This window comes from Mus pahari, chromosome 5 (assembly GCF_900095145.1).
Source record: "Mus pahari chromosome 5, PAHARI_EIJ_v1.1, whole genome shotgun sequence".
Taxonomy (NCBI): domain Eukaryota; kingdom Metazoa; phylum Chordata; class Mammalia; order Rodentia; family Muridae; genus Mus; species Mus pahari.
This window is the reverse complement of record NC_034594.1, coordinates 151,806,195-151,868,798: the sequence shown is the minus strand read 5'-3', so window position 1 is coordinate 151,868,798 and position 62,604 is coordinate 151,806,195. Positions and strand designations below refer to the sequence as shown.

The window sequence follows — 62,604 nt, the reverse complement described above, 5'->3', positions numbered from 1 at the left end:
TGCATTTAAAATTCTGGAAACTTTTCAGAGGTTTTGTAAGAGGGCCCCCACTAGGTGGTGTGTATGTATGTGTGTGTGTGTGTGTGGGGGGGGGGGTTATGACTGGCGTTGGTTGCTGTTGGTAGCTATTTGTTAAGCAGTAGTGTGCAAAGAAGAAACAAGAAGAAATTAGATATCCTGACAGTAAAGATCAAACTTGCCCCAGGAGCCCAAAGTCCCTAATCAGCAGGAAGGAGCCTAACAGTAACGTTGCCCCCTTTCCAATCCCTGACCTTATTCGGGGATCTCTCTCCTTTCCTTTCTGTTTCTCTCTCATATCTAGTGTTAGGGGGTTGAAAGGAGAGAAGAAAAGGGGTGGAGAAGGGTCTAAGAGAGAAGAACGCATGCAGTAGCAAACAGTGGCTACAGCAGTCCTTGCACCAAAGGTCCTCAAAAATCCGAATAGAGAATGATCCTGTGATCAAGCAGTCCCATTACTGTGTGTATGCTCAAAGAATTGAAGTCAGTATGCTGGAGGCTAGCCACACTCCATGGTCTTTTACAGCACTGTTCGTAAGCTAAGAAAAGGCTTAAGTGTTTGCCAATCTCCGAGTTAAGAAAAACAGGAGCTACTGGGCAGTGGTGGTGCATGTCTTTAATCCCAGCACTTGGGAGGTAGAGGCAGGTGGATCTCTGAGTTTGAGGATAGCCTGGTCTACAGAGTAAGTTCCAGGACAGCCAGGGTTATACAGAGAAACCCTGTCTGGAAAAACCAAAAAGAAAAAAAGAAAAAGAAAAACAGGAGTTTACCTAAATTGACATGGCACCAAACTACCTTCTAAATATCCCCACTTCCACCTTTATGCAAATGACACTCTCAGTCATAATCAGGGCCCCTTCTGTTTGCAATGGGCTGTGAGTGCAGAGAATCATGGCTGGTCAAGGTTCCCGAAAGATACATGACGACTGTGTGCTCATCCCTAAATAGAACATCTATGGCGACTCCCCCTAAAGCTCGGGAACACGTGGGAGAGGGAGCTGAGAGGGAGATGACAGTAGAATGCTTTCTTCTCAGCAACATGCAGCAGCCACTGCAACCATGATCATGATAGCTGTGGCTGGGCCTGTCCGCTGTCCATCACAGGCTGGGGAGGGGCTCACTGGGCCCTGCCTCTCCCTGCTGAACTATTGACTAATGAAGGAATTGGGGGCCACGGATGAGCCCACTGACTCTAATGGATAGCTCCACACCCATGGGTGCCCAGAGGCCATGGTTAAACTCAGTGGGTCACAGAATGAAACAAAGTCATGAGTGTGGGAAGTGACTGGTAGGACTGGCGGGGATAAAGGGTGATGAAAGAGGAATGAGTGGGAGCAATTGGGGTGCACTGTACACATGCAGAAGACTGTCAAAGAACAACGTAAAAAGCCATCTGTAAGGCAGCAAATTCTAACTTGTGATAGCAGAGAAACTTAGAGCCCATTGTGTTGAGTGACTAATCAAGCTACAGAAACAGATAGCATATAATCTCCTATCTACAAAAATAACCGGAAGAACTGGCAAGACGTGTGCACCAGGAGATTGAGGGAAGTGGTCAAATGTGAGGACTCCTTTGTCAGTGACACAAGTCACAAGGAGTATGGCTGTGTGTTCTGTCCTAGGCTAACTGCGGTCAGCAGTGATGGAAATGAGAGGATAGTACATGGTCTCACCACAAAGAAACTATAGTTTCAGGTGGTAGATGTTATTACTTTGTTTATTCTATATGTGCCTGTATTTAAACGTCTCATGTTGTTGCTGTTGATCCCAGACAGGGTCTAACTATACAGCTCTGACTGTCCTGGAACGATGCAGACCAAGTGTTTCGATTAAAGGTGTGGACCACTATGCTTGGCTAAATACCACTTTTAAAAATTGATTTTTATGTGTGCATGTACCTGAATGTATGTATGGGCACCACCTGTGTGCAGGGTTGCTGACTAGAAGAGGGCGTCAGATTCCTTGGAGTTACCACCTGTGAGTCACCTGTGGGTGCTGGCAATCAATCCTGAGTCCTCTGCAAGAGCAGCATAGCTAGTGCTCCACAGCATAGCTAGCCACCTCCACAGCCCCTGTGATACTCATTTTGAATCTCATAAATATATACTCTTGCTGGCCAATTAAAAAATTAAATAGAAATAATTTTAAAAATTAAAAGATCCTCTCTTTTCAAGTTGAACACTCTATTCTTTCACACAGAGAACAGAGAAGGGTCAGGAAGCACGAGTGTTCCAATATATTATGTCCACAACCCTGGGGCTGTCTTCTTTACATAAGGAACGGCACGAGTACTGTATGTGTATGTCTGGGTTGTTGTTGTTTTTCTTGTTGAGATAGTATCTGTAGCCCTGACCGGACTACATAGCTGAGGATGACTTTGAACTTCTGGTCTCCCTGCCTCTGCCTCCTGGGTGCTAGAATTGCTACCACACCCAGTTTATGAAGTGCAGGAGCCCTGACCCAGGACTTCATGCATGCTAAGAACACACTACCAACTGAGCCACATGCCCAGCCTTTGAGTATATGAATGCCATGTGATTATTACAGGAGGAAATATTCTTCTCCTTGTTCCGCTTCTATGCCAAACATGTCTGAATTTGACAAATTCTGCTGAGGCTGTCAAAAATCAATACAAAGTTAAAAGCCATTTGCTTAAGACTAGTCACAGCTATAAAGTCAGGGACAGGAATCTACACTAACTCAATTACTGGAAATAAAAATGTCAGGCCATTTTAAGTAGTGTCAATATGCAAAAGTATTCATGCAAGTCCAAACCAAAAAGAGGGGTAAAAGTCACTCAATTAATAACCATTTATTATTCAACTGAGGTAAACAATCCAAGATCAGTCCACGGAGTAGATGGGTGAGAAAGCAGACTGAATTAGGATAAGTACAATTTCACTTAGCAAATGCAGAGGAACTTAGAGGAGGGTGAGATTCCACAACACCAGGGCAGGGAAGGCAGAATCTACTGCCACAGCCTAACAGCAGCCACGCTCCGTCACTAAGGAATGCTGTCAGCAACACACACAGGGCCTCTTCACCATCTGATCTTCCAGTTCACTTGTCAATAAAAACCTAAGGAGAATGTTAGTTTTCTCTCACAAGCAACAAAATCATAAAAACAGCTGAGATATTTAGTTTAGGATAAGGTAGTATAATTTCCTGCTTTTAATGTACAGATATTTTATACTTGACAGTCCACATACACTCAGATAGGCTTATAGAAGAATTTCACATATCAAATACAGACGCTGTTTGTGCATTTTATGATTTGGTTAGTCTTCAAATGTTTAGACTTCGGAGCTGCTAACGACACTAAATTCAATGCCATGTTGGTTGAGTCTGTCAATCAACTTTGTTCTGGAGAAAGCTGCTCCAGGTGTAAAGACACCGCCCCTGTAAAACAGTAAACGGAGAATACAGTGCACATGGCTCTTCTCCAGCCCTCTCCTCTGTTGGACTAGCAATCACAGCACAACTCCTGAGAACCAATTCTTCACTCTGTCACAGCTACTTCTGGCTCCATTCCTAAAACCAGGCAAATGAGCACATAGCTCATATACCTGAATCTTCACACTCAAGAGGCCTAAATAAAAACATGAACTGGATTCACTCAGCCACTTAAACTTGAGGAGAATAAGTTTCTGTAACTATAATAGCCAATATTTAAAAAAATGCTAAATGATAAGTACTTGAAATTTTAAATTATTTACTACACACAACTTTTATAATTTGCTTTTTATCCAAAGGCTTCTGCATATTGGTGAGCATGGTTTAGTTCTAAGAGGACCAGGTAAACGCTCAGTAAGAGCACATACTCCATACCCACTGAGCAGCACCGAGACTCAGTTCCCAGCTAAGCCAGGGCTCTGCCCACAGGCAAATGTATACTCAGCACTGATGCGATAACACTGCTAACGGTCAACAAGGGCCGCCTCCTGGGGGCCGGTTCTGGACTTGAGCTTTTTTTTCCTTTATAAAGAACTGAAGCCAGCTTACAGGGTTCTCATTCACCTTCACAGTGACTCCAAAGGCAGATAGGAATTGTCCTTCAGATTGCTTTAACCTACACTTCTGGTTAGGAACAAAAGCAACTCGTTACAGACCCAAGACTTAAAATGAACTCAGAGTTAGCTAAAATGTGACACAGTTAAAAGACAACTTTTCATTAGAAGAAAGCCAAGCCTACCTTTTTGGAAGGTCAGAGGTGTCATTCAGAAAAGTCATGGCAGCCTGAACCATGGCTATGGGAGTAGCCACGTAGCCAGCCTCTGCAGAAAGGGTTGGGCAGAGAAAAGTGTTCATGAAGTGGACATAACCCCAAAACCAATGGTGCATTTCATGTCTAGCACTGAGTATACAGAAATTTTTTCAATAAATACTCTGGTCACTTAAAACAAAGATAATAATTGACATTTATATAGTCCAGGTATAACTGATTGGAACATCTGAGCTTTAGGCTTTGTTTTCTTCATATATCAGAATACATGAGCACGCATGTATGCACACACACTGCACGTGTGTGCACACACACACTGACATTATTATCCTGGAGGTAATTTTTTATTTGGCTCATTTTTTTTTTGTTTTTATGAGACAGGATCTCATTATATAGCCTTGCTAGGTCTAGCCTGGAACTCACAGATATCTGCCTGCCTCTGCCTCCCAAATGCTGAGGTTGGAGAGAGTCTCATAAACTATTTAGAGCACACCTGCAATTTGACATTACCCAGGACATGAGGTCAGGAGCAGAATCTGCCACTTATGTAACTGTTAGTATTCAAATGGTCTGATTTTCAGATTACAGACACTCCAGCTGTGCTATGGTCAGGAACTCTCTGTACTGAGTGCTCCAAGTCCTAAGGTCACGCAGTGAGCGACACCATCCCATCTGCACATTACAGGTGAGGCCGCTTCACCTTGTCTGAGCTCCTGGCTGAGCCAGTCACCCCCACTGGTTTTTAACTACGCTGACAACTCTCATCTTGGCTTTAGTCAGGCTAAACTGATCCCTCTTCATGTACTTAACAAAAAAAATAATCTTAGTCTGAAGTCTGTAATACAGTGAGGCACTGGCAGGTCCATTACTGCCACACAGTAATTGAAGCACAGTCAAACTATCTTTAAAAGCCAAGGTGTAATTTGAAAAGGAAGTGTGATGCAAAAAAAAAAAAAAGCCTGTCATCTGGCTTGATTAGTCCTGATCAGAGACTGCGGTACCTACCCTTCACCTTTGGCTCATGTGAGGGCTTGTCTCTGCATAGTGCTCTGAAAGTTTTTCAGTCTTTTGGGCAATGGATCCTTTTACCAACCTATCAAAAGTTACTATGCTCCTTTATAAAATATATGTGAATCTATATATTTTACAAAATTGGAAATTTTGGACCACAGATTTGACTCAATTATTTAAGTAAATATTTAAGTAAGAGACTGAAGCAGGTAAAAAAAAATCAGCTAACCTTCTTATTAATAATAATTAAAATTTGCCATTCTCAAACTTGAATAACTTAGCATGAAAAAGAAAGCTAGATGCATTAACAAAATTAGCTAATGTAAAAGCCTAAAACATCCTTAAGCCATTTACAAAATACCTGGTCCCTTCACTTGAGTGCAGATTCTGATATTTGGTTTGTTCTTTTCAACACAAGTGCCATGACTGTATCCTTGACCAAAGAATGTCATTGTAAATGATGTCTCATCCATCTGGGGAAGAAAAAGCAATGGGGGGTGCTTAATAATGTCATTTCTGTTTCCAACACAACAGACGCTGTTGTCCTATTTCACGAGACACCTCCCCCTCCTAAATCTGTTTTAATGGGTCTCAGAATTCTGTGACAGATTTTTCACTCAAGTTGCTTCTACTAAAAAGCTTGGTGGTGGTGGTGCATTTCTTTGATCCCAGTACTTGGGAGGCAGAGGCAGGCAGATCTCTGAGTTCGAGTCCAGCCTGGTCTCCAGAATGAGTTCATGACAGCCGGGGTACAAAAGAAACCTTGTTTCAAAAAACAAAACAAGCAAGCAAAAGCACTGATCTTGAACACTAAGAACCTTAAACTGCTACAGACAAATTGTCCACAAAACGGCTCCTTTTCTTCTGGAGGACTTAGGCTGCACTGTATCATAACCAGTCTTTAATATTGAACTTAAGGGGCCAACTGAGACAACAGTCCTGACTCTGCTCGTCCACTGTGGATTGAGTCTTGGTGGCAGTGTTTGGGATGATATTCTTTTAGCCTTCTGAGTTTTCTGGGTAGACGTGGTGACGTTACCAGATCAGCAAATGCCTTCCCCACTGCTTTGATGACACTGAGCACAACTCACAAAAGCAAAATGACAATGAAGGATAGAGAAGCCCTCAATACACATGGTTAGCCTGGGACACAAGGTATTTTTAATTTAAAAAAAATCAATATATTATCTGCTGTATCTCTTATCTTGTAACATGGGGCAGAAATTACTCCTCTGAACTACAAATTCTAATGACTGGTGTGTCAGGAAAGGAAAGGTGATAGGAACAGGGATAAGATAAAGAGGGGCTAGAGAGATGGCTCAGTGGGTAAGAGTGCCTGCTGTTCCTCCTAACACGTGTGTTGGGTGGTTCACAACTACTTGGAATTCCAGCTCCATGGGCTCCAATGCCCTTGCCCAGCCTCTGCAGGCCCCTGAACTCATGTGCGTACACCCACACACATAATTAAAACAAAAACACTGGCTTCGGGCTGGTGAGATGGCTCAGTGGGTAAGAGCACCCGACTGCTCTTCCAAAGGTGCAGAGTTCAAATCCCAGCAACCACATGGTGGCTCACATCCTTAACAAGATCTGACTCCCTCTTCTGGAGTGTCTGAAGACAGCTACAGTGTACTTACATATAATAAATAAATAAATCTTAAAAAAAAACCACACTGGCTTCAAAGTGATCCTCCACTGTGACTTAGAGGATGGCAGGACCACTTTACAGGCAAGAAATGCTGGTGCTGATGTGTTTGGAAGGAGCACAGAACACAGTTCTGTGGTTTAGAGATCTACCTGACAGGACAAAAGGAACAAATAGTGACTACAACCGCACTGGTGAAAAGATGTCCAAGTCAGCTCAAGTGTCACACTCCAAAGGCCTGCACTATGCTACCATAGCTTAACGTACCAAGGGAGGAATGATGAGGCAAAGAATTTAACCACGATTAACAATTTTTTTACTAAGCATAACTAAGGTCAAGAGAATATGTGAGGCCCTGAGATGTGCATATGATAGGTTCTGCCTTTCTTATAATGTACTGACAAGAGAAAATTATAAACAGGTTTAACAGCAAAAGAAGACACGGACTACGGGAGACAGGGAGAGTTCAGAAGGCAGCATATCAAATCTCTGGGGCAAAGGGCAGGAATCTTAAATGTATACATTTTTTTTTTTAAAGACTTATTTAGCTGGGTGATGGTGGCTCATGCCTTTAATCCCAGCACTCAAGCAGAGCCAGGTAAATCCCTGATTTTGAGGCCAGCATGGTCTATAGAGTGAGATCTAGGACAGCCAGGGTCACACAGAGAAACTCTGGTTGGAAAAAAAAGAAAGACATTTTTATTTTATGAGCATTTGCCTACATGTATATGTACACACACACACACACACACACACACACACACACACACACACACACACACGTCAGCATACATGCCTGATTCCTACAGAGGTCAAAAGGTGGCATCCGATCCCATGGAACTAGATTTACTTACTTTGAGACACTATGTAGATGATGGGACTGAACCCAGGTCTCCTGTAAAAGTAGCAGTGTTAACAGCTAAGCCATCTCTCCAGTCTCCTAGCTTATTTTTGTTTATTTGAGACAGGGTCTCACTATGTTGCCCAAGGTAGACTTGAACTCAAGCCCACGCTACCTCAGCCCTCCATTGATTGAAGAGCTTTGTGTGGACCCATTAGGGAAAGTCATTTCTCTGGCCTGGATGGAGATCTAATATTCCAAGCTACCCAAAGCGGAGTTAATCCAGTTGGGCCTGGCCTTGGGATCACATGTCAGGAAGGTGAGTTCACCTTAAACTATGCAAAAGAGATAGGAGACATCAAGACATAGATATTCAAGTCTATGATATTAGAGGTCCTGGCGTAAACAAAAACAAACAAACAGAAACAAACATTACCTGTTTTTGTGTTGGACCTTGTTTTGAAAAATAGCCAAAGGAAAAGAGCCATGGGAACTACAGGAAAAACAACAGCAAAAACAAACTTCAATAATATTGTCAAAACTTCACAAGCAGTATTTGTAAAGATTTAACTTAATAAAACGCTTACTTACTTTTATGAGAAGTTGTCTTCCAATGCTAAACTTCACAAAGAATAAGAAGAAGAGCCCTGCAAACATCAGCTTGATCACAGAGGTGATGCCTCCCACCGTTACGTAAGCAGCGTACTGGACCTAGTGCACAGGCAGGGGCGGAGTGTTACTCTCCTGCAGACAGACAGTGGCTATGCTGCTGCTCAGTCACAGCACTCAACAGAGAGCTCCGTAAGACTGCATTGTGCTCTGAACCTATTCAGAACTCAACACTGGGAGCCTAGGTTTTATTTTTTTATTTTTATTTTATTATTTTCTTTATTTACATTTCAAATGCTATCCTGAAAGTTCCCTATACCCCCCCCCCCCCCTGCTCCCCTAACCACCCACTCCCACTACTTGGCCCAGGCCTTCCCTTGTGCTGGGTCATATAAAGTTTGCAAGACCAAGGGGCCTCTATTCCCAGTGATGGCCGATTAGGCCATCTTCTGCTACATATGCAGCTAGATACACAAGCTCAGGGGGTACTGGTTAGTTCATATTGTTGTTCCACCTACAGGGTTGCAGCCCCCATCAGGTCCTTGGGTACTTTCTCTAGCTCCTCCATTGGGGACCCTGTGTTCCATCCAATAGCTGGCTGTGAGCATCCACTTTGGTGTTTGCCAGGCACTGGCATAGCCTTACAAGAGGCCGCAATATCAGGGTCCCTTCAGCAGAATCTTGCTGGCATGAGCATTAGTATCTAGGTTTGGTGGCTGATGATGGGATGGATTCCCGAATGGGGTAGTCTCTGGATAGTCCATCCTTTCGTCTTAGCTCTAAATTTTGTCTCTGTACTTATATCCTTTCATGAGTATTTTGTTCCTTATTCTAAGGAGGAGCCTAGGTTTTAAAGGAATTATTGCAAATGGCAACTAGCTTGTTCACTTAAACACCAAAGCTCACAAAATGTTTCTGAGTCTAGTAATAAGACATCAATTCTCTCTCTACGCTAAGAGAAAATACATTTCACCATTTCTTTCTTTCCTTTGAGGCAGGGTCTCATTCTATAACCTAGGCTACCAGTCTTAAGCTTACTACACAATCCAGACAGGCCCTGGACTTACAGGGTGGTCTTGAACTTATATAATTTTCCTACCTTAGCCTCCTGAATACTGAGCTTACAGGCATGAGCCACTACATCTAGTTCATTCTCCACCTTTTTAATCTGAGATCATTTCCCCTCATAGTCTCAGTGTGAGCAACTATTCACCAAAAGGAGTGATCTGGTATTCCAGTGTTAGAAAGGAGACCCAGGGGCAGGAGACAAGACATCTCCAAAAACCATTACAGAAACAGTTCTAGCAGAGATGGCTGGGTGCTGCTTGCTGAGCCTGCTACAGGCCAGGTTTGAATCACACACAAGGCTAGTACCACACCCATGACCTAATATTATACACTTTATTTACAAACTTGAACATCACAACTTTAAGACAATAAACATACTGGGGTACTAAAACAAACAGATTTACACGTTATTAAGATATGGCATGTTTACTTACTGGTGAGTCCTCTAAATTTTCATGTAAGTAACGCTGAGTCCTTTTCACAACAGATATATCAGATCCCAAAAAAGGAATGGAATATGAGCTCAGCTCTCTACAATAGCTAACTGGCCACCTGCAAGACAGAGCCATGAAAATGTTGCATTTCCTCCAATTATTACAATGATCACAACATGGACTAGTAAACTTCCAAATTAAAACACACAGAAGCCTTTCTTGGAGTGATTAGTTATGAGGCAGAATGTGCCTTTATTTCTATGTGTCTCCACTAGGTCTCCCTGTATTTCCCATACCTACACCCAAAGGAAGCTTTATTATTCTTCACACTCCTGACACATACATACAGGGTTTGATCCCATCAACTTCTCTATACACTGACTGAATTAAATACCACTAACAGCCAACTCTTATGTCCTGCCTGTCTAAGTTCTTACACATAAGGGCCACTCATGTTGACTATATTAAATGACCTTTTTTTCCCCCTTTGGTTTAGGTTTTCAGAGCCAGGGTTTCTCTGTGTAGCCCTGGCTGCCCTGGAACTTGCTCTGTAGACCAGGCTGGCCTCAAACTCAGAGATCCACCTGCCACTGCCTCCAGAGGAATTTAAGGCATGAGCCACCACTGCCTAGTCAAAGATGTAGTTTTATCATAAAAAACTGAACTGGAATTTAATTTTGATAGTGACAGATCTCATAAAATTCATTTTTAGAAGTATTATGTATATGAATATTAAAGTGATTAAACAGTATAATATGCTAATTACATTTTAACTTTGGAAATAATTCTAAACTTATCAAAAGCCTTCAAGCTTTTCTTAGTAGCACATTAATAACCAACCAAAAGCAATGCAACACATAGACTAGAAATAGTAAATAGGTTTAAAATTGATATACCTTCTTTTCAACTTTGTACCAATAATTGGGACAGGTTTCAGACATGATACACTCCGTAGTTTTCTTAAACTACCCTTATCGCCAAAACCATAAATTGCTGACTTCCAGGTTCCATCATGAATACACAACCCCTAAGAAAATATTTCACAAGTTAAACACATCTTACGGGCAATCACTGAAAGATAAGACCAAGTAACCTAGAGCAATTACATTTCACCTCCATTTGTGTAATTAATAATCTTGAGAGGAATTTTCATGGCCAACTAGGCAGCAATAACACTCATTGGCTTGGTTATACTCACCATTTACCCCAATGCAAGCTCGCTCTTCTTTCTCCATATTTATTCATGATGACTGGCACTAATGTGACAGTTTTCTGAACTGACATTTATTATACATAAATGTCTTAGAAGTGGACCATAGTAATTCACTCATATAACAAAGCAACTCACTATCTTTACTTCTAAACTTAAACATAGCAACTCTCAACACTAAAAGCATATAAAATTTAATCTAAACCTTTTTGTTTGTTTGTTTTTTGTTTGGTTTGGTTTGGTTTTTTTTTCAAGATAGGGTTTCTCTGTATAGCCCTGGCTGTCCTGGAACTCACTCTGTAGACCAGGCTGTCCTGGAACTCAGAAATCTGCCTGCCTCTTCCTCCCAAGTGCTGGGATTAAACGTGTGAGCCACCACTGCCCAGCAATCTAAATCTTTTTCAAGAGCCATGCATCACTTCCAAAATATTTGTAACATTAGTTTGAAAACAACAACTAAACAGGAAACTGACCTCAGGTCCTGTATTTACTGTCAGGAAGCTTTCTACAGCAGTCAAAGTACCTAAAGAAATAAGAGAATGTTAAAGGTAAGATCAAATGAAACTAAATTATCCAACCAGGACAAGTAATTAAACTATGTCAATTCAGGTGAGGGCATTTTTTTTTTTTTTNTTTTTTNTTTTTTTTGGTTTTCCAAGACAGGGTTTCTCTGTATAGCTCTGGCTGTCCTGGTACTCACTTGGTAGACCAGGCTGGCCTCGAACTCAGAAATCCGCCTGCCTCTGCCTCCCGAGTGCTGGGATTAAAGGCCTGCGCCACCAGGCCCGGCTGAGGGCATTTTTATTACGCTTACAATTGAAAAACTTTCAGAAAATCTTCACAGACAACAGTTTTATTACGTTTTTATCCACAGAGCAAGACAGAGTGAAGGCCAGGTGAACTCTCAGAAAGAGTTTAGCATAAATAACTGGTAGTGTTGACAAACTCTCCTGTAATATTTAAATTAAGAATGCTAAGAATCTTCTCCAGTAAGACAACAGCTTAATCTACTCATCCGGGACAGCTCGTCACAGCACTCAAAAGGAATCACTCTGTCTTATCATAATCGCTTTCAAGGACTTTTCAGTAATAATTGAAATTGACTACAAATGTTCAGAAAAAAAACACTCAACACTCCTTGTGGTAGCTTAAACATGGGCTGGGAATGTGGCTCAGTGGTAGAGCTCTTGTCTAGCATGTGCAATGCCCTAAGTTCAAATCCCAGCACCAAAAACAAACAAACAAAAAACCAAATCAAATAAACAAAACAGCCGGGTGTGGTGGCGCACACCTTTAATCCCAGCAATTGGGAGGCAGAAGCAGGCGGATTTCTGAGTTCGAGGCCAGCCTGGTCTACAAAGTAAGCTGCCAGGGTTATACAGAGAAACCCTGTCTCAAAAAACAAAAACAAACAAACAAAAAACAAAACAAAAAAAGCACACAACAATACTTAAAGCTATTTAAACAAACAAGCAAATATAACATGGCTAGGGATGCAGCTCAAGATATCAAGAGTGCTGACCTAGACATGATGGCGAAACCCACAAAGCCCCCTTACAGACCAGTCATTACCGTTCATCTGGTTCCTGGTGTATAGCACTCCTAGATCTGCCGGGATGGAGTCAAAGCCACTGCTTCCAATGATATAAACTCCCTTCTCTGCAGCTTTCTCATGATACTTCGCATGCATTAGTTCCAGAAACTAAAAAACCCAGGACAGAAATGTCAATCAGTTTATAGAAACACCTAGTCCGATATTAAATGATTTATCTTAACAACAAAGCCATTAAACTGGAAATGCCAACCAATGTGGCTCTACAACCCAGTATTAACTGTCAGGTAGTTTTCAGTTGTTTGACAAATACCAACCCCAAGCAACAATGTGACAAAGCACAGCATGAATGTAAGTCTGTGTGAGGGTGTGAGTTACATACAGTTGTGAGCCACCATAAGGTTGCTGGAAATTGAACTTAGAATCTCTGCAAGAGCTGCCAGTGCTCTTAACCACTGAGTCATCTCTCCAGCCCCCAGATATGTTTTTAAAGAGTATTATAAAGTTTTTAGCATAGTGTTTGGCAAATGGCAAATAAATATAACCATTTAAAAATATTACTATATAATGTATGCTGGGGATTGACCTCCGGGTGTCACACATATGAAGTACATGGTCTACCACCTAACCCATCTCATTTAATGCTTTTAATTGTTTTTTCTTTTTTTCTGAAATAAAGCTTTACTGTGTAGCCCTGGATGGCCTCAACCTCAATTATGTAGACTAGGCTGGTCTTGAACTCACAGAGATCCTGCTTCCTTTGGTTTTGGTTGTTTTGAGTCAGGGTCTCTTGAAGCCTATGTTAGGCTTGACTAAAATAGCCTTGACCAACTCAGCCGCTGAACTCCACATCCTGAGCTCCAGAGCATGGGCATGTGCCATCATGCCCTGTTTATGCGGTACTGTGAATGGAGTCCAAGGTTGGGAAGGTATGCTGGTTTGAAAATGCTTGTCCCCAGGGAAGTGACATTGTTAGGGGGTGTGGCCTTGTTGGAAGAAGTGTGTCAAGGTGGGGGTGAGCTTTGCAGTCCTATGTGCAGGTTCCCCCCAGTGCAGAGGGAGCTTCCTGTTAGCTGCCTGTGGAAGACAGTCCCCTTCTGCTGCCTGTGGATAGAGTTGTAGAACTCTCAGCTCCTTCTCCAGCACCATGTCTGCCAGGATGCTGCCATGCTTCCCACCATGATGATAATGGACTGAACCTCTGAAACTGTAGGCCAACCCCAATTAAATGTTGTCCTTTATAAAAGTTACCTTGGTCATGGTGTCTCTTCACAGCAATGGAAACCCTAAGACAGCATGCTAATCAAACATCCTACCATGTAAGCTACATGTCCAGCCCAAGTTGAGGAAATTTTATATTTATTTTTCTGTGAAGTTGTAACAGCACCTACTTTTAAAAAGGGAACTTATAATGAAAAACTTATCAAGAGATACAGTCTGAGAATTACCCACAACATACATACTACTTTAATAATTAAGCTTATAGTATTCAGTAACTATAAAAACCAGCAGATCAACACACAAAGGAAATAACAATAGAACATTTTAAGAGAACTGAAGCTAAGATCTTACCAGTGCTCTCCCTCAAGTTAGGAAAAGGATACCATGAAAATACCACCTCTAAATACTAGGAAGCTGTCAGCATCGAAATGTCTACAGAATGCTACTGAATATGCTTGCACTTCACAGAGAATTCATTTGTGGGTAATTTTGTTTTCTTATTTTTGATTTACATACCTGAGGTTCCCCACAGATGTCAATACAACTTGTTCCATTTTCAATACATGCTTTTACTACAGGTTCTCCATAAAAGCGATACTAGGGAAATAAAGAAAACCAATGTGTTATTCTTACTTCACAAGCTTAACTGAACCAAAGACCATTTTACAGCTGGGAAAATGGCTCAGTGGTTAAGTGCCTGCCAAACATGCATTAGGACCGAGTTCAGATCCCTAGAACCCATGTAAAGAGCCTGACATGGTACTGCATGTAACACATAACATATGTGTATATCCCAGCGCTCCTGAGGTGAAATGAAAGGTGACATGCCAATGTCTGGAAGATCATGGGCCAGCTACCCTGGTATATGCAGGAGCAAGAAAGAGATTGTTTCAAACCAAGTCTGATCCCAGGGTTGTTCTCTGACCATATGTGTACCATACTGTACACACACACACACACACACACACACACACACACACACACANAGAGAGAGAGAGAGAGAGAGAGAGGATTTCACAAGCAAAATGCCACTTTACTCTTAGAAGTACAACCTTAAGTTATCAAAAAGCCAAATGCTGGGCTGATAAGATAGTTTAGTAGGTAAAAGCACCAACTATCAATCTTAAGAACCTGAGTTTAATCCTAGTGACACATGGTGAGATAGAATTGACTCCTTAAATTGTTCTCTAACCTACACACACACAGAGAGAAAAAAAGTTAACACAGCACAAAGATAAACTGGGAAAATAAGGCAACTGTGATGTGTGGCCTCTCACTGTACATAAAGGAGCTATGGAACCAGAAGCTCGAATGCTAATCTCTAACTAAGGGTGAAATGCAAAGCTCTCCAGAAGAAATAATTTACTTGAATTAGAGCCAAAAGAAAAAGGACTTGTAAGGAAAAGGAAAATAAATAAAAGCAAAAGTATATGCAGATATAGAAAAGAGAATTGCTATTACTAAAAGCACAACCTGGCTGAGCCAGAAGTAGTAAGAAATGAGTCTGGAAAGAAATATAGTGGCCAGATGAGGAATGACAAAGAGTGTCAGGTTAGCAGTTCCAACCGGAAGGTTTTTTGTTTGTTTGTTTTTGTTTTGTTGTTGTTTTTAGTATAGAATAGAGTTTATTCAGGGCCTGGGGAGGGGAGTTAAGAAGGTAGTAGAGGCAGAGAAAGGCAGAGAGGGAGAGAGTAGAGAAGTAGAGGCCATGACCACGTGGAGAGAGAGGGAAAGGGAGTGGGGAGAGATGGAGCAAGGGGACAAGGGAGAGAAGCAGGAATAAGAGAGAGTAAGAGAACAGGAGAAGTGGAAGGGTTTAAACAGGACACACACACACACACACACAGTTGGGCGGGGAGGAGATCGACCTGGGAGCACTCCTCCCTTCACCAGGCTGCTCAGATGAGCACATGTGAGCAGGGCCAGTGGTGTGGGTGCATAGCACTCACATTTTATCTTCTGTGATTAACATCTCTCTACATACAGTTTTTGAGTTTGAAAGCTCGGAGTGTTCTTTCAACCCACTTCCCTGTAAGTCAGCAAGTTTTGCCAAATCTGTCTCCTAAAAATTTGTCAAGTCCAGATTATATTGCTTTTTACCTAACTTTTTTTTTAAAGATTTATTTATTTATTATATGTAAGTACACTGTAGCTGTCTTCAGACACTCCAGAAGAGGGCTTCAGATTTCATTATGGATGGTTGTGAGCCACCATATGGTTGCTGGGATTTGAACTCAGGACCTTTGGAAGAGCAGTCGGTGCTCTTAACCACTGAGCCATCTCGCCAGCCCCTTACCTAACTTTCTACACAAAGCCCCCAATCACTTCACAGTAACTAATCTAGACTAATTCCCAAAGAAATACCCAACTCTTATTTAACATAAGAGTAGAGTCCAGCCTCGCCCTCTGCCCACTTACATCGGCTGTCTACTCAGACTCTGGAGTCCAAACTTATCTCTTCACAGTTCTGAGCATCCTGCCGCGCCACAGCCCTTAGTTCTCATGTCCCTGCAGCCCTGAAGATGTAACGTCACACCCAGTAGTGTCTGCTTCTGCCACCTAGACCAACCTCCTCCTGCCCTGCTTCTGATGGGCTGGTTCCCAACCCTACAGCCTGTGTCTGAGCTGGCAAGACACAGCTCTTAGGCTCTACCCACAAACCCCCAAATACTAACAAGCATTAATAACTACTTAAGACAAGAGTAGTTCCTTAAAGAAAGTGCATATTTTCCTTTTGGCCACAACACATCTTCCTCTCCCTGTTTTGTCACACAGCCACTTACCCACTGGGTAATCCGAGAAATATCCCACTAACTTATCCCTATTTTATTATGCTGCAAATAGTTTCCTTTATTGGGACTGAAGAGATTGCTCAGTGGTTAGAACACCTGCTATTCTGTCAGAGGACTTAATCAGTCCCCAGCTCCCACATCACTCAGCTGTAACCACAGCTCCAGGGCAGCTGGCACCTTCTCCTGGTCTCTACAAGACTCTGCACAGAGATGGTAGACATATACATATACATAAATAAAAATAAAATGATAAGCCGGGCGTGGTGGCGCATGCCTTTAATCCCAGCACTTGGGAGGCAGAGGCAGGTAGATTTCTGAGTTCGAGGCCAGCCTGGTCTACAAAGTGAGTTCCAGTACAGCCAGGGCTACACAGAGAAACCCTGTCTTAAAAAAACCAAATAAATAAATAAATAAATAATAATAAAATAAAATAAAAAATAATAAATAAATAAAATTATAAGGTTTTTTTTTTTTTTTCAGTAGTTCCCTGGGCTTGTGCAAGGTGCTCAGAGACTCGGAGTAATAATCTTTGCTCTCAAATCAGTTCTCCGCACTCCATGTTCTAAGCCTGTAGGCTTGCAGGTAGGTGTATCTCCACCAAGGGTATACAAATTGAACCACTGACAGAACATATGAGAACTTTTATTCATGCTAATTCTGGGTCTAGAAGAATTATTGATCCTTGAAGTGTAGATTAACATCTTGGGTGTCAAGTGGTTACAGTTACAAGGGGTACTCTCAGAAGCTTGAGAGTTCCCGATCACAACGGGCCGCCATGATAGCATCCTTCATTGAGCTATTGTCCCCTACTGCTACCTAAGGCTTGCTCACACGTCTACCTAAGGCTTGCTCACACACGTCTAACAGAGAAGAGAGTCTGAAGCTTGAGCTCTAAAGCCTGGGCTTTAGAGACAGAAGTGAAGATCTAACACTGGAGATGGGAGAAATGGATGGGGGAGAAACACTGAAGGAGAATCCTAAGCTGATAGTGAGTTACAGGACAGCCTAGGGTTATCAAATAATATATCTCAAAAATTAAAGAAAAGGATTAAGAAAAGGAAGAAAATTCTAGCTCAAATGCAGAGAAGTGGTTTAAGATGAGCCCCTGGTAGGACTGGACTTGAAAGAGCGCTTCCACGGAACAGGGAGGGAAGCCTGGGAAGAAGTGGATTCCGGAGGTAATAGGAACCCCTCCGAGGAGTCTGCTCTAAAACAGCACATAGAAACGGGTTACCAGGGTTTACAAAATCAAGAGTCTTTAAAAAGATGAGTGCCAGAAGTGCCTAAATGCTGACAGAGAAGACCAACAGGGGCTCACAACCCCTGAGAAAGTAGTAAATGACGCTGTCGCTGTGCCCTCTGTGTGTGTGTAGCTCTCCCATGCTACCATGATCTGATGTCCTCCTCTGGCCTGTGAGCTCACATACACATACACCACATCATCATCATCATCATCATCATCATCATCATCTTAAAAAGAATCCGATAAAAATGAAAAGTTGGGGCTGGTGAGATGGCTCAGGGAGTAAGGGCATCGACTGCTCTTTCAAAGGTCCTGAGTTCAAATCCCAGCAATCACATGGTGGCTCACAACCATCCGTAAAGAGATCTGATGCCCTCTTCTGGAGTGTCTGAAGACAGCTACAGTGTACTTACATATAATAAATAAATAAATCTTTAAAAAAAAAAAAAAAGAAAAGTTAATACATGATCCAATAAAGTTAAGAAAATATATAATTATAAACATAAAGCCTTCAAATGTTGTGACCAACAGACACAGGAGCTTTTTCCTTGTGACAAGAGATGAGGGCAGAGACCAGGTGCTGCATGGAGGTAAACAAGTAAACAGGCAGATCTGGTAATATAAAGACAAAAGACTTCTGTCCTGGCAGTTTCTAGTTTCACAGGAAAAACTGGCTCATCCCTATAACCTAGTGTCAGGAGAGACTGTGGCAGGACAACTGCAAGTTGAGGCTAGGCTGGGCTGCAAGCAATATCCTTTCAAAGAAAAAGGGAAGGAATAAAGAAAGGGAGGGAGGGAGGGAAGCAAGGAGGGGAGAGGAAGGGAGGGAGGGGAGGAGGGAGGGAGGAAGGAAGAGAGGGAGGGAGGGAAAGTACTCAGGTCAGAGTGCAAAGGAAAAAGTTGTGAAACCTTTGCTTCAGAGTAGACTAGAACACCCAAGGGGTACAGACCCAGCACAGAGCTTGTAACTGCGGGATCTGCTGTAAGGCCAGTTGGCTCAGGCAGGCTCACATTCAGTGACAACCTGAACAGGGTTGGATTTTTCTAGAATATTGAGCAAGGAAGGATTAAGTCTTACAATGATGACAACAAGATAGAAACTTGCTTGAATCTCAGCCTGATAGATATCAGAGCTAGCTAACAATGAGAATATAGAGGTTAACATTTTAGATGTTTAGTTCTCCAACATATTGCCAATTATGATGGCTTCTTCAGATCAGTAGATATAATCAACAGTCAGTCATCTAGCTACAGTCATCTTGCTACAGGTCAAAGTTTAGAAGGGGCCTTTCATACCCAATATCCAATATAAGGGCAAGGGCTGTTTCCTTTTAAAACACTAAATTACACTTTGAGCTCAACCACTTTTTTTTTTTTTTTTAAAGACAGGGTCTTGTTAGCTTGAGAAGAGACAGCTCTGGCCTCCAAGGCTCTGGACTGCTAGTGTGAGCCACCACATCACCACATCCAGATGACCCCACCACTTTAACCACCTTCGCTACAGCTTTAATGTGTGTCTGGTCTGGACCATCCTGCTGTTGGCATATTAGCTATTCATCTCAGAAGCTGAATAACTTAAAAATGAAATCAGACCTCCGATGTCACTTGATTACATTAAAAGAAATGCAAATCCTAACCCCAGCCTATAAGACTCCACGTGATCTGCCTCCTGAATATTTCAACATCCGTCCTATCTCTGCTGGCTACCAACCTCAGCCACACTATCTTCTTCAACTTCAGTCTCACCAAGCACAGTCTCACCTAGAACCTTTGCACCTACTCTCCACAGAACATTTCTTTTTTTTTTTTTTTTTTTAAAGCTTTATTTATTTATTATATGTAATTACTCTGTAGCTGTCTTCAGACATTACAGAAGAGGGCATCAGATCTTGTTACAGATGGTTATGAGCCACCATGTGGTTGCTGGGATTTGAACTCAGGACCTTTGGAAGAGCAGTCGGGTGCTCTTACCCACTGAGCCATCTCACCAGCCCCTCCACAGAACATTTCAACAAGTATACAGCTTACTCTCTCCCTTTATTCTGATCTCTGTTCAATGTCAATTCCTTAGAAACACTTTGAGAGAGTATGAGAGCTGGGGGAACATTCCCTTAATCCTAGCACTCAGGAGGCAGAGGCAGGTGGATCTCTGAGTTCAAGATCAGCCTGGTCTGTAGAGGGAGTTTTGAAGAGCCAGGGCTATATGGAGGGGGAGGGGAAGGGGAGGGAGAAAGGGAGGGAGAGAGGAGGGGGAGGGGGAGAGACTGGTATGCAAATACCTATATCTGTTCTGCTTCATATATTTGACTTATTATATTTCTATATGCCCCACAAAAATGTAAACTCCATACATAATTTTCTGTTCATGATTGTCCCACTTGCCCAGAATAATGCACTTTACAATGAATGAATAAATAAGTTTGCTTTTAGCTTCTACCTCTTCTATCCTTTAAAATATCTACATAATAATACAAGAGTAAAGCAAAGAAGCTGGGACTGTAAATGCAAACATTTAAAAAGTCAAATGACATGTATTTACTGTGTATGGAAGTGTATGCACACATGCATGCATGCATGTACCCATGCTAAGGTGCAAGTGTGCCAATCACGGGACACCTTTTGGGGACCAGTTCTCCCCTTCCACCGTATGAGTCTTGGAGACTGAACAAAAGTTGTCAGGTTGCAGGGCAAATACCTTTACCCACTGAACCATCTTTCTAGCTCATCAAACTTTTATTTTATTTTTACATTAAAGAGGGGGGGTACAGGGTAAGGGGTGCCAATCAGCACATTCTCTGAATACAGTCTCAAAGACCTGTCACTATTTTGGAAGACTCATATCAATGAAAAGACTTCCCTGTGGATGAAGGCCTTCAATCTGTCATCTGTCCTCCACCCTTGTGTCCCTCTAGAATGTAAAATACCAGATTTTGTTAGGAATGAATGGGTTGTTTGTTCTGATACAAAGAAAGGCTGGCTACTTACCGGTCCTACGCAGTTGAGGACAAGTGTCGCCTGTTTAGCCATTTCATCAAGCGAGGCTGGATTATTGATATCACAGATTATTACTCCAACTTCAGATGACAGTGATGCTCTTCCTAAAGTGAAAAACACAATCATTAAGTCCAAGTCCACGTGAGCCCGCCTAGATCACGTTCTTATAGTGATCAGTGATGGCAACTTTACACTGAAGACTTTCAACCATGCAAACTTTGTCATCTGTTAACATGCTGAGTAGATGTCCGTGCTGACTTCCTTTCCATCAAGACATTGCTATTACAAAAACAGCTCCTAAACAACTATATCTGACCCAATTCTAGAAAGTAGAAGGAGACTGTCAGCACTCAGCACCACAAGAATTAAGGAGGACTTGGAAACCAATTCACTTTCTAGTAGTTTTAAAGAATTATCATTTTACTAAATTGTGTGTGTGCATGTGCGCACTTCAGTGCAGGTGCCCAAGGAGACCAGAGGTAGCAGATCTTCCCTGAAGCTGGAGTTACATGGGGTTGTCAGTCACCCAACTTGGGTGCTAGGATCCTCAGCAAGAACAGTACATGTTCTGAACTGCTGGGACATCTTGCTAGCCCTGTGATTTCATTTTTAAGTAGTCCAACCTATATAAAATCATCCAAGCTTATAAGGAAATAACTGGAACTAATTGACCCAATAGAGCCATGCAAGTCTCCACTGATTAGGCATTCTAATCTAATGTGGGCAGTGTAGAGGGTAAGAAATTAGGTTATAATTATTCTCTGCCTTCCTAGTGCTGTGACCCTTTAATCCAGTTCCTCATGTTGTAGTGACCCCCAACCATAAAAATTATTTTCGTTGTTAATGTATAGCTGCATTGTTAATGTATAGCTGTAATTTTGTTACTGTTGTCAATCATAATCTAAGCATCTGTGTTTTCCGATGGTCTCAGACCCCCGGGAAACCGTCATCCGACCTTCAAGGGGTCTGCAGTCCACCGGTCTCTGAGAACCACTGCTATACTCTCACTGAGGGAAAGTAAAAGGAACAATGTATTTTAATAATGGCCTGTTTTCCAGAAAACAACATATGTCCAAAACTTCTCTGTCAAGGTTCTGTGTGTTAGCAGTGGCAGCATTAAGAGTTACAGGAGAACCCAATTTGCATGCTATTTTCTAACCACAAAACAAAAGGCTGTGTTCCCTTGCCCTGACAAGGCTCAGTGTGGAACCATAAAACTGAATAGAAAAAATGCAGAACAAGTATGACTTGTCCTGGGTGGAGATTTAGTTGTCAAACTCCAAGGCTATGGGGTTCTAAGTCGGGTGCTTCCCCAAAGCAGAAAGGTTGGATGTGTGTGTGTGTGTGTGTGTGTGTGTGTGTGTGTGTGTGTGCATGTCCCTCCTCACTCCCATGTGTGCATCATAACACTTAGGACAAGGCCTAGTATGGAAAATACTACTCAATCAACATGCTGACTAGAAGCTGAAAGAATAAGTAAACATCCAAAACTTAAAAAGAAAAAAAAATTCCCACATCTTTATGAAGAGTAAGACTATTGGAGCGGAGGGTGAGGCAAGGGGATCAGTAGGTCCAGGCCAGCCCACACTGCCTCAAGCAATTAAAGTGAGAACTGTGGGAGGATTTCGACAAGCAAAAACACAAACTAAAAAACCAGAAAAACACAAAAAATAAAAAGCAAGCAGCTAGCGGGGTAACTCAGAAGCACAGTGTATACGTTTACCACGTTCAGAAGTGCTGAGCTAAAGCTGTATCACCAGACCACAAAGATAGGTGCACTATAATACTGTTAGTACAACTCGGCTTTCTTAATTGTCCCCAAGAGGCAAACTACAATGGACCTCCAAGAAATCCGTGTCTTATTTCCCTTTCCCACAAGTACCAAGAACCCTTCAAACCCATCAGAACAACAGAGATGGACAGATGAGCCACCAAAGTTCTGGACTATCTTGACAGTGGAGATCCCCAAACTGGGAGGGGGAGAAAAGCCTGTTCTTCTTTTTTTTCCCTTTAATTTAGGGGCGGAACAAGGCCCGGCCCGGCCCGGAGGCGTCCGGTCCTCTGGCAGGGCTCGAGGCAGGCGCACTCAGGGGAGACGCCCCTCGGCGACCTGCGCCCGGCCCGGTCCGGCCCTGCCCACCCCGCCGACCCCGCCGACCCCGCCGACCCCGCCGACCCCGCCGACCCCGCCGCGTTACCCAGCTTCTGGGCAGCCTTCTCCAGCACTTGCTGCAGCTTCTCCTTGGAGCGGCCCGCCACGGCCCAGGGCAGGCGGGAGCTCGGCTCCGAGGCTATCTGCTCCCGGGCCACCTCCTCCGTCACGAACTGGCCGGTGAAGCCAGAGGCACCGAACACCACCAGGTGGAAAGGCCTCTGCTCCGTCGCCATGACGAGTCCACTGCGAGCCGCAGCCCGGGGCGGGCTGAGTCCACCGCGCCTGCGCCTCAGGCCGGGACCCCAGTACCGGGCGCAGCAACCGCCGCTGTCCTGGCCGCCGTCGGCGCGGCTACAGCGCCCGGCTCCCTTCAGCCCACGCGCGGGCCACGCCCACAGCCACGCCCACGCCTCCTCGCGACCCGGCTGCTGCGCGGCATCCCGGGCCGCCGCCCGGTGCTGCGCCGCCACATTCGGCTCGGGCTGCACGTCCGCCTCGCTGGCCGACAGGAGCGGTCGGCGGCCCATGCTGCCCGCGGCCCGGCGACCCGCATCAATCTGGCTACCCGAGGCATCGCGTCCTCTCGGTCCCCCTGAAGCAGGACCAGGGCGGGCCGGTTCTTCCCGCTTCTCCGGGATAATTGCGAAAAGAGAAGGCCGGGGGGCGGGGGTCGCCCACGCCGATACTGGAGCTTGGAAGCCCGGGTGGAGGCGGAGAAGCTTATTAGCAATAAGGAACGCTGGTGACACGGGCTGAGTGCCCTGGACTGTCATCCAGCCTTTCTGATGGTGAATTTGTCAGGGACCATTGCTTTGGACTAGGTTTCATTTAAAAAAAAAATTTTTTTTTTTTAATTTGTTGATGCGTCTGTGTGTCTTGTCTGTGCACACACGCGTGCCACAGGAGCCAGAGGACAACTAGTCTAGGGATCAAACCCAAGATGTCAGGCGCTTGTACCTACTGATCTATTCTGGGAGCTGCTAAAGACCAAACTTAATCCTGCTAATTGAGACGTGTTTTAGATAGCAAAATGTCCCGGGGGGTGGGGGTGTTACAGCAGCTAGGCTAGGGTATTTAAATGACCACTATCCTACAAAGCCACTCATTTGCCTCATTGATTTTTTTTTTTTTCTTCTGTAAATATCACTTGACTTGAATGCAGTTCTGGATTTCTTAGACACAGTTCTGGTTTTAAGGGCTGCCCAAATTGCTGATTATTGTTGAGTGGTTTTTGTTTGTTTGTTTGTTTCCCTTTGTCTTAAACTTGCTTAAAGTTTTGTTGCTTTTGTTTCCAGACAGATTCTCTATGGCCTCAGAATCTGGGTCCTCTGGCAAAGTCTCCTGAGTCCTGGAATTACAAGCCTTCTACCCCACGCCCACTCCACCCCTTTTGTTTTGTTTTTTGAGACAGTGTTTCTCTTTGTTAAAAACTCTGGTGACTGTCCTGGAACTCTCTTTGGAGACTAGGCCGGCCTCCAGCTCAGATCCACCAGCCTCTGCCTCTTAAGTGCTGGCCCAGCTTCCCCAGCTCTAGTTGGGTTTCTCTCACTTCACAAGAAATTCTTGGGGGATGAAGAGATGACTCCACAGTTAAGCACACTGGATGCTCTTCCAGAGAACCCAGGTTTGATTCCTAGCACCCACAAGGCAACTCACAGCCTTCTGTAACTCCAGTTCCAGGGGATCTGATACTCTCTTCTGGCTTCCTCTGGCACTGGGTACTTACATGATGCACAGAAGTACACACAGGTAGAACACACACACACACACACACACACACACACACACACACAAACCAAACAGAAAATATCTGATAAGTTAACTTATGAAGAAGAACAGCTTGCTTTGGTTTGCAGTTTGTGTATTCCCAGTCTTTGATCAGATGTGCCTGTTGCTTTGGGTTTCTGGGCCTCTGGTAGTCTTTTTGGATGGCGGTAACTGGGTTTCAAGGCAGAGCAAATTACTCTTTCCTTATTTAAAAATATTTTATTTTCATTTATGTGCATTGGTGTGAGAGGGTCAGGTGCTGGAGTTTCAGACAGTTGTGAGCTGCCATGTGGCTCTTAACCACTGAGCCATCTCTCCAGCCCCCACAAACTACTCTTCTCATGACCAAGAAACAAAGGTAGAAAGGGATGATGGCTCCTACATTCTCCCCTGTAGGCATCACCCCAGTGATTTAAGGGCTTCACATTAGCCCCCACCAGAGTTTCCACTACCTCCAAACAGGAGTTTCCCAGAACCTCAGGGCCCAGACCTAACACAGACTCCAACCAGAAAGAGATATATCACATACCAAGACTGAAGCCAGACTGTTTTGTGGCACATGGTTATAATCCCAGTACTCGGGAACTAGAGGCAAGCAGATCTCTGTGAGTTTGAGGCCAGCTTGGTTTAGAGTGAGTTCCAGGGCAGCCAGAGCAGTACAAGAAACCCTGTCCTGGGAAAAAAGAAAAAAAAGGTTCTGAGAGTTCTATACATGCCTACTCCCCAGAACCAACCTTTTAATACGTGGACCTGTAGTGGACACTCAACATCTGAGCTGTAGTGTGCTATAGATATAGTTTTGATCGTGAGCCTAGCCTTTAATGGCTAAGCCATCAAAGTTGACGGTTATCGTCTGATTGTAACAGGAAGTAAAGATAAAGGGAGACATGGCTGGTAACATGGTTGGCAGCAGCCAGCTGGTCCAGATGAAAACTGCAGGCACATGGGGTCTGGGGAGATGTCTCCATCAGTAAAAGGCTTGCTGTGCAAGCATGAGGACCTGAGCCTAGGTCCCAACACCCACATAAAAGCCAGGATCTTCTGGCCACCGCTCTGGAGAGGCAGAGGCAGGAGGATGACTGGGGCCAGCCACTCAGGCTGAACCAGGGAGCTGCCGTTCAGTGAGAGACCCTGACAAACACAACACCACAAAACAACACAACACAACACAAAACAAAGAAAGCGTAAAACAAAAAGAAAGAAATTGCTTTGAGTCTTAGAAGAGACTTGACTTTTGGGCTTTAGAACCCTGAGGCTGTGAAAGACTGAGGGGCCTTTTGAGGTTGGACTGAATGCTTTTGCAGTATGATACAGCCATGAGCCTGTGGGGGTCAGGGAGTGGAATGTGGTGATTTTCATGAGAATGGCCCCATAGGCTCACATGTTTGAATATTTGTTCCCTAGTTGGTGGCTATTTGGGGAAGATTAGGAAATGTGGCCTTGTTAGAGGAAATGTCACTGGAGATGAGAGCTTGGAGGTTTTAAAAGACTTGTCATTTTGAGTCAGCTCTCTCAGTCTCTACTTGTGGATCAAGATGTGAGCTTCCTGCCACCATAACTTTGCTCCACTGTCGTGGACTCTAACCTTCTGAAACTATAGAGCCATTTAAATGCTTTCTTGGTCGGGGTGGTTTGTTTTTTTTTTTTTTTTATTTGTTTTTTTTTTTTTTTGTTTTTTTTTCAGCCAAAGAAATGTAACTAAGGCATTTGTTCTCTGTTGCTGTGATAAATGCTTAAAGCTTAGAACTTTAAAATCAACCAAAGTGGAGCTGGTGAGATGGCTCAGTGGGTAAGAGCACCCGACTGTTCTTCCAAAGGTCCGGAGTTCAAATTCCAGCAACCACATGGTGGCTCATAACCATTCATAACAAGATCTGACTCTCTCTTCTGGAGTGTCTGAAGACAGCTACAGTGTACTTACATAAAATAAATTAAATAAATCTTAAAAAAAAAAAAAATCAACCAAAGTTACTTAGCTCAATGTTAAAGACTAAAGTTCAAGTTTAGACAGCCCTATTTAGTCTCTTGTCAAGGTTAGCCATCTGTTTACATCACAAAGCAGCAGAAAGGAAAATGGTGAGCTAAGAGTTTAACTTGGTGTTAGAGTGCTTGCTTAGCTGAAAATAGAGACAAAGAAGAAAGAAGAAAGAAAGACTGACTTTGCTTTATCATCCCACGCTAATGAAACTAACAAGGATTCCTCCTGAACTGCATCAGTGTGTTCAGGAGTAAGGCCTGAGAATCTAAACCCACCAGCTCTGCTTTTTAATGCTTCACCACCTTTCTTGTCACCTCCCTTAGACCCAGCTCCAACACAAACTCTTGGGAAACTTGCTCAAAGCACATCCACGTCATACAGAATGCGCACACTGTCTGGGTCTGCCTCATATGAACTCAGGACATATATTGGCACCAAAAGCTAAAAATATACTTGTGTCTCAGATATGACAGTTATTTTGGTTGTTGATATCTGGATGATATTAAAATGGAAAATATTCTAATTACATACTGTGCTGGCTGGTTTTATGTCAGCTTGACACAAACTAGAGTTATTTTGAAAGAGGGAAACTGGGTTGAGAAAGTGTTCCCGCAAGATTAGCCTATAGTGCATTTTCTTGACTGATGGCCCAGCTCTCTGTGAGAGGCACTATCTATCCCTGGGCTGGTGGTCCTGGGTTCTATCCCTGGGCTGGTGGTCCTGGATTCTATCCCTGGGCTGGTGGTCCTTGATTCTATCCCTGGGCTGGTGGTCCTTGATTCTATCCCTGGGCTGGTGGTCCTGGATTCTATCCCTGGGCTGGTGGTCCTGGATTCTGCTTAGAAGACAGGCTGAGAAAGTCATGAGGAGCACCCAGTAAAGCACTCCTCTTGGCCTATACACCAGCTCCTGCCTCCAGGTTCCTGCTCTGCTTGAGTTCCTGCCCTGACTTCCCTACCTGATGAACTGTAGGTACAAGTGAAATAAACTCTTCCCTCCCCAAGTTGCTTATGGTCATGGTGTTTTATCACAGTAATAGAAACCCTAACTAAGATTCACGCTTGTTTTTATCGTGTGTCGACTTGAGCTAATTGCCCACGCACACCTAGCCGTCAGACACACTATTTCTGCAGTTACCATCTGCTGGTTTCACATGTAAGTTACCACACTCCATATGTGATGTGACTCACAGTCATCAGAGAAGACTGTATTTTGTTTGCCTGTCAATGACACCCATCTCTGTCTTCCAGGAATACATGCAGACAGGCAAAGGCTCCAGCCCTTGTCCCACCTAGACCTGTTATCCCCTAGGTCATAACTTTGGTCTCTAGCATTTATGATATGATATGAGTGAGTTACATGAAGTTAATAAGACAAATAGATGCAAAATTCTAAGTGCATGTAAGAAGGAAAACCACAAATACTGTAAAGAACATTTCAAAGGACGCACAGTCTATGATCATAAGGGTAATTGTGTTGGCTAATATTAATGCCAACCTGACATAAGCTAGAGTTATCTGAAATGAGGGAACATCAACTGAGAAAATGCCTCCATAGGATCCAGCAGTAAGGTATTTCCTTAATTAGTGATTGTTGGGGGAGGGCCCAGCCCATTGTGGGTGGTGCCATCCAGGTCTGGTGGTCCTGGGCTCTATAAGAAAGCAGGCTGAGCAAGTCAAGTGAAACAAGCCAGTAAATGGCACTCCTCCACGGTCTCTGCATCAGCTCCTGCCTCTAGGTTCCTGCCCTGTTTGAGTTCCTGTCCTGGCTTCCTTCAGTGATGGACTGCAATGTGGAAGTGTAAGCCCAACAAACTGTTTCCTCCCCAACTTGCTTTTTGGTCATGGTGTCTTGTTGCAGCAATAGAAACCTTAAGACAAGTTGGTACCAGGATAATGAGGTATGGCTGAGACAGACCTGACTATGTTGTTTTTGTGAGGATTGTGGAAGGACTTTAGAACTTTGGGCTAAAAATATCAATGAGTTTTAAAAGCAGATGATGGAGGCTTGGCTTGTGAAATTTCAGAGGGAAACAAAGACCCTACCAGGCTTTTTGTGTGGACAATCTGTAGTTCTGGTTGGCTGGGGCTGAAGAATCAGCTGTGATTTACAAGATACCAGAACTACTAGATTGAAACCTCTGCTTTGCTGAGATACTCAATGCCAGTTGCCTGGGACTGAGAAATCAATGGTGATTAAGAAGGGATCATCACTGAGGTGAGATCTGGGGTGAGTTTCCAAGAGTGCACAGATGCTGTGAGCCCGAGGTGGCTGTACTGGCTGGTTTTGCATGTCAACTTGACACAAGCTAGAGTCATCAAAGGAAAAGGAGCCTCAGTTAAGGTAATGCCTCTATGAGATCCAGCTGTAAGGCATTTTTCTCAATTAGTGATCAATGGAGGAGGTGCCAGCCCATTATGGGTGGTACCATCCCTGCACCGGTGGTCCTGGGTTCTGTAAGTAAGCAGGCTGAGCAAGTCAGGGAAACAAGCCAGTAAGCAGCACTCTTTCATGGCCTCTGCATCAGCTGCTGCCTCCAGAATTCTGCTGTTTGTTGAATTCCTGTCCTGACTCTCTTCAATGATGAAAAGCAATATGGTAGGGTAAATGAGTAAACCCTTTCCTCTCCAACTTGCTTTTTGGTCATGGTGTTTTGTCACAGCAATGGAGACCCCAACTAAGACAGTAGCCAAGGTTATATATACCTCAAGCTGGCAGCTGAGCTTGATAGTGTAAGAACCACCCAGGTGGTACTGGTTTTGAAGGCATGAAGGGCGGCTAAGGCTTGCTTGGCACTGTGAGAGGCCAGGAAAGGCCATTGGTGAGGGTGGAGCCTCAGTGGCAGTTGAAGGCCCAGGACTGAAGGCAATCATGCAAAGAAGTTGAGGTCTGGCACCATAAAGAGAGCCTATGAGAGGCTATTAGTGAGAGTGCAGCCCAGTTGCAGCAGAAGAGCCTAGCAGTTTGGAGACACCTCTACCATGGGATGACCACCAAGAACAGCATCAGCAGTGGAGAGGAGCCAGCCAGAGGCTAGAAGACAAGCTGTGTGATGCAGAAGGCAGAGCGGGAGAAGTGACCCAAGGCCTTTGAAGGATGTGAGTAGATCCCTACATTGGGCATTCTGTTGTTTATACTGTTATTTATACTGTTATTTATACTGTTGGGAGTTAAGTTTTGCTTTGTCGGATTGTGACTGTGCCCTGGTTCTTCTCTTTTGAAGAAAAAAAAAGGTATTTATTTTTTATTTTACAAGAGCCCACAGTTGAGAGTCTTTGAATTTTAAAAGAGTTTGGCTATTTTAAAGGGGCTGAAATTAATTTTAATGCATTTGAATTTTGAAAGACTGTGGGACTTTTGAAGTTATTATTTTAATATGAGATCTTGGGGACAAATAAGAAAGGATGGGTTGTGGCTTAATAGTGATATGTTTGTGTGTGTCACATTGACAAGGAGTCAGTTGTGCAGGAGAGTCTTATGTCAACTTGAGATAAGCTAGAGTTATCTTAAAAGAGGGACCCTCAATTGAGAAAACTTAGAATCCAGCTGTAAGGTATTTTCTTAATTAGTGATTGTGGGGGAGGGCCCAGCCTATTGTAGGCGGTGTCATTCCTGGGCTGGTGGTCCTGTGTTTTATACGAGGTGGAGCAAGCTAGTAAGTAGCACTCCTCCATGGCCTCTGCATCAGTTCCTGCCCTGTTTGGGTTCCTGTCCTGACTTCCTCCAGTGATGCACTCTCCAACTTGCTTTTTGGTCCTGGTGTTTTGTTGCAATAACAGAAACTCTAAGACAATGATACAGACTACAAAAAGTGATGACACCAATACAGAAGGTGTCCATGTGGTAAGAGCTGATGTTCCTAAATTAATGAAAATTATTTAATTGCCAGTATATAGCTTTATGAACATAAAAATTTCCACATAAACTATTTTGATATATACTTGATATATATACTATATATACTACATATAAATATATTAAAACATATAAATATATATAAAAATATGACTTACATGTGTGGGGGCCTGTGTGGAATGGCTTGGTGCATTGTGTTTTATTTGCACGATTTCTTTTTGGCTCTCACCCGTGAAGGGGGATCTTGCTTTCTTCATACTAATTCTATCATGAGAAGAAATCACCGGAATCACTAGATGGAGCTCGTTGGTTCTTCTTGCTCACAGGCTGTGTGCTTTTCCTTGGCACAAGCACTTCCCAAATACAAAGGCCCCAGGCACTCTCTGATAAGTCTTCCCACTGCTTTGACTGTGACTCTGTGCCCCAGGGCATCTTTAGCCCAAGGCATCTTTGAGGCCCTTCTGTTTCAGGACACAGATAATATCTGGTTCACTCTCGTGGAGAGATCAACGTCATAAGATAAACTTTTATTTTTCTTTTTCCTCTCTTCTTCCTCCTCTTCCTCTTCTTCCTCTTCCTCTTCCTCTTCCTCTCCCTTGTCTTTTTCCCTTTACCCCTCCTGTTCAAGATGGCTTCTCACATGCGGTCCATCCTGGCCTCAAATTTTCTTCCCATCCTTCTGTCTCTGCCTACTGAGTGCTGGGATCACAGATGCACACCATCTACTTAAGCTTCTAATTAAGCACTTTTTAGAGCCACTGAAGCATTAGCCAGACACAAAAGGCCAGTTTTGCCTTTTTTCTGTTTTCCCCTATTTTTGTGTTACTGTATGAGGGGCATTATGGACACAATGTAAGCATCGCCAGCGGCAGGTTCCATTCCTCTTCCTGCTTAGCCACAGAACTGTGCGTGTCTGTCATAGGGGATGTGCAAGCACCCACGGTAGGCATTGTAAAGTGCTTACGAATATCTAGCAATCAACATCAATGTGGGAATATTTTATCTACTTGGTGTTCCCCTTAGAGGCACCTGAGCATCTAGTAGTCGGAGTGGAACTGACAGAAAGGGGTGCTACAGGGCGTCAGGGCCAGTGCAGACACTCCTGGTTCCTTCCCGTACTGGGCAAGAAGCACATGCCACCACCATCACCCCCACCACCCACCACCCATCACCCATCATCACCACCACCCACCACCCACCACCACCCTATCATGAATGCTCCAATCTGTTTACACATTTCTCTCTCTGTTTTACACACATCGAGTGCTACCAAGCCAAGAAACAGAAACTGGTAATAGCAAACTCTGGTGTCCTGACCTTGCTTAGAGCCACCGGTCTGGATGGAGTTGGAGGCAGAAACTTGGGGCTTGAGGAAATGTCAATTATATGGTGAGATGGAACCTGGTGTGACTTGTAGGTCAGGAACAGCCAAAGTGAGGCGAAGCGGTGGCCTGAGTTTCAGAGTCTACACCAGGAGTACAGATCCATGAGGACCTCAGAAGCAAGAAGCAGCCGCCCCACCTGCTTCACCCTTCTCTTTTGAAAGTGACAGTCATGATGCCACTTCATGGGTGATGTAACTGGTGACAGCCACTATCTAGCACAAGGAAAGAAAAGTGTGTGGGGAACAGGCTGCAAATGAGCTAAGGAAATGCTAGAGAGCAGAAGATGGCAGACTTATGGTTGGCACCAGCTCACCTGGGTATGGCAGTGACCTTGGGCATGCCACTCACAGACTCCGACCTCCTGTTTTTCCCAGAAGGAAGAGTTAATTCTTGTTTTGTTTGGGAGGACATATTTTGCAGGAATTAGGGCTGGGTAAAGTCTGAATTCTCGTTCTGACTCAGCCACTTTCTAAGTGTGTGCCCGTGGGATGTCTCTGAATCTCAGTGAGTTACTTCTGTTCTTCTAGAAGAATGTACAATCTCATAGATCTGATATGAACTTAAGGCAGGTAAGTTTTCACCAGGTCCTGGAACACAGAGGGTCTCAGCTAATGTTGGTTTCCCCTTCTTAACTCATGCAGCCTTTGCTACCAACAGACATAGCCCAAACGTGTACCTGCTTGTATTCTTTAGGAAGGATGTTTGTTGGCCTTGTTGCCACAAAATTTCAAATTTCAGGAGGCCAAAGGTCATGTTGCCTAGCACTGAGCTCAGCACACAGTCAGCATGGAACAAACAAATCTCTGTGCCAGACACAGGGACAGAAAAAGCACAGGCCCTGACACATCCATCCATCGGGCTGATGTTGGAGAACATCAACCTATTCTTCCTGAGATGTTCCTGGGAACAGTGGCCCCATGGCTGCTAATAATGGGGAAGGACCGTACAGAGAAGCAAGCCTAGACTGACACAGTCACCTACCCAACAGAGTGAGTGGCCAACCAAGAGCCAGTTTATAGAAGAGAGAGGGACTTTGTTGCTTTCTTTGGGGCTGATGGTGCCAGAGGGTTAGCCGGCCAGCATGGCAGCAGGAACAGGAAGCTGAGGAAGTAGGGTGGGGCTGTGGACTCTGGTGTACTTCCTCCAACAGGGCCACCCTGCTCTCAGGAGGTGCTCTAGCGCTGCCTTTGGAGAGAGACTTGTTGTTTGTTTTTGAGACAGGGTCTTCTATAACACAGCTTGGCATTGAACTCACCAAGAATGACATTGATGTCCGATCCTCCTTCCCTTCCCCCAGCTGCTGGGGTAACTGTGTATCACCATGCCCAGAGATGTGCATAGCATCAAACCCAGGGCTCTGCAAATGCTAGGCAAGCTCTGTCTGTGAATTTGAGCTACTTCTGATGTGTTTATAAAAAGATAGAGAGAGGAGAGATATGTTCTATGGAGGTGTGGTGAGGTATGGGAGAAGGGGGTGCCTCAGCAGGCCCATGCCAAGGCATCCCTTCCTCCTGAGTGATCAGCCACAAGATGGTATGGTATAGAATAGAGTTTATTCAGGGCATGGGGAGGGGAGTTAAGAGGGTAGTAGAGGCAGAGAGAGGGAGAGAGTAGAGAAGTAGAGGCCAACCATGAGCACATGGAGGGGGGGGGTAAGGGAAACAGGGAAAGAGCAAGAGATGGAAGAGGGGGCAAGCAGCCCCTTTTATAAAGGGTCAGGTATGTTGCTAGGTAACTGTGGGGGCAGAGCTTAGACAGAATGCTCACAGCATCCCTCTAGCTCTGAATCCCCCCCTTGTTTTGTTGTTGCTTTTTTTTTTTTTTTTCTAGACAGGTTTCTCTGTATAGTCCTGACTGTCCTGGAACTCACTCTGTAGACCAGGCAGGCCTTGAATTCATAGAGATCTGCCTGCTTCTCCTTCAGCCTCCTGAGTGCTGGGATTAGAGATGTGTGCCACCACTGCCCTGCCAGTCCTTATTTCCTAATGTGTTGTAGAAAAGTCTCGGCTGACCATCCCAAAAACTGTGTTTCAGACAAAGGGAGAAGGTGGCCCTGTGGTTCCTTATCAAAGGGCCGTGTAGCTTGTGCAAGAAGTGAGCATAAGGCCAGATGTTCCTGAGATGTCTGTTTCTTAGGGGATGGCATGCGAAGACAGGCGATGCACAGACACTTCTGTGGCCTTGTCTCAAACCCGGAGCACGCAGCCTGTGGCATGAATGCCTGAGAGGGAGCCCTCGTTCACTGCCTGGACTGTGGAATCCGCTTCTGTGTGGGAAAGCACGCGTAGTGAGAAATGCACCTGCAGATCCCATGAAGATGAGAGGTCAGCTTGACCTCTCCTGCTAACCCCCCACCTCCCCTCAAAACTGGAGACACAACAGAGGTTGGTTGAGTGGGCTATGCGTTTGCTTTCAGAGTAAATTAACTATGATCTGGCTGCACCTAACACACAAAGTGACAAAATCACCAAGTCCCCTACTCCTTTTATTGGCATTATCTTAGCTGTTGATGGTTGCCATAGAAACCAGCAGAGGTGTCAAGTCTTCTCTCTCCCAGCCAGAGGAAGACCTGAAGTCATTCTGATCTGGGCTTTTTAAAAATAGAACCTGCCTTGATCCTAGATAAGAAGCCTCAGGGTTCTTCTCCCTCAAAGTTCCTGAAAATCTTTTTGCCGTGTGATTTTTTTTTTCTTACTTGCAATGTGCTTATATTAAACTTTTAAATTAAAAATGGAAAGACAAAATGTTTGGGGGCTGGGGAAATGGCTCAGCCAGTGTAGTCCTTGCCTTGCAAACAGAAGGACCTGAATTTGATCCCCAGGACCAGGGTTTAAAATGCTGCATTGTAGCACACAGGTGTAATCCCAGCACTGGGGAGGCAGAGGTAGACAGATGTGTAGTGGTCACTGGCCAGACATGCTAGCCACGCAGGTCTTAGGCCAGAGAGAGAACCCGTCTCACAAAGCAAGCAGACGGTTCCTGAGTAACAGCAACTGAGGTTGTCTTCTGACTTATACACACACACACACACACACACACACACCCCTCATAATCACACATGTACAGAAAAATATAAAAAGAAAAAAATTTTCAGTTACACAAAATATAATAATTCACCAGGAACTGGTTTAAACCAGTAGTACATGCTTGTAATTGCAGTACATGTGAGACAGAAGCAGAAGGATAAGAAGTTCAAGGCCTACTTTGGCTACACAGGGAATCTGAGACTAGCCTCGGTTACATGCACCTCATCTAAAATTTAAAAAAAAAACAAATTGGCTCAAATGACACCCATCAAATGGCAGATTAGGTCTCTTCAGTTGCTAGAGGCAGAGGTGTAAATCAGCCCGAGTTAGAGACATACCCACTGGCTTCTTTAAGGAGAAAGGACTTAAATTGACCTGAAATTCTTGGAGGTTTTGCTATCATTTGAATCTTGAATATTCCCAGAGGCTTATGGGTTAAAATCTTGGTCCCCAGCTTTAAGGTTCTGGGTAAAGATGGAACCTGTAAGAGGTGGGGCCTAGTGAGAGGTCTGCATTGGGAGTGTGTCCTTGAAAGGGACTGTGGGAACGCTGACGAGGAGTGGGGTCAGCACGTAAAAGTACTTGCCACAAAAACCCAGTGACCAGTGTTTAACACCCCCAGAACCAAGGTGGAAGGAAAGGACAGACGTCTGAAGGTTGGCTTCATTTGGTCTCTGAGGGTTTACCACCTCACACACACACACACACACACACACACACAAATAAAGGACATTTTTAGAAAGAAAGGAAAGGATGGAGAGTGAGACCCCACCCCTTCCTCTTTGCTTCCTCTTCAGACCTGACCATGAGGTAAATGGGCCTCTGTGAGAAGCGCTCCCACCATGATCTACTTCCATCCCACGACTAAAGCACAGGCCATGAATTGAAGCCTCAAAATCATGAGCCAAATAGGCCTCCTTTCCAACATGATTTGTCTCGGGCATTTGTTACCACACCGGAAAACTGACTGACAGACTCAACAGTGGCTCTGGTAGCATCCCCACACTGCTGCCTCGTTTGGGCCCTTATCGCGCCTAGGACGGCATGAGATGTCATAATGGCTAGCTTTCAAATCTCACATCTCTCATTGGGCTTTAACTAGAGGCGGGCATAGAAGGCATCCTGGCCAGCTTGAGCGTGGCCCTCGTGGCTCTGGCAAGCCTTGCCCTTTCTCCCAGATTCCCTCTGCCTCACCGAAGTCATTCGATTACAATCCTAAAGGCAGCCACCAAAGTCTAGTCCCTTATTTGGCCATCTATCTCCTCCTCCTGAGACTGACTACCAAGGGCCAGCTACCAAAATATTGAAGTCCAGCAATGAAAAGCTCCCTTTGCCCCACCTAATTAACAAGTCCAATTAAAGTTAAACACCTCACCCTAACTCGGGGTTTCTCCCTTTACCTTTATAAACTGCCATTTGCCTATGAGTCTGTCTGTCTATCTAGGTTCAGTTAATGTCCCCAGGACAAACATCCCCGTCCCCTCTCCCTTGTTCTTCCTCTCTCCCTTGTTCTCTATCTCTTGTCTTTGTCTCTTATTTCCTGCCTTTGTCCCTCTGGAGCAAATCCCCTCTAAGCGAAGAACTTGGCCTTGAGGGTCCTGAGCTGATACCAGTTCTCACAGGAGTGAGATGGGTTCTGAGTGTCTCAGAGCAGACTCTTTGCCAGCACTGAACCTGAAGGGAGGTGTGAGGGGCCGGGCTACCTGCTGCCAGGAGGGAGCTGTGTGGTGAGAGGAGCAGCCAGCACAGTCATGTAGTGGGACTGCCAAGGGCCACCTCTACACATTTGCATCCCCAGCCCAGGGCTCATCTATCCCATTGAGATTATCCTCAGATAGCCAGGTGTTGTAAAGAAGATTAAAACAAACAAACAAACAAACAAACAAAAAACCCAAAAAACAAAAAAACAAAAAACAAAAACAAAAACAAAAAACCCCAAAACTCTGTCTCTAGTGTGTTTATACAAGTTAGCCAAATCTGTTTGCAAGGCTCTAATACCTGTTTCCACCAGGAGAAAGAAACCATGTATTTGTACAAAGTTTAATTTGAAGAATCATTCCTGTGGCAGAGATTACAGTTGTGGGGGGAAATCAGCTTAAGAAAATAATACAGAAAACCTTAATGAACACAAGGGAAATAGATGTGAAAGACAATCCAAGGACTGAGAGAGCAGGATCACAGGATCGAGGTCTAGACCTGTGCAGATGTAACTCACTGAATGGCAGGGAAGCTGACCCCAGAGGGATTCGTTATAAATAGCACCTGGGTGGGAGGGTTCCCCTGGTCAGGCTGTGCTGGCCTGGCCTGGCCTCCCGGCAAGAGGAAGCTGGTGCTATGGAACTGACCTAAACACCCCTAATACAGCAACTCATAAGTCAGGAAGCTGAGCCTTATAATTGTTTTAAGATTGCCCTTGCAAACGGATTACTGAGTTCCAGGCCAGCCTGGTCTACAGAGTGAGTTCCAGGACAGCCAGGGCTACACAGAGAAACACAGAGACCAGGCTGGCCTCGAACTCAGAAATCTGCCTGCCTCTGCCTCCCGAGTGCTGTGATTAAAGGTCCCAGGAACTTCTAATGAGACTGAGAAACCTAAGTTCAGGGCAAGATAGTGTGTCCCAAGTCCATGTATTTATCGAGTCACTAATCAATTCAACTAACACATGTTGGGACATAGTAAGGCAGCGCTTGAGGGCAAACAGTCTGGCGTGGTGCACAGTAGCCGTGGCAAATGTTATGTGCCCAGGGTGACAAGGGCTGACATGGTCTGTGTCAGCTTCCCATTAGTGCAACAAGTACCTGAGGCAAAGCAACTTTAAAAGCGGTTCACAGTTTTGAGGGTTTCAGCTAGATACCCATGCTGCTCTGGACCTGCAGCAGCAGGGGGTACCATGGTGGGAGCATGCTGTTCACCCCAAAACACCTGGGAAGCCACAAGAGGAACAGCGGGAACTAGGGTCTTGGATCTCCTTCACGGTATACCTCTGCTGACTTAAGACCTTCCATAAACGTCTACCTTTTATTTTATTTTATTTTATTTTATTTTATTTTATTTTATTAAGACAGGGTTTCTCTGTGTATCCCTGGTTGTCCTGGAACTCGCTCTTGTAGACCAGGCTGTCCGGAAACTCGGAGCTCTGCCCGCCCTTGCCTCCTGAGTTCTGGGATTAAAGGCGTGCGCCACCACCATCCAGTTACCTTTTAAAAAAAGATCGATCTCATTTATGTATATGAGTGTTTTGCCTGTATGTATTAATGTGAAACATGCATGCAGTACCCAGGTAGGCTCTAGAGCTCCTGTAACTGGGAATGAATTACAAATGGCTGTGAGCTATCCTGTGGGAGCCAAACGGGGTCCTCTGCAAGAGCCACAAAAGTTCTTAACTGCTGAGCCAGCTCTCCAGTCCTAGGTTTCTCCTCTCAATGGCTGAAAAGAGAAATCATGTTTTCGCGCTATCCCCCTGATATCTGAGACATTTACTGACTGATGGAGCAGTGAGCTGCCTGATCGGCCCCAGATTAATCTGACTTTATGAGGACATAAAGCCATATTCCCTGAAGCAGTAGGATTTTAACATGTCCGGCGTTAAGCCAAGCACTCCCCAACAGCATCCGTCCAAAGGTCAGGAAGGAGAAAACAGGATTGGGAAATTGGCAGCCACACCTGGAAATGAAGCCTCGCTTTGAATGGCGCCAGTTTTCCTCAGGCAGCAGACAAGGCTCTGGAGTTGGCTTGTTAATGATTTGTTAAGGCTAATCCAGGACACTCAGCCCAGCCATCAGCTCTGTCTGGGGCAACTCACAGACTCTGGAAAGATGACAGGCATTAAAATGGCTTGTCAGTAATTCTGGTGGCAATTTATTAGGGACTATGAAAACAGATGGTCTCTTTCTTAAAACTTACTCTAGAGTTAAGAAGCATTGCTGGGAGAGTCAGACATTTCCCCACTGTTGCGTGCCTGGCTTCCCATTGTCTTAATTGACATTTTGAAAATGTAGTAGTTGCTGGAGACAGGTTCTATGTGCCTCCCAGCCTGGAGAGCAGCCTTCTTTCTGGTGGTGGGCTTTCCTGGGGTCTTGGTTCAGACTGGAAAGATTTGGACTCATGAGGCAAGAGCCACCGTCTCCAAGAGGCACCACAATGTGGCAGATCTCCCTCTGGAGCTCTTAAGGCATGGACTCTGATCTGCCTCTTGTCCTTGTTGAAGTAAGAAGTACCCCCGTCCCCTTTATCCATGGCATTCCACAGAAGAGATGAAATTTTATTGAAAACAAAAATAGTGTTGGAGACAGGGCCTAGGATGGAGAAGGAAAGGCCTGTGGTTCCTAGGCGGCTGGCTGCACTGCACACTGCCCTCTCTGGATGCAGAGACAGCCTTCACGTGAGGTCACCGAGCGCCACAGTGGCTTGTCCTCAGATCTGCCTCTGGGCAGTTGGAGAAGACAGAACCTGCTCAAGGTCTGTTTAGAAAGGAGCTTCCCTGTTGGTCACCTGGAAGGTTTTTTTTTTTTTTTTTTTTTTTTTAAAGATTTATTTATTTATTATATGTAAGTTCACTGTAGCTATCTTCAGACACTCCAGAAGAAGGCGTTGTCAGATATAGTTACAGATGGTTGTGAGCCACCATGTGGTTGCTGGGATTTGAACTCAGGACTTTTGGATGAGCAGTCAGTGCTCTTAACTGCTGAGCCATCTCACCAGCCCAAAAGGTTTGTTTTTATAGTCTCAAAAATGTCCATTTTTGTTTCCATTTAGTTATGTTTGCGGAAATGTTTATGTCCTACCACACTATAATCAGCAAAAGAAAGAAAACCAGTCATACATGCTCACCCATGCTCACCCATAGTCCCTAAAATCCTGTTGTCTCCCACACTTAGCCTTCAAATTCTTTTTCTTTTCTTTTCCTTTCTTTCTCTTTCTCTCTCTCTTCCTTCCTTTCTCTCCTTCTCTCCCTCTGCCTCTTTCTCTCTCTCTCTGTCTCTTTCTTTCTTTCTTTCTTTCTTTTCTTTCTTTCTTTCTCTCTCTCTCTCTCTCTCTCTCTCTCTTTCTTTCTTTCTTTCTTTCGTGTTTTGTTGTTGTTGTTTTGTTTTGATACAGGGTTTCTCTGTGTGGCCCTGGCTGTCCTGGAACTCATTCTGCACACTCTGGAGACCAGGCTGGCTCGCCTCAATCTTAGAGATCCATCTGCTTCTGCCTCCCAAGGACTAAAGGCATGTGCCACCATGACCCAGTTTCCTTCACACACACACACACACACACACACACACACACACACACACACACACACCAGTGAGTAAATGAACGCAATAAAAATTAGCAAAGCAAAACAAAACCTTGCTTTTACTTCCCATGGAGCCATCTCTTGAGTCAAAGCTCCTTCAGTTTTAGGAGTCCAGCATCTCCACAACAGGACAGCCAGGGATGCACAGAGAAACCCTGTGTCAAATCAACCAATCAACCAATCCAAACTACAACAACAAAATGATCTTAAGTTCGACATACTCAGAGTTTTGAGTAGTGCACGTGTCCATACACTCTGGCTACTATCCATCCCTCTGCAGATATGTTACCCTCCGATTCCAGGCATCTGATTATATACCCACGGTAGTAGGATACTTAGGAAACCCAGAAAAGGAACAGAAAGCTGTGTCCAGCACTCCTAGTGACACTGACCTCTCTCCCCGCTGGTCCTGGTGGCATTGATTCCCTGATTGGCATTGATACCTCATCATGGCACTAAAAGGCTGGCCTGATTTAGAAAACAAAACAAAACAATACAAAACAAACCCACCGGAAGCTCAGTTACATGTGAGTTAGATATGAGCAGCAAATAGTTCTCAGTGTAGGTGTGTCCTGGCAATAACTAGCTTACCCAGCACCAAAAGTGTGTACAGGTGCTCTGCCAGGGAAGGCCTCTGTCTTCTTACTGAGACCCCTCCGAATAACTCATACAGGCATGGAACTTACAGGGGAACAATGGCACCGCACTGTCCCAGAAGGCCTGTGGTCCACAGATGTGGGTTCATTGTCTGTTTTGTCTTTCTCCATATGTAAGACAGACTCACAAAGTTCTAGATAACAGAAGGACACAGGGCTATTACTATTGTCCACTTATGTATGGGTGTGTGCCCATACATTCCTACAACGCACCTCTGGAGGACACAAGACAGCTTGCGGAAGAAATCAGTTTTCTTGTAATGTGGGTGTCAGGGACTGAACTCAGGTCAGGCTCAGCCGTGAGTACCTTGACCTGCTCAGCCATCTCTCTGGTCCGATTCTATTGCTTTGGTGTCAGGCAGTGAGTCCTTGGCTTTAGCATGCTAAGCAGCTAAGCACACAATCTCCCACTGTGCTGTAATCTCAGCCTCCCAGAGGCAGTTTCAATTTCTCAACCAGAAATGGAAAATCTTTTTTTTTTTTTCTGTTGTTCCTGATCTCAAGTAGGTCAGCAGCAGTCCTTGGATCACAGCTTTGTTCCGGACACAACAGAGCCAACCTCGAAGTATATGTAAGGGAACATAAGTGTAACGGCCTGGCAATCAACCAGACACAGCTGAGCAGTTTGGTTTACAGGAACAGCAGCGTCTTTCTCAGGGGCCTTGTGGAAGGAGCAGACGCAATGGAGAACAGTAACCTAGCTCCCAGCCTTCTGGAACTAGAATGTGGTTTGGTTATACCTTGGTGACTCTGCTTTTCTTTGAGACAGGGTTTCTCTGTGTAGCCCTGGCTGTCCTGGAACTCTATAGACCAGGCTGGCCTCGAACTCAGATCTGCTTGCCTTTGCCTCTACCTCCTGAGTGCTGAGATTAAAGGTATATGCCACCAGTCCTCCCCTCCCCCTCCCCCCTCTGTGTGTGTGTGTGTGTGTGTGTGTGTGTGTGTGTGTGTGTTGGAGATTGAACAATAATGGCTCAGCGGTTAAAAGCACTGGTTGCTGCTCTTCTAGAGAGCGTTCAGGTTCAATCCCCAGCACCCACATGGATCTTGTGTCCTCTTCTGGCCATTCTGGGTATTACATGCATTGATGCACATGACATACATTTGGGACAGCTCTGCTGTCCCTGGGTCCTTTGACCCCGTGCTCTTTACTGCCACTGCAAGGTGCCTGCTCTTTCCACAGCCAGGGCTAGATGACTGTGCGTGTCAGGCTCACCTGATCAGAGAGGACCCGCATATCAGATTCTCTGACGAATGCCCTTCTAGACCCATCTCTATCCAGGTCGCAAACCTCCCTGGCATGTAGGCATCAGGGCCTTTGTCACCTAAGGCACCCTCTGATCTGACCCATTGTAGCTAGGATTGCAGGATTACAGAAAGCATTAGGAAAAGCTATTGCAGGCTCGTGGAAGTGGCCCACGGGCACAGGAGAGGCTTCCAAATCGATGGATCAGTTTTCCACTTCGCCTCTCGCCTCCACGTGGCTTTGGAGGAGTCCCACACGATACTCTACTCCACTCAAACACAGCCATCCAAGTTGTTTCTTGTCAGCGAAGGAAAGATTGCATTGGACGTTCAAAGAATCGGGAGGAGTTTAAGCTGTGAACATGTGTTAGCAATCCCACAGACGAGGAAGCAGAAGCTGGCTAAACAGCTCACTAATGGGGTCTCCTTTGCTTCTGAGGCCCCAGCCCGAGGCTGAGGTTGCTTCCTTCCGTCCTTCACAGTTTATGCTCCACCAAACTAGCTTACATCCCGACAGCCTCCTCTCTGGGGCTGACAAAACTGCTATTTCTAGACCAATAATTTAGTTTTCCACGTAAGCGGTAACACACAGGGTGGGGCCAGGCAAGCAAGCAAGCAGAGCATAGAGTTCCCTGGAAGGCTGAGGCAGGAGTATTGTAAGTTTGATGCTGGTATGGGCTCCACAGCATTCCAAACCATCCTGAGATACAGAGAAATTCCTTTACAAAAAAAGGGAAAAGGATTATGTTCATTTATAGCCACATGTGGACCTACTTTTACTTGAGCCTTGGAAGCTCAAGGTGTTTTTCTTGCTTAGTTTATACATAGTCAATTCCAGGTCATGTACTTAGAAAGTGAGAGCCAGCCACTTAGGGCTCCATCATTCCTAAGGGCGAGGGAATGATGTCAGCTATTTCTCCTTAAGTGCACATCTCCTGCCTGACCTTTGATCCAAATCAATTAAGCAATGAAATTATGAAACCTCACTTTTGATCAATATATTCCGGCCAGAGGGGCACATTGCTGTCCTTACAGACTATAATTAGATTGGCTTTGGAATCTGAACTGCTGCATCATATAGAATAATAAAACAAAATGAAATAAAATAAGAGTACACAAAACCCCAGGGTCTCTATTGTAGCTCAAGCTGGCCCAGATCTTGCCATCCTCCTGCCTCAGCTTCTTGAATACTGTCTTAGGTCAGCAGCTCAACACTCAAGGAGGAAATAAAGGGATCTACAAACAGTAAGCGGAGTTATGATGGGGTGGGGGCGTTTTGAACTACTGAGTTTATCGAGACATCCGATTAGTGGCTGGTTGGGTAGCTACCCATGTACGTCAAAACGGGTATTGTATAACGGAGGTACAAGGAAGCCACCAGAGCTTTTGTTCTAACACAGCAACCACCTCAAAAGGGAATAAGACATCCAAAGAGCAGGACTTTTCCTCACCTTAAAGCCACAAACAGAATATATTTTTTAGCAGTGTTATTGAGGCACAGTTGGTACTTGCTTCCATTCAGAGCACTCATAGCTCTGCAAGTTTTGAGAGATGTACCTACCTATGAAATTGGCAGCACATTCAGAGCGTGTTTCCATGACTCCCTAGACTTGCCATGGGCCCACTGCTATGCAACCTTCACACTCCGGGGCCCGTTTGTTTCTGCCGCCGTGGGAAACTTGCATTTTTCTATCATTTTTAAATAGAAAGATGCAACATGTACTCTTTTCTTTTTAGTCTCTTTCATCCAGAACAATTCTGCGATTCATTCATATAACTACTCCAAGTTATCTGAGTGTTTTGTTGCTGGAGTGCGCAGCTGCACTGTGTTTCCAGTGCAGTTGCCAGTGGGTTGCCACAGATAAGGCAGTTGTGAGCATTGGTGAAGATTGTTTTAAAATCAGTTGTCTTGGGGTGGGGGAAGGGTACACACTACACCATGGTTTTGGTGGTCAGAGGATAACTCAAGGACGCCATTGTGGGTCCCAGGGATTAACAGGCAAGGTAGCAGGTGGCTTTAGCTGATGAGCTATTTCCCCAGCAGTGACATTCTGCACATCCCTAAGTAGTATGTTACTGGGATTCTGAGAGACTGTACAGACTCAGGAGGTGGCTGTGGCCCGTACAATGTCTTCCTACACATGAATCCACATGGACTCGGTCTGCACTGATTGGTCTCCTCAGCCATGTTTTGAAGTTTTCAGCACATAATGGTTTAGTCTTTTTTTTTTTTTCTAAAGATTTATTTATTTATTATATGTAAGTACACTGTAGCTGTCTTCAGACACACCAGAAGAGGGCATCAGATCTTGTTATGGATGGTTGTGAGTTACCATGTGGTTGCTAGGATTTGAACTCAGGACCTTCCGAAGAACAGTCAGTGCTCTTAACCGCTGAGCCATCTCTCCAGCCCTAGTCCAGTCTTTTAAATGCTCTTGTGAACAAATCCTTTTCAGATCATTAATCGAGATGCATAGAAACAACAGATTGTGTGTGCGTGTGCACAGCATTGATCTTGAACTCAGCAACACTTTTGAATTTGTTGGTCCTAGGAACTTTCATGTGGCTTCTTTGCTGTCATCTGTGAGGTTCTCCTTCCTCTCTTCCAAACTGTTTCTCCCATCCACTTTCTTCAGCCTCATCTTTCTGTGCTAGGCTGAGCAGTGATAGAGAACGGGTACCCTGCCTCCTCCCTGACAGGACACAGCTCAGCCTTTTAGCATCGCTACCTGCACATTCCTCAAAGCCCTTCAAGCACCCTCCTAGTCTTCTCCTAATCTTTAATCACAAGAGAACGATCAATACCTTTTCTACACCAGAACTTTCCATATGATGACCCCACCCCCTTATGTTCCACCAATGTCACACCAAATTCCTTATGTAGAACTGTCCTTGCACTGTCTGTCTGTCCATGCAGTCTGGACATTTTAAGTGTGCAGAGGAAGCTCGCTCATTTGCATTTTCTTGGTGACTTTTAAGAGTCAGTGTATCTTTTCATGTACTCATTGGCTATTTATACATTCTCTCTTATGAGGCCTTTCAAAGTTGTCATAATTCTGAATACACACACACACACACACACACACACATATTCTAAATTTACAAGGTCTTCAGTGAATTCATTGTAAGACTCTGGCTGCGAAACTTGATGACTTGAATTTGATCCCCAGGACCAAATGGTGGAAGGAAAGAACTGACTTTTAAAATTGTCCCTGTCGGGCTGGGGAGATGGCTCAGTGGTTAAGAGCACTGACTGCTCTTCCGAAAGTCCTGAGTTCAAATCCCAGCAACCACATGGTGGCTCACAATCATCCGTAATGAGATCTGATGCCCTCTTCTGGTGTATCTGAAGACAGCTACAGAGTACTTAGATATAATAATAAATAAATCTTAAAAAAAAAATAAATTAAAATTGTCCCTTTCTTCCACACACACATGGGCAAGGACCTACTGCCCACACCAACACAACTTTAAAAAAACATTGTGACTACTGTCTTCCATTTGAGTACTTGTCTCCCATTTTCTTAACATTATATGAAAAGCACATTCTTTAAAAGTCCAATTATGAGTTTCCCTTTAACCCTTCTCACACCATGCTCTACGAAATCTTTTTTTATGCAAAAATTACCAAGCTAATCCTGGGTTCTTCTAGTGACCCTATAGTTTTAGGTTTCAGACTTGAAGCCTATTCACTTCAGATTTAATTGTTTATGATAATTGTTTAATTATTTATTTATTTGGCAACTAGACATGCAATTTTGACAGCATTGTTGAAAGGGCCTGGCTCCTTTGTAGCTCACTTGGATGTGCACATGTGGCCTTTAGGGTCTCCCTGGACACCAGTCTGACTGATTTCAACACTTTGAAAATGGGCAAAGGGCCTCCAGCTGTCTTCTAGGTCAGTTGTATGTCAAGTGTTTTAAATTGTCAATTTCTAAAACTTTCTGCAATTTAAATGTGAATTGTGTCTGTCACCCCTATGAACACTTGGCCCTGTGAATGGCCAAGTCTATTACTGAGCCATATACTTGGTTTGGTTTCTTGAGACAGGGTCTCAATATGTAACCCAGTCTAGGTTGTCACCTTCAAAAACACAGGTGACAGTCTCTGACTGGTCTGGAAATAACCAACTAGGCTGGCTGGCCAGGAGACCTGGGCATCCTCCTGCCTCCACTTCCTAGACCGCGATGGCATGTGCAATTTCATGTGGGATCTGGACGTCCTTGTATTTACTGGCCAGGCAGGCGCTTTACTGGCTGAGCTGTCCTTGCCTCTCTGACTCTGTCCTACCAACTATTTTCTTAAAAAGATTTTGGGCATGGTGGTGGACTAGCAATAGTGTCTTTAGCTTCTTGGTTTTTTCACTCTTTATCTTGTTTCACTATTGGTCTCATAAAATGGGCCAGCAGCACTTTTTTTTTTTTTTTAAGAGCATTTTGTGCTATGAGTACTTCTTTCTTAAATGACTGCCATATTGACTGGCAACTTCAATTCAGGGCAGTTAAGATTTTATTTATTTATTTATTTGACACTGTCTTGTGCATAAATGGCAAACAAACGCCAGCCTGAACCCTTCCGTTTTGAACAGTAAGCACTGCTAGAAACCTGCCTGCTACCAACTGAGCGGTACCCACAGCCGCTGTGATGCAGTACTGGTTACATAGTAACCACCAGACTCTGGCAGTCAGGAAAGATGGCTGTTGGACTTTCCTATCAGTTGCCGTGATTTCCTTTATTCCCAGCAGTGCAGAATGAATGAACTTGAATTTCCAATCCCCTAGGTAGCATGTGGTTACCTAGTTTCTTTTTGGTTCCTTCTTTACAAATAATCCTCTTCTCAGATGCAAGCTCTTTAAGCAGAGTGGGGTCCCAGCGCTCTCACCGTGCTTACATGGCTGGCAATCTGATGTAAGGGGACAGAGGGCAGCAAACATGGAGCCGCTCAGCACCAGACACAAAGCCATGCCCAGCTTACTACATTGCTATTAAAGTCCAAAAGCCCCAGAGTCACTCTTACAGTCTCTGAAGGTGCAAGTCATGCTCGGGAAACAAAAGGGTGGTGGAGCCCAGCAGCACCAAACCTGTGGCTGAGAGGTGTACGTGTGCTTGCTTAGACACAGAATGAATCAATGGCAAATACTACAAACACCACACAAGATCAACTGTGCCCAAGGAAATGAGAGCTTACACAGGTCTGCCTGCTAGCAGTAGGATGAAGAACCCAGCCTCCTGAAGGGGATGAGCAGGGATGGAGGGGAACAAGAGTGTACCAGGGAATGAAGATGCTCAAAACACATTATCTACAGATATGCAAGTGTCATAATGAAGCCCATTATGTACCATTAATAGATGCTAATAATGAAAAATAACCCACCTATGTATGGGGAGTGAGTGTCACAAAAGCCAGTGTCAGGAAAGGAGGTCACCAGCCCAGGGCTTCTTTGCTTTCCATTTTCTCTCTGCTCAACATCCCCCTGCCCCGCCCCGTCCTTCCTCACTGCTCCCCCTAGGCCATGTTGTCCTGCCATTCAGGAGACCCAAATCACATCTGTCCTTGCAAAATAAGCCTGACCTTCAAACTTCAGCTCCTCAGCACCTCTTGCACCACAATTCACAGACTGATAAAATAAGACTCTGGACTTGATATTCAAGTCTAAAAGGATGCAGCACTTGAGAGCGGAGCCTGGTTACTAGTCAGGCAGAGAGGTATTTTAAAAGCTGAGAACTGTTACTTAGGGACTTTAAGATGTCCTCAAAATAGAGCTGATAAGATGGCTCAGTGGGAGAAAGCACTTGCTGTCAAGTGCATGACCTGAGTCTGAGCCTCTGGACCCTAATGGTGGAAGGAGAGAAGCGACTCTGTTAAGTGATCTTCTGATAGCCACATGGACACTGTGGCACAATTGTGGTCCCTCCCCCAAATATGTGAATGTAATTAAAAAAAAAAAAAAAAGACTTGCCCCACATAGCTGGCATCTCCTACAGGGACTGGACCTCTGACATTATAGTTTACTTTCAAGCATCCCTCAACACCCAAAGGGTTCAAATAAATTCTCGGAGACATTTTGTTGGTATAGATTTTAAATTACAAGCTTGATTTGACACCCTCGAATACAGTTCTTCAGAATTGTAGTTATAAATAGTTGTCAGTACTTTCAAATGAGAGGAGAAGTGACATTTCAGCACAGCTGTCTGATGCTTATATGTGGGATACCACCCTCTCTCCTGCAGGGGATACTCCAGTTCATGCAATAAATGACCATTACAGGTTTCAAAGATACCCTAGGTTTTCTAGGTGAGAGTTCACACCCACTTTAGGTCAAGAGGTCAGCCTGCTCCCGATCAAGAGTGGCGAGCACCTGCTCCTTGGATACACAACTGGGTCACTGGTTAACAAAGTATCATTTCAGCCCTTTCTTTTACTGGATTCTCCCAGGAAACCCAGGGTTTTGGAAATGTGGCCAAGGTGGCTGAGAGGCAGATACAACATCAGAGATCACATGGGACTCTGAATGACTGAAAAGAGGTAAACAGGAGGGAGATTTGAACTTTTCTTGACATAAAATTGGCAGAAACAAAGATCACCAAATCCCCGCAACTAGAAATCACGAGGGTGAAATGTTTGTGTATCGAGAGGGGCCTGCACAGATGACCTCGCTAGTGGCTTCTATAGAACCTCTGTACCAGGATGGTGGGGACCTATTTTACATATGATATGAATACAAAGTCTTAAAGTTTATAATAGGACATTAAAATAATCTTCTAATAAAATCAGCCTTAGGTATAACGAATCTAAATTTCAGCATTCTGTATACTTCTAAATAAATAACTCTGATCTATACCCATTGAAAATATTACAGTTTATGGTGACATAAGAGATAAGCCACACAGTATTATAAGTGAAAATAAAAAGTCAATTTCAAAACAAGTCTAAAAATACATGGAGCTGAAATGGTATAAAATCCAAACACTACACATCTAATTAAATAGGCAGCGGTGGGATGAAGGAATGCAGGCTCAGCAGCGCACGCGCAATTCATAAAAAAAAAACCCCTAAATTCACACTCCAAATAAATAAGCAGAAACGCAAAGGAAGGTACTGTGCCAGCCAGTAACATCTGCAAAGCCATTTCTCTCCTTCCTTCCAAATGATTCTGAGAGGAAAACAGAACATAACAATCACTTGCTAAAAAACTATAATTCATGATTTTTAAAAAAAGATGTTGCCTAGAATATAAAAAGTCAAAGCAAGGCCTCCTAAACATTAGATCACTGTACCGCAAATGAGGACTGGCCACCTGATGACAGAGTTAAACAAAACTAGACATTTGTCTCTTTAGGGTATGACTGGATTTCTGCTTCATGAGCCCATGAAGCGTTCTAGAATGAGTCCACGTAGAAACACATTCCATACACCTAAGCGTACGGCCTGAGATTACGCATACATGTGGTAGTCTGCTTCATTCGTCAGAGAATGGGCTTACCTGCCCTAAACACCTGCACCGTAGGAACCACGCCTTACTTGGTTGCTTTCCTGAGATTCTCAGGACATAACAGACACTCAGTAAGTTTCTCCTGAGCTGTGCACAGAGCCCAGCACTCATCTCCTGAGGCAGCACAGAAGCCAGAGTGAACTCTCACCTGGGACCTGGGAGTTCTGTCACTGTGCCTTTGGGCCTGTCAAGTTCATCAACTGACACGGGTCTGTTAGTTCTCAACTCGGGGTCAACATCTCTACAGTTTATCTAGTTCGCAGGTAAGCCTTCTCCAAAGAGTTGTGCCTGCACATTGTCATCAAGTTAAAAGAATAAAGGTCATCTTTGCATTTTATGCTGGCTATGCACTTGTGATCACTGCTTCAGACCGCCCCACACCCCACAACCATTTTGCAAATGGAGACCAGAATCTAGAGTAATGCCCAAGGCTTAAATCACACAATTCCCGAGATTAACTAAAAAATGGCACTGAAGCCATAAGATAACACTCTCTGATGACAAAGAAACTTATTGCATGATGGCAGGAAGCAATGGCTGTGGAGCAAGACTGTAAACCAGGAGTGCCCTTTAGCCCTCAGTGTGAGCCCCGCATAGCACGAGGAAGCAGCAAGGAGAGGGGCCTGCTCGCCACAGCTCCCTCCCTCTGTCCTCGGTGCCTACATCTAACTCTGTTCTCTGGGCTGCTGTTTAATGCTGCTGTTTCTAACGTCCATCCTTGGGTCCTTGATGCCAGGGAGGGGGAATGTCTCATGACTTCTGAGATAAACGCTGTTGGGGAAGTCTGCATCTTCTGTGTCTGTCAGCCCGTCTGTCATGCCTGCCACGCTTGCTGCTAGGAGAGGTAGACCCAGTGTTTCAGCCCCGCTACCCCCTGCAGCAGCTTAGTGTAATAAAAGTCCACGTTGTCAGCAAAGTCCGTGCAAACAGGTGACTCCATGTCACCCAGGGTGCAGTAGAGCGCAGTTCCTCCAACACTGAGGAAGACAGTGGCTATGCACAGCAAGATGAGCAGGATGCAGGAACCACCGCCAACCTCATCTGCAAACAGGAGAACGGGGTTAAACCATCAGCAGGCTTAGCTCAATCTCTTCACCGGTTCTTTTAATCACAGTTCTCCGGTGCCTGCTAATCTAGGCTAGCGACCTAGTTCATCTCCTCCTACTTTGTCATCACCGTGACCCCTCTCCATCTATGGCTCTGATCTGTCGAACAAATGTTCAGAAGAACTGTCTGCACTAAATATGTACCCTCTTCTTATCACATCCCCTTAAACAATACCACATAGCAATTATTTAAACTCATGGGATATTATATATAATCCAGAGATGATTTCAACTACTGATGTTGATCCAAGACATTTTTTCTAAAGAAGAGTAAGGAAGAATGGGTGAGATAGCAGAATTAGTAAAGGTGCTTGGCACACAAGCCTGATCACCTGAGTGCAATCCCTGGAATTAACTGATGGTGGCAGAAGAGAGCCAACTCCCAGAAGTTGTCTTCTGACCTCCACACACACACTGTGGCACCGGTTTGAGATGCACAACAGAAGCAGCAGCAGCAACAGCAACAACACAAATCATCAGCATCCAAGAAAGTGCACAGGATGTGTGAGCAGAGTCCATGAGAACGCGCGATGGTTTATATAAGCGCCCTGAGCATCTGCACGTTTTACTATTATTCAGGAGTCTTGGCTCCTGTGGTACATGGAGAGATGATATCTGAATACCATTCAGGTATTTGAAAATATCAATTTTGTTTAAACAACATGCATTATGGGCTGTGGTGGAGGTGACAGCTGCAGCTGAGCACCCAACACGTGACTGATACAGAGATGAACTGGAGTGTGAAATAAACTCCAGCTTTGGAGGACAGAGTGTGGAGAAGAGGGTGGGAAGTTCCTCACCAGCAACTCTCTAGTCCTGACCACGTTATATTTTTGATAAGCTCATTTAAATGAAATATACTATTGAGACAGGATTCATATACTATTACTTTTGTTATGTGGCTGTCATAAATTTAAGACCATCCATGAGCAGATGGAGAGACAGCTCAGCAGTTAAGAGCACTGATTGCTCGTCCAAAGGACCCAGCTTTGAATGCCAGGAACCATACAAAGGTTCTTAACCCTCTGTAACTCCATTTCCCGCAGATCTGATGCCCTCTTCTGGCCTCCTCAGACACTGCATGTATGTAGTGCACACATATATGCAGGCAAAATATCCATGCACATAAAAAAAAAAACTAAACACCCCAATTACCTATGAGCTTCCATGTTACATTTCTAGACACAGTGCTGACCAGAGGAAGAGGGGCCTCTTTAGGAAGCTCCAGGCGGGAGTGAGGTTTGCCTATGCGCTGGCTTGTCAGCACAACATAGAGATTTCATGACTTTTGACATCAATCCATACACGTTATCTACATGTTTTTCCTTGACCTTACTGGCAGAGGTGGTTGTATTCTGTATTTTAAGAAGGATAAAGCTGAGTAGCTTGGTGAGGGAGGAGGTGGCCTGAGAGTTCCAGACCTGGGTGCACATGTGTGTGGTCAGGTTAGAGAAGTCCCCTGGGGTCAGGGGAGCTGTGCTGATTACACATGAGATGCCAGGATGAAATAAAAACATTTCTGAGGCCCGTGACAGCATCACCTGAGTACCAGCCAGGGACAGAGATACTCAAGGGCAACTGTGCTGAGTAGCTCTTGGGAGATGATTGGCTTCTGTACAGAAGCCTCACAGAAAAGGAGGGACAGTAATGTGTCACTAAAAACAAAATAAATATAACAAGCCCGAGAGAGAGAGAGAGAGAGAGAGAGAGAGAGAGAGAAAGCAAAATGAGGGGTGAGGAAGAAAGAGAGGAGGGGTAAAGGGAGGGGAGGGAAGGAAAGGAGAGGATATATATATAAACCCGAGGTGAGTTTTTAACCTTGACCATTTCTGGGTTGGTGAGACTACAAAGCGAATTTTGCAACTCACTCATTTATTTGGGGGGAGGGGAAATAACAGAGAAACTTTGTTTCTCTGCTAGAAGATAGTGCAACTGAGTCCACACAGCCCTTACAAATCCTGTCTCCTGACTGTCCAGCACTCCCACACCCAGGGCTGCAGGGGCGCACCTTGCTCCAGGTTGTCATCTATTTCCTGGAATCGCACTCTACGCTTAGCCGGCTTCTGCTGCATTTGGGCAGGATGGCTGCCTACTGTGTCATTCCTCTTCTTCAGTATGGACACCAGTCCTTCTGCAGGAACGACCTGTGAGAGAGTGGGAAAACCAGTGGTTATGTGGAGTGTGAGACGTATCTGGGACTTATCAGTGACACGTGCAACCACAGAGCACCATGTCAGTGACTTATACTTCTGTCCTTCTTTCACTCATCCATAGGTTGGCTTGCTCGCCCTTCCCTCCCTCCTTCCAAGCGAGGGTCTTGCCCAGGCTAGTCTTGAATTCATGGCAATTTCCTCTCTTAGCAGAAGTCTGGAATGACATGCATGAGTTATGTCTAGCTTAGTGACAGCACTTAAGATATGGCAGCAAACTTAACATCGAATGAGTTTCCTTAGAACCTCAGAGAAAGTACACAGTACTAAGTAATCTATAGTCAAAATCTTTTGGGGAGTTTTGTTGTAGAATCTCTCTCAGTTTTCTATGACTCATTTTATATGCAGAGGATAACAAACTATATAGCCCACAGCCCCCTGGTTCTTCTTCCCCCCATGCCCCTAACCCTATACAAGCCGCCTTTACTTCACAGTTCAAGAAAGCTAGGAACTTGCTATATCCCAGGCTGGCTTTGAACTTGAGATCTTCTCTAAGTCTCCTGCTTGCTACCATTCCTAGCTGTATGTCACTGTTTTTGTAGCTTTAACTGGAAACTACTCAAGTTTTGCATAGCTTTGGGGGGGGCTTTTAAAAAAGATTTATTTATTTATTGTATGTTTGTGAGTACACTGTAGCTGTCTTCAGACACATCAGAAGAGGGCATCAGATCCCATTACAGATGGTTGTGAGCCACCATGTGGTTGCTGGGAATCAGACTCAGGACCTTTGGAAGAGCAGTCAGTGCTCTTAACTGCTGAGCCATCTTTCCAGCCCTTTGGGGGGCTTTAAGGCAGAACTGAGTAGCTGTCACAGACCATAAAGCCTCAAAGTATTTACACTTCGGTGCTTCATGGGAAAACAGGAGGCAGCTTTTCAGCCTCCGCCGCCCATGTTCTGACTTTCACACAGGCCACCTACCTGTGCCCCATCTCTTACTTATAAACCACAACCCTTGCTTGTCACTTAGGGTCAGAAGCTCCTAAAGAGGGTGTGTACATGAGTTCGAAGAGGCAGGAGGGGAAGTAGCTGCTCACTTGTGCACACCCCAGCCCACGGAGAGCAGGTGCCTGCTTGCTCCATGCTACAGACGATGACATGGGTGGGCAGTGTGGGCTCAGCTCTGTGGATGTCAGTCCTTGCTGTAAGCTAGGACTCCCTGTAACGTCATTTATCTGATCAACGGCGCAGAGTACTTAATGTGATTTCCAGTTCCAGCAGCAATCTCGGATAATTATGGATTCCATTAGTGCTTTTTATGATACAGAGCTTTTAGGAGCAAATGACTCTAGACAAATTGTCTTCAACTGGGCTTCTCTGAACACAGGTCTATAGAAACCATTATCTTAAAAAATAATCAATAAGTTAGCAATTTATTCTTTTTATAGGAAATACGTATTTCAGATATCCTTATTCTGAGAAAGTACTTTAGTGACATTAAAATGCTAAGTACAGGGCTGGCAAGATGTCCCAGTGGGTAAGGATACTTGCCACGAACCCTGACAAGTTTGTCCTTGGAAAGAGAGAACAACTCCCTCCAGTTGTCTTCTGACCTTCACACACAGGCTGTGGCACAAGCATGCTCTCTCAATAAAGAAAGGAATGTAAATTGTTTTACAGGTACAAAGATATGAAAAAATAGGGTTGTTTTTTTAAATTGTTTTAGAAAAAACATTGAATGATTCCTTCATAAGACAATGGGAAGTGAATTTTACAAGTGCCCTGCTTAAACTGAGAGTCAAAGATATCCTGTTAAGTTTTAAAGAGCAGGAAAGAGGCCAGTGAAATGGCTCCGTAGGCAGAAGCAGCCGCTGCAAAGGCCTGACAACCCCGACTCCCATATCTCACCCAGGAGAGAAGTGATCCCCAGCTGTGCTCTGGCTTTCACAGGCTGTCTGGCACACGCACGTCCGCACTCACACGTGCATCACACACACACTCAGCACACACATGCATCAACACGACAGAGATTAATAAATTTACAAAAATCTTAAAAAGCAATGGACAGAAAGTAGAGATTAGTTTTAATGAAAGATATTTAAAGGACAATCTTTTTTACTTCTAGAAAGTGTAGAAACAAAAGGGAGGGGCCTCTGAGATCCTCCATTCCTTTTTCCCATTATACATTTCTCTGTTATATATTTGCTATAGTGAATTTACCTACCACAAGAAGGCTTTATTCTTGATTTCACAGAGAGCTTTGCTATGTTCTCAGGCTGGTCTTGAACTCCTGGACTTAAATGGTCCTTTGGCCTCTGAGTAGGACTACAGGAGTGCTTACTGTGTGCCAGGCAAAAATTCTACTCCTGAGATGCAACTCTAGCTTAAAAGTTAAGATGCAGTTTAAAACGCATTTATTTTGTGTGTGTGTGTGTGTGTGTGTGTGTGTGTGTGTGTGTTTTCACACACATTAGATCCAGATAGCTTGCAGGAGTATTTCCCCCTCCACTGTGTGGGTTCCAGGGATTGAACTCAGGTCATTCGGCTTGGCAGCAAGCGCCCTAACCTGCCCAGCTGTTTAGCATGGAGATTAGTCATTTAGTCTGGATCCCCAACACCCAGGTAAACAACTCTGGGGGCAGGGGTCCATGCCCCTGTAACCTTGATGCTGGGAATCTGGTGCAGAGTGAAGCCAATATGTGACAAAGGGATAGAAGACATCTAACGCCCACCCTGGCATGAATACACAAAAGGACAGTGGGAAGGGTAACATTCATGTGAAGTGTATCTTTGGGATATTAATTTTACATCTGTAATTCAAGAAACAAACTCTTATCAAATGATGTTGCAAGTATGACAGACTTGAGAGCTGTCCCCTGGAATAGCACAGTGGGTCTCAGTGTGGCAGCAATCAGCCCCTACCTTGCTTCTTGGGGAGCTCGGCTCTGGAGGCCTTAAGGGACAGGAGCCTTACCAAGGGCCCACCTTGTGTCCTTTGTAAGGAGGGCAGAGGCCGAGTGTGAGCTGCACAGAGGTGTGGGGTGTCAGAGTCTCTGTGACTGTCCTTCCCCAGGGCTTCAACTCTGCATCGATCTGCTTCCTTACCAACAGAGCTCTTTCGTTTTCAAGCCCCGTGCCCTATGCTCCTCTCCCCAACCTTCCCCAGTGTCCACTGAGAAGGAGGGGTGCTCTTCCAATGATATCTCCTCTGGGTTTTTTTTTTTTTTTCTTTGTGGTATTTTCTGGTTCATGTATATATAGCACATACATGAACAATGTACAATGGGACTGCGCACAGGAGAAGCCTGCCAAGGAGTGAAATTCTTGGATGTATTCTTTGGTTTTGTCTCCCCCTTCACCCCCCCCACCTATAGTCTGGAATAAAGGGTTTGCGTTCACCTGAAACAGAACTCCTACCTCCCACAACACGGCATTCAGAAATCAGACCTGCTTCACTCCAGACATCCTGCCCCGTATGGACCTCCTAAAACTCAATCAGAATCTCTCTCTACCACAGTATGGCAGTCAGCCCCTAACACTGCCTGAGGGCCAAGACCCTCAGAGACCTGGAATAGAACAAAACATGAATGGCAAAAAAAACCTAAACCAAACCTAACAAAACACCAACCACCTAACCAACCAACCAACCAACCAACCACTAATGAAATGATTCCTAACGATACTCTGCATACTCAAAGAATGGTGCCTAGCCCAACTGTCAGCAGAGAGGCTCCATCCAGCAACTGATGGGAGCAGATGCAGGTACCCACGGCTGGCAGAACATTAGACAGAGCTGAGGGAATCCTTAGGAGGAGGGGGAGAAATGACTGTAAGAGCCAGACGGCTCAAGGACACCACAAAACCCATAGACTCAACTGAACTGGTCTCCTAGGGACTCACAGAGACTGAACCGCCCACCAGGGAGCAAACATGGGACTGGCCCCGAGAGGAGGTGCTTGGTCTTACTGCAACTGGATAGGTCATGGCTGGTTGACACCCATGGGAGGCCTGCTCTTTTCTGAAGAGGAGGAGATTGGGGGTGGGGTGGGAAAAGGTGAGGGGAGGACTGGGAAGGGAAACATCAGGATTTAATGAATGAATGAATGAATAATAAAGGACTTAGGTGGGTGGAATATGCCAGAATTCTGTGGCTGAAGGGGAAGTACTTGGAATGAGACTGTGGCCTGTTCACAGTGTCCTGCTAAAGATGCCAGATGGCTCTACACACAGTCTCCAGATACAGCTCACTTCAACGTGTCTCCTGAGAACAACCCCCGGGAAGTCATCCTATGGTTTGTTGTTGTTGTTGCTACAATAAAATAAGAGGCTGAGTGTGGTGGTGCACAGCTTTAATTAATCCCAGCACTTGTGGGGTAGAGGCAGGAGATCTTTCTGAGTTCAAGGCCAGCTGGACTACACAGTGAGCTTCAGGACAGTCAGGGCTACAGAGTGACACTGTCTCAAAAACAAAACAAAAGTATTAAGATGCAAAGCTTTTCAGTCTGTTTGTCTATCTGCCGTCCATCCTCCTTTCCCTCCCTCCCTCCCTCCCTCCCTCCCTCCCTCCCTCCATGGTGCTGGGATCAGGACCAGGGCCTTGCCTATGCTAGACAACAATAAAGAAAATTTAAATCTCCCCAAAAAGCTTTATCTGTAACAGCACATTTAATTTCCTGTTTCAATTAGCAAATTGTTTTCTTACCTAAACAATGTATACTGAGTTCATCCACCGAGAACATCTGAGCCGTAATTACTGTAATTGGTGGCACTCTCTAATGCAGGGCTGGAAAAAAAAATCCATCTGGCCTAGTACTACGTATCTGCAAATAAACAGCTCATCGGCTCATCTCAATAAGTGAACATCAATGGCTGCCTTAAATGTGGATCAGAGTACACAAAACTAAGTGATTCCGAGACCCTGGAACCGCAGGTCCTAACATGGAGAGCAGATCACCTTGCGGTCAGTCACAGGTCCTTCCTCAACAGGTTAAAGGGGAAACAGACCCAAATTAGACTCTTCATCCACAGCCTCATCAAAAACATGCACTCGGCTTCCAATGAACTTGACAGATAACACATACAAGCTAGCGACTTCACTGCAGACGAACTGTGCATTTAACAGACATTCTCGTGCTTTGCCATGGCTCAGTCCCTACAGGCCTTTTAGCCATTCTCAGATGAGGAAAAGCCAAACGTAAAGGGCCTGAGAGTGTGCTTGGGCTCACACACACTGCCAGCAAAAAGCTTAAGAAGGAAAAAGCATATTGTTAAAAAACGAAACCAGGGGCCAGGCGTGGTGGCGCGTGCCTTTAATCCCAGCACTTGGGAGGCTGAGGCAGGCGGATTTCTGAGTTTGAGGCCTGCCTGGTCTACAAAGTGAGTTCCAGGACAGCCAGGGCTATACAGAGAAACCCTGTCTCGGAAAACCAAACCAAACCAAACCAAAACAAAACAAAAAAACCCAAACAAACAAACAAACAAACAAAAAGAAACCAGGAACGTTCTAATGCATCTAAATATTTAGATCGGGTACTAGGCTTTTGTAACTAGCTCTTACTTGCAAAGCAGACAATTTAGTAAGTACAAGATGGGAAAGGAGCTGTAAGAAAGGAACCATGAGTGTCAGGCACCCTTCCTTCTTAAACCCCAGGACAGCTTCTCCCTTCCCATGTGGGCGGGCATCTTGATCTAGTCCTGGCCTTGGCAGCAGCTGCCTTTACCAGCTGAGCATCTCACTGGTGCCTTTCCTAATATTTAAAGCTACATTGTTTATTTTTATGTGAATTTAGTTACAATTACCTCTCCACCTAGAAAGCAAGCTTCAGGAAGACAGGGACTTGATCTACACTTACTGCTGTCCCTTGGTCTCTATCAAGTAGGATAAGCATGCTGGAGAGAAATATGAATACACAAGTGGGGGAATTTCATAAAGATGCACCCAGTATACACTTAGAAGCTAGAGAGAGGTACAGGGGCATAGCCAACAGGATTCTTATCTCTCAGGACCCGGCAGTTTGGTGTAGAAGAAAATATGCCCATGTCTTAGGGGGAAGACCACAGCTGGACAACCTGGGGTTGAAGGCCCTCTGGAGGATGCAATGACCCTTTAAACAGGGGTTGTATATCAGATATCCTGAATATCAGGTATTATTACATTATGATTCATAACTATCAAAATTACAGTTATGAAGTAGTAACGGAGAAATTTTATGTTCGGAGGTCACCACAACATGAGGAACTGTATTAAAGGGTCCCAGCATGAGGAAGGTTAAGAATGCCTTAAGGGGAATGTTGCCCCACCCCTCCATCACCAGAGATTCTGAAAAGCGGTTCCAAGGGAACAGCGACTTCAAGAAGTTGGGTACTGTGCTGGGCACTGTCCATGCTGGAATGGCATGGTCTGAAATGTTGAGGCTTGGGAAGGAACAGATATAGAAGATGGTGCATCACTAAAACTGACAGAACCCAGGTGGCAAGGAACAGAGGTGAGGATGTGCCAGGTGGACCTGGAGGTAGGGGACCAGTCTGACTGCAGCTGAAAACAGGACAGTAGGAGATGTTGCTCAAAATGGATGGACCAGATTGCCAAGAATTCTGGGTTTCATGCTACATAGCTGAGCCTTTCCCACGAAGCTACAGGGAGCCCTGAGAAGAGGCTGATGGCACAAAGGATATTTTAGGGCAGATTTTAAAGTCAGCAGGCAGAGTGTTAGGGAGCTGGATTCAGTCTGACTTAAAAGTATAGTGTCTTATTTATGTATTTACAAAACAGGGTCTCACTATGTAGTTCCAACTGGCCTTCAACTCACAGATATTGGCTGCCTCTCTGCCTTCCTAGTGTTGGGATTAAGGGTGTGTGCTGGTGTGCCCAGGCTTACTAGAGGTTTTGCTTGTTTGAAGTTTATTTCTGAATGTTTTCCCTGCATGTATGTATATGCACCATGTGTGTACCTGGTACCCGAGGAGTAAAGGGAAGGAGTTGGATGTCCTGGAAATTAAGAGTTATAAATGTTTTCAAGCCTCTATGTGGGTGCTGGAAACCAAACCTGGGCCCTTGGAGGAACAAAGGCTCTAAACCACTGAGGCCTCTCTCCAGCTCCAAGCAGTTTTAAAAGGGTGAGAACCTCTAGACAGATGGGGGAACATCCCTGCTGTGTTTGACCTGGTTGGCCCTCTGGGTATCAGTTTGAGACTCCAGGTCTACATAGTGCTCATGTGAGATCAGTGGGGGTGGGGAGGGGGAAAACAAAGGAGAGGAAACGCAGGAAGTAGCTAATGCAAACGTCTAGGAAGAACAGTAAATATGTAAAACTGAAATATAATTAAAGCAGGAAAGGAACTTGGTAAAAGAAACATGTCAATCAAGATGCATTAACTAACCAGAAATGTAAAAAGCAGTCTAAAAACAAGAGACAAAAATGATACCATCTGGCACAAATTTAAAATGGGCACTTCCAGGGCTTTCCTCAGGGACTAGTTAGAGCGCTACATAAACCAGGGGTCAACCACTCCCACCCATGGTGCTCTTGGAAGGCAAACTGTCTTCAGTGAGCAAGCTATCCCTCTGCTTCCCCAGAAAGAGCAGACCTGCCACCGCTGCTGTTTCTAAGACTTCTTTTCCCAAGACCCACTCGCTCAGCACAATGGTCAAAGGTTACCTTCTCAGACAGCTCCCACCGCAACAGTTCATTTAAAATTTTAGTTTAGTTTTGAAGCAGGGTCTCACTATGCTGGCTGACCTGGAACTCACGATGTAGATCCGGCTGGCCTCAAACTCGTAGCTTGCTTCTGACTGCTGAGGTTAAAGGCATGTGCACCAAGCCCAACTTTACCTGTGTTTTTAATCATTATGTCCATATTACGGTGGAATTCAGTGGAAGTCAGTCACAAAATTAAGTGTGGGGATAAATGAGTAGCCCTAACTTTTTTTTTTTTTTTTTTTGGTTTTCCGAGACAGGGTTTCTCTGTATAGCCCTGGCTATCCTGGAACTCACTCTGTAGACCAGGCTGGCCTCGAACTCGGAAATCCGCCTGCCTCNGCCTCCCAAGTTCTGGGATTAGAGGTGTGCGCCACTACCGCCCTGCAGCCCTAACTTCTTGTCTGACACTGCATGGAACTAGCTTTTTTCTTATAAAAATCTATGAAATAAACCTGGTGTGGTGTCATACACTTATGATGTCAGTACTGGGTAGACTGAGGAAGGAGGATTGCAAGTTAAGGGACAGCAGCCTAAGTCACACAGAGAGAGACTCTCAAACAATTAAAAACATGGGCCAGAGTTGGCTCAGTAGGTAAAGGTGCTTGCTAAAACCTGACAGTGTGAGCTTGACCCCCAGGCTCCTGTAAGTGTCCCCAGACCTGTGGTGCATGTGCATCCAAACCCACACAGAATAAATGGAAGTAATAAAAACTAAAATAAAAAAAACCCAAATCTATGAAATGAAGATACGTGTGTGTGTGTGTATACGATTTCTTCCTTAAACAGTGGGGATAGTGCTGTCAACAATGGGTCACGTTCTTTTTAATAAGAAAACCCAGCAATGCTTCAGCTATTAGGCTATTGCTTGGCAAAATTATTCTTGGGTTTGAAAAGAGCTTTTCAAGTCTAAAAAGTTTCATTTCCACATGCCTCTATACTCATGAGCTCAAACGCTGGAGCCAATTTTCCTTCCCTCAGAGTTAAACTTCATTTCATTACATAAGATGGATCTATGTCTAAACATAACAAGAGACTACCCATATAAAAACAAGTTCTCCTGAAGCCCAATTGAGCCATGCAGAGTGAGAAAAGCCAGCAGAGAAAGACACCAGCTCCCTACCACTAGGTAGTTAAGAGCTTCCAGCAGAAGGGGGCCCTGAGAGGTCAGAGCTCAGGCAGATGCCAGGAGAAGGACTGACAGTGACATGCAGCAGTGTGTGGCGAAACTACCCAGCAAGGTCAGGGAAGCCTCACTCATCGGGCTGTTACTCAGCGGTGACATCAGGGAGCCCCATATACCTAAGCTTCTCATTAGACTCTGCAGCGCCCAGCAGTGCCAGATGGATGGCTGTAGACATTTACTGCAAGCATAAAGCACAAACTGGCTAAAAGCACATTTGTTCCTCAGACAAAACTATGCTTTTCAGAATCTAATTATTAAAAAATTTAAAACTAGGGGCTGGGGTATGTGTAGCTCAGCAGTAAAATGTCACCTAGCATACACAAGACTCTTGTGAGTGATCCTCAATACAAACAAACCCAAAGTGTGCTGTACTCCAGTAATCCCAGCACTTGAGAGGGGAGGGGGGCAGGCAGGCAGAGGACCAAAACTTCAAGGCTACCTCGAGTGTTGGGAGCCAGCCTGGGCCACATGAGACCCTGTCTCAAAACAGGCAGAGACAAATAACACATATATGTGTCTTTGTGCAAATAGTTGCACTTGTAAGGAAACCTATGACTTAACCTAAAGCTACACTCTTACAGTATTAAGAAAACACTTAAGTCTTTTAGCTTAAGCTCTTTTGCAGACAGGCAGATTTTATTAAAATATATGGTTAGAATAGGTACCAGACTTAAGTACTCAGAAAGTATGTTTTACTATCTATTTCATACCACCACAGAGCATGCTCTATTTGTTAACTGGATGTAGCTTCGGGGGTTCTTATAC

The 62,604-nt window shown here is 44.7% G+C and overlaps 2 protein-coding genes across 3 annotated transcripts in view; both read right to left on the bottom strand.

The window, feature by feature from the left end:
- Positions 1–2,815: 2,815 nt before the first annotated feature.
- Positions 2,816–23,389, bottom strand: Sccpdh (saccharopine dehydrogenase (putative)). The gene is made up of 12 exons (XM_021197785.2): positions 23,060–23,389; positions 20,853–20,965; positions 14,349–14,429; positions 12,632–12,761; positions 11,533–11,582; positions 10,746–10,876; positions 9,850–9,967; positions 8,330–8,449; positions 8,175–8,231; positions 5,614–5,725; positions 4,212–4,293; positions 2,816–3,418 (listed from the first exon to the last, which is right to left on the bottom strand). The coding sequence occupies exons 1-12, from the start codon at positions 23,247–23,249 to the stop codon at positions 3,313–3,315; spliced, it is 1,290 nt and encodes a 429-aa protein (XP_021053444.1). The 5' UTR covers positions 23,250–23,389; the 3' UTR covers positions 2,816–3,312.
- A 24,883-nt stretch (positions 23,390–48,272) lies between these two features.
- Cnst (consortin, connexin sorting protein) overlaps positions 48,273–62,604 on the bottom strand; it is an 84,047-nt gene continuing 69,715 nt past the window's right edge. For both annotated transcript variants that reach the window (XM_021197736.2, XM_029539037.1), the window contains exons 10-11: positions 52,817–52,952; positions 48,273–50,743 (exon numbers count right to left, since the gene is read on the bottom strand). In XM_021197736.2, coding sequence (XP_021053395.1) covers positions 50,538–50,743; positions 52,817–52,952 — 342 coding nt within the window. In that variant the 3' untranslated portion in view covers positions 48,273–50,537. The remainder of the gene's footprint in view (positions 50,744–52,816; positions 52,953–62,604) is intronic.

Bases quoted from the DNA above. Each gene is read 5' to 3' on its own strand.
- Sccpdh (XM_021197785.2), bottom strand. From the start codon at position 23,249: ATGGCGACGGAGCAGAGGCCTTTCCACCTGGTGGTGTTCGGTGCCTCT. The intron at 11,583-12,631 runs GTAATGACTGGT...TTATTTCTTTAG, and splicing joins CACCAGGAACCAGATGAACG to GTACTTTGACTGCTGTAGAA. The intron at 10,877-11,532 runs GTCAGTTTCCTG...ATATTTTCTTAG, and splicing joins CAGTAAATACAGGACCTGAG to GGGTTGTGTATTCATGATGG.